The sequence below is a fragment of the Pagrus major genome, chromosome 4 (genome assembly GCF_040436345.1).
Source record: "Pagrus major chromosome 4, Pma_NU_1.0".
NCBI lineage: Eukaryota > Metazoa > Chordata > Actinopteri > Spariformes > Sparidae > Pagrus > Pagrus major.
Window position 1 is genome coordinate 4,702,745 of NC_133218.1, and position 60,948 is coordinate 4,763,692.

General features: G+C 40.2%; 3 protein-coding genes across 3 annotated transcripts in view; 1 reads left to right on the forward strand and 2 right to left on the reverse strand.

The window, feature by feature from the left end:
• Nucleotides 1-13,777, reverse strand: part of adamts7 (a disintegrin-like and metallopeptidase (reprolysin type) with thrombospondin type 1 motif, 7) — a 99,857-nt gene extending 86,080 nt beyond the window's left edge. Inside the window, 2 exon segments of the mRNA XM_073463801.1 lie at nt 8,279-8,642; nt 13,604-13,777. Of these exon segments, the coding sequence (XP_073319902.1) occupies nt 8,279-8,642; nt 13,604-13,728 (489 nt within the window). The 5' untranslated portion in view covers nt 13,729-13,777.
• A 1,537-nt stretch (nt 13,778-15,314) lies between these two features.
• Nucleotides 15,315-16,460, forward strand: rxfp3.3a2 (relaxin family peptide receptor 3.3a2). Its single transcript, XM_073465017.1, has one exon. The coding sequence runs from the start codon at nt 15,315-15,317 to the stop codon at nt 16,458-16,460; it is 1,146 nt and encodes a 381-aa protein (XP_073321118.1).
• Nucleotides 16,461-22,964: 6,504 nt separating this feature from the next.
• Nucleotides 22,965-59,332, reverse strand: itga11a (integrin, alpha 11a). Its single transcript, XM_073464681.1, has 28 exons — nt 59,310-59,332; nt 58,729-58,820; nt 58,350-58,464; nt 58,086-58,213; nt 57,606-57,754; nt 57,380-57,524; nt 56,690-56,855; nt 55,508-55,578; nt 52,272-52,416; nt 51,211-51,359; nt 48,698-48,841; nt 44,577-44,780; nt 42,999-43,129; nt 42,743-42,909; nt 40,141-40,280; nt 39,855-39,965; nt 39,619-39,704; nt 38,729-38,939; nt 38,522-38,620; nt 32,056-32,132; nt 31,715-31,798; nt 31,362-31,452; nt 31,152-31,265; nt 29,886-29,969; nt 29,677-29,787; nt 29,409-29,504; nt 26,934-27,047; nt 22,965-23,420 (listed from the first exon to the last, which is right to left on the reverse strand). Exons 2-28 carry the CDS (start codon nt 58,777-58,779, stop codon nt 23,343-23,345), a joined length of 3,261 nt encoding a protein of 1,086 aa, XP_073320782.1. The 5' UTR covers nt 58,780-58,820; nt 59,310-59,332; the 3' UTR covers nt 22,965-23,342.
• Nucleotides 59,333-60,948: the final 1,616 nt, after the last annotated feature.

Sequence of the window (60,948 nt, forward strand, 5' to 3'; positions counted from 1 at the left end):
AACAAAAGAATGAATAGTCTTAGTTACTGTAATTTTCCTTCACATGTGCTTATAAATAACAGATATGGTATAGGGATTCATGACAGATGATACATTTATAATATCTGCAATTTATCTGTCAAATTGTAGTTGATAAAGAGCCAATCTAACCTAATAAGTGCAGCATCCTCGCACTCCGTTACAGGAGGTGTACCATCTGCTGTTAGTCTGCAATCCGCCAGTGGACACAAAGGAGGAGTGAACTTTTTTACGGTTTCAGAGGTAGACACAAAATTTGCAAGAGTTCAGAGAAGAGGAACAATGTTTATGAGTTTTAACACAACAAATCTTATTACAGCTATGAAATATGAAACCACCCATCTTTACCCTCTACATCTTAGCCCATTGCCCTCAGGTGTGCATGAACTGCAGGTTATGAGATGGTGATTTGGAAGCCCACAGCACTGACTTATCCTCAGCACATTAAGCAAAACCCAGCAAGCTTCCGGTGAAACAGCCTGATGTTTTATGTTCGCTGCAGACATCCAGGGTGCAGCCGAGAAGGGTAAAGATCAGATGTCACATAAATTACTGCACCCTGTGGGCACGGTGCCAAACACAAATTCCAGTAGCTCCCTCCTGTGTCTGGTCATCATCCTCGCCCTATTTTTAATTTTTGTCCACCTTCTGCTCCCATTAAATCTCCCTCAGCTGTCACAGAGTCACAAGGTCCCATTAGGGCTCAGACAGGAGGGCTGGACGTACAATATATGTGCAGTGCCATGTGGAGAGTGTAGCAGAGTAGAGGCTTTTTACCTGCATCTCTTACACATACAGTAACAAAGAGCATCTTCAGCGATAGGCTGTCAGTGCTGTCAGTGGCTGCACATCACCTGCCAGGGTGATTGTCGAAAGAAGCCTCCAGATGTAAAAATTTTAAAGTAAAGTATAAACCAAGTTGGATATGGAGACATAGGACCAGACCTTTAGACTTGTATGCCATTCTATTTGACATGTGTTTCATTGTTTAAATGTTTCTCTTGTTCTAGTAAATGCTCTCATGACTCTGTGGAAACATTATCAGCACTGTCTGGACTCATGCAGTGAATCTGAGGTGATATGAAATAAAACCATTCAGATTTTTAATTACATTACTTTGCACCCAGGTGGTATCCGGAGTTGTGCGTGATTTTACAGCACAAAAGTAATCAAAAGTCTTGAGTGTTTTTACCCATTATTTACTACAGATGACTCATTCTGTGAGAAAAGGGCTTATATATTTATTAGAAAGGGTAAATAAAATCCAGTTTATTCTTAAGAAACAGCTCAAGTGTCTTGCTATAGTTCAAAAACACCATAACAAAACTTTTAGTCTGACTCATTCTTTCTTTGATCACATTCAATTTTCACATTCTTGTGTTATTGTTGTACCAAAACTTTATGTAGGAGAAGATCCATAAGACAGAGGAATTGCTTAGACAGTACATATATACAGTTTTTCAAGTAGAAAAGAGAGGCATATTGATTTGACATTGATGTCCAGTGTGACGTACATCCAAGTGTTTCGGGTTTACAAGCTTTTGTTGAGATATTTATATTTGCTTTGATGCTGTAAAGAATAAGACAACGACAACTGCTTTTGTAAGACGTTGCATATATATGTGCATGTCTGGAACAAAAGAAGCTGCTGTGCACCTCAACAGGATGTCAGATATTACTATAGCTCTCTGAACATGCATATAATGCTTTCCTTTAATGTTGAGGGCCCTTAAAATGTAATAACAATGCTAATTGCAGGTGCATGAATAACCTGTAGTTTGTGCTTATAGAATGCTCATATCATACATATCATACATGTGTACAATGAGAATAAAGATTACAAAGAAAAATAGCGAATCACCTCTGTTAATCCTCAGCTCCTTACAGAGGCAACATGAGGTTCTGTGTGTGTGAAGTGGTCATGCATCACAGATCATGCCTGTTTATGTTTGTTTTTCTTATTATTTTATTGTGTATTTTTGACAAACAGCAAAATCTACACATAAAAAACCACAATACGTTAAAGTTTGTCAGTGCGAGACAAATAGAGTCAGTATGATAGCTACAATAAAAATGGGAAATCATTGGTGGTGACACTGATTTTAGCCAAGACTTGAGGCTGGTTTTAAACCCTGCAGAACTTCCTGAGGCTCTAATGTTTTTTTATGCATGGAGTTCCACTTTCCCACTACTTTAATCTATAGTTTATATCTTCAGTCAGGATAAGACAGTGTTCAATAAACATCTTGCTGTTCTCTGCGTGGGAGTCGATATGTTAGTTCAGGGGGTCATAGCACTTTCTTCTGACTCCATCTTACACTTCCTCCTCTAATCCATCTTCTCTGTCATTTTCCTGGCATCTCTCCTCCTCACCATCATAATCAAAGATATGATCAAAAGTGTCACATATGATATGTTGTCTTAAAAAAAAATCTTAATATACCAGAGCTGTAAGAAAAGTTACGTATATTATTGAAAATTGAGAATTGCCAGTCAGATACTGTACATGTTTTCACTGTTTTGTAATAAACAGCTGTTCAACTAGACTTATTGAATATATAGGCAATGCTTAATAATAGCCATTTAACTTGTTTGACCATGAAAACCCTTGGGAGGATGATGAAGTTCACAATAATGACTGCCACAGTTTGCTCGGCAGACTGTACAGTATGGTATATACACATCCTGACAGATGTGTCCCTCCCATGTAATAATCCTATTGAGCTTCTGGATGTGTTTTTGTTGCACAACAGCTTAGATAAATGGATACCTAACCTGCTCAGTCATCAGTCACAGAAGGCTGTGATGGGAGGTGCTGCTCCACTACCTTTCCTTTAGGTACATACCTATTACTCAATATCCACAGGGGTGTGTATTATCGCTAATGCTTCTTTATTTGTATACACTGCTTATTTAAGAAAATTACTATTTCTAGACTGTTAACGGCAGTGAGAGAGCTCTAAATCAGTTCTTTGATTGATTTGATGGTTCATGCTCTTGCTATAGTGCAACTACTTAAGTAACACAGCAGGTCTAAAGCCCTATATGCATATATAAGAACTATATACTCCTCATACAATAAAGTGCCCCACTTAAGATTATTGAAAAGGCTCCTTTTAAAGTGAAAGTGACATTTTTTTTAAAGCCATTATGGAGCAGATGGAGATTAGCACTACTACTTCAGAACATTTATTCACACTAATGAACCAAGAATAATAGTCATCTCCTCCAAAACGGCAAACTGCTTCAGCTCCATATATAAATGTTCCAGACAGAAAGAAATATTTTTTCATAAAGAAAATCTGGGACATGTCACTTTTTAAAAAATGCCTCCAACGGCAGGACGTCAAATCATCCACAAAGAAACCTCAAATAATATAACAATACCTCTTCTGTTGCCGGTATTCATTTTTCTCCATCACAAAGACAGAAGTGTAAAATCTGATCAATTGCAGAGTAGAAGAAATATTCATACTCATCTCAAGTTTGCCAAAAAGCTTTGCATAATTTTCAGGAATATTGGCAAATGTTCTACAGTGCAGAGACAATGGCATCTGTTTCACAGGTTTGCATACTGGATTTGAAATTAAACAACAGCAAAGTTTTCAGCTTCAAGGTCCAAATGAAAACACATTTAGTCAACCCTTTTCGCTGTAAAATATAGTGTCAGTGTTTTTTAAATTAATTATGAATAGTTTTATTACCATAAGGAAGAAAAAAGGGGGCATGTCAGCTGCTGGCAAGCTGAGCCCCAGCAGGGAAACAGGAAACAACGTGAATGAACTAGCGCTGAAGCTCACGTTATTTTGTCAACAGTAATATTAAAAGACAGAAGTGACATTTGAAGGTAAGTTTGCATGTTGTTTAATATGCTGCAGCTAACTAGCTGTCTATGGATTGACATTAGAGGTGTGCTTTTTAAGTGAGCAATGTTGGACACATTTTTCATACAACATCCTATGATTTTAGGACAAAGCAACCCAAGAGTCTTTTGGAACAAAACAGAAGAATGGTAGTAACTGGCCATGTCATTCACCTGACCTCAGTCCAGCGGATGTTGCGTTTCACTTGCTGCAGACCAGACTTCAGGCAGAAAGCCCAAAAAACAAGTGAGGGGTGAAGCTGCCTGCTGTACAGGCCTGGCAGAGAACCACCAATGTGTGTGTGTGTGTGTGTGTGTGTGTGTGCGTGTGTGTGTGCGTGTGCGTGTGTGTGAGTGTATGTGTGTGTGTTGTAGACTTCAGAAAGTGAATGTCTACAAATGATTAAGAATTATTTATTAAATGAAATTCATTACTACTTACTTTTCATCTTTTAAATTAGTTGACAGTCAAATTGAGTGTGGATTGGTGCTTGTGCTCTGTAGTGTGAGCACATTAAAGCCTCCCTGTGGAGTTGAGATTTTTTGTGGGTACCCACTTCTGTTTTTCTCATGCACATATATGCAGTTAGCAAAATCAACAGTCCTGCCAATGGTTTCACACTGTTCCACTGATCCACAGGCGGCAACTTTAATTTGGCTTTATAAATATCTATGAGCAAGGATATGTATTGTTAGACCTCAAAGGTGCACACAGTGAGTTTTGGGGAGGAAAGATTAATTTCAACGCAACTCTTGTTAACAAGAAAACTCCACACTTGCTTGATACAACAGCCACCTACTCCAGAAATCCATGCAGATGCAGCTTAATATAAGCAAACAGGGTCGAGGTTGAGATGTGTCCAAGTAACAAAAAAAAACCCTGGGTGAAGGACCTAAGGGCTCTGCTTGTAGTATCAAGAGGGTATAAATCGGTACAAGATGTAGTGATTCAAGTCCCTTAGAATCCACTTTTGTTTTGAGATGTTTGTGCATTGTTGGCACATTTATAATTAACAGAGAAGGGCACACTTATCAAAAACATGTGGTTACTGATTCTTCTGTTGGTGGAAAGGCTTCGTGATGAACCAACGCCAGACACATGTGAGTGGGAGGAACATAAGAGAAAAACTGGTGAGCAAGAAGAGAATTTCTGTACACCACATATACTTAATAACAATGACAGAGAGGGGATATAGCAGCAGGAGACCGTGCCTACTATGCCGAGTTCCACTCCTGTCAGCAAAGATAAAAAAAACACGACAGTTCAGTGAGTAACGAATCACGAAGGATGATGGACGAAGAGTGAGAAAACAATTGCCTGGGTCCTAGTAGTGGGCCAACAAGCCTCTTATGATGAGGAGAAAGCAGGACAAGTGTAAACAACATGAATCAATGGATGGTGTCAGAGGTGGTGTTGGTGTGGGAAGTGTTTCCTTGGCACATATCCAACGCTGAATAGCTACATCTTAATCCACAAACTACATTTCCTCTTTCTGTGCAGTGATTTCTGGAAAGAGACATTGCGGCTGAGCTTTTCAAATTTTTCTTTTTGGGTGCTTTAGGTGCCGTCTAGTTCCTTTATATTCGAGAGAAGGCAGACATCTCTAGGGCTGATACCTCCACAACTTCGCAAATCTCACCAAACACTCTAGATACATACATAACACAACAGGTAAGAGGAAAATGAAACGTAACATGAAAGTGACTCTACTTAAACAGCGTTTTAGGAGACCTATTATGCTTTTTTCGTTTTCTTTCCTTTCCTTCAGTGTGTTATACAGGTTTTTGTGCATGAGAGGTCTTGAAAGTTAAAAAGCCCAAAATCTGTGGCAACTGGAGCTCCTTTCTCCCAGAGAAAACACTGCTCCTGAAACACCTCGTCAGTAGTCCTGCCTTTAATTCCGTGACTTCTTCACATCACGCTACGTCACCATGTCACACATTTGCTTAATTTATGCCTATATTCACAGTAGAAGGGAAGCTGACTGGAAGCTGAAAATGCGACAGAGCCGACCAGAGACGCGGTGAGCGGTGCTGGCTCAGGCATGTGTGGGTTGACCAATCAGAGCAGACTGGGTATTCAGGAGGAGGGGCCTTAAAGAGACAGGAGCTAAAACAGAGCATTTCAGACAGAGGGGGAATACAGTATGAGAAAATGGATTGGATTTTTCAGCACTAAAGCATGTAAACTTATTCTAGTAGTAATCCAAAATAATAATATCAACCGGAAAATGAGCATAATACGTCTCCTTTAAGCTTCATTCTGATGCAGTACAGTTTGCAGGATGGGTTTGAGGCTAGAAATCTACAGGAAGTTCACTGTCACTAAATCCATACCTCAAAAAATTTAAAACAAAACAATTTTTGTGCATATATGACTTTACTTTTCAATTCCACAATGGGAGCAATCTCAGAGGCACTAAGAAGCAGCCAAAAAACATCACAGTGCTGTTTACTGTTGTGGAGAACTTTGTTGACAAACGGCAGAACAGAATTCACCCCCGAGGACTCACAGGAGACTAAAATGGCCCCTTTCTTTTATTACTTTCTTATGGCAGTGTTTGTTTACTTAAAGTGGAGCGGGCGAGTCTGAAATTCAGTAAACCAGAGTAGGCTTTACAGGTGAACATGGTCAAGCACATTGCGTATAAACAGAGAACTTAAAGGGGCTGTGTCAATGGGAATTTGGTCCATTTGAAGCAAAACAACTGCCATTTATCCAAAAGAAACAATACAAGGAAAAAGTAATAATATGGAGCTATATTACTGCAGCGTTGTGATAATGCTGTGTCAGAGATTTAAAATGGTCTGTTGTCAATTTAAAATCTCTGAATGCACCGATGATTGCTAAATGATCCTAATCCTAATTTATTGCTAACTTATAACTCAAATCTGCGACCACAGAGGCAGAATGAGCAGTTTTTGAATATGACTGAGCAGAACGTGGCGTACAGTTGGATTCCTGCTGTGATCATGCAGATGCACTAAAGGGAGTGACACTTTGTTCGTCAGCCTCAACAGTTACTTTTATAGAGAAAATGGTAACATTTACATTTAGCAGACGCTTTTGTCCAAAGCGACTTACAGTAATTCATACATACATACGTACATTCATACATTGATGGCGGTGCTGTGCAAGGTGCCGACCAGCACATCAGGAGCAGTTTGGGGTTCAGTATCTTGCCCAAGGAGACTTCGACATGCAGACCAGGGGAATGGAACCAGCGACCTTCCAATAATAAGACACTGGCTCTACCCCTGAGCCACAGCCTCTGTACTGGTAAGTACAATAAATAAATAAATAAATATTTACTGCATAGCCTGAAGGTGGTTTGTGTGTCTGTGCATAGACAATATATGCTCCACTGCTTGCAAACATAATGTTGAAGCCACTGTACAACTGTGACCAAAAACTGCTGGCTCAAAAATATATACAGAAATTCTAATATTTGGTAAACTTTTGACCGCGACTGTACATACGTGTACATCATCTGGCTGGAATATAGCACTTAAAGGGGAATTCCAGTGTTTTTAAACCTTGTTTACATGTTTTTGCATGAAAAAGATTCATAACATTTTGGTCCAGTAGATGGCCTCAGCTGGCAGCCCCAACATGTCTTCCAACCTTCACAGTTACATCCACTAAAAGTGCTTGTTTTTGCCACTCACAGAATGAGGTCTGACATCACTGCTGAAATGATTTCTACAGATAAAGAGCTTTGCTGGCAGTTCTTGTTAGGTAAACTCCAAACTCCTCTCTCCGACTCTCTGACTCACATTTCCACCTTCATTATCTTGCAGCAACTGACTTCTTACAAGATTTCAGAGCGAGTTTTGCGTTTCTGGTTACAGAAAAGATCTTACTCTTAAATGGAGAGGTGTCTCTCTGTAGTACTCCGAAACGAAGTGTCACGCCTGAATGATATCGTTGACTGCTGAGATTGTTTATTACATAATTTCCCCTTGATTTTCCAGATGCACTGAGCCGTTGCACTGCCTGACTTCCTGTCTGGTTCGATCTGCTCTGTGCAGCTTGACGTGGCTGCAGCATGCTTACGTCAGAAATGGACGCATACTCTCCGCAGAGCAGAGGTGAGAGGGGGTGAGAATAACAACCTCAGCCCGTCAGTGGCAAAAGCGAGCACTTTTAGTGGATGTAACTTATGAAAGTTGCAGTTGCCCCAAAGGATTACATTGCAGCCGTTGTGGCCATGTTGTGACTGGCAGCTGAGGTGATTTACTGGACCAATTACAAAACTTTTGGTAAGTATAAATCACAAAAAACACAAAAAGTTACTTTCCCCAACATCAACTCATACCGCAATATCTGTCAAAACAATCACAATGTCAGTATTTTAATACATCTTCCAATGGACTTCAAGCTTCAAAGTTACTCACCAGTCCATCACAGGTGCTTATGGCTGCGCTGCCTTTAACAGTGGCCTCATCCCACACTTCACCTAAGAAATGGCACTGGGAGGATCCAGGAGGACGGATCCGGGCTCCACCCAGGCCACCGTACCTCCTCTCCGTCAGGAAGCCCGGAGCTAGCAGGTGTGGGTTGAGGGTGAGGTTAAAGTGCAAACTGTGGCCGTCATGCCACAACTGGTAGAAGACTCGATCCGAGGACCCTGGTCCCTCTGAGGCTTCCCGGCGCTGCACGCGGCGAGCATGGTGAGACAGGAAGTTGGACAGGAAGTGACCTCTGGCATCCACTCTCGTGGGGTGAACCACTTCATACTGAGGCAGATCCTGCAGGGATCTCTCCGTCAAAACTGTGGTGGGAAGAGGAGATGTAAGAGAAGAAGGATTACTAAATCATGGGAAAGGGGAGGGTAATTAAATAATTAAGTGGCTGTAAAGCTGTAAACAGAACTGGGGAAGCTCTAAACAAACCCATATGGGTGTGTAATCTGTCATATTTATGTCTGAATGCAGCTGCACTGTATAGAGTGCCGAGTAGATAAACACTGCTGAAGGCTGTCCACTGTCCCCTTTTTAAAACGCAGCAGGTTTGATAAAGTTGGTGAAATTCATTCCTCTGATAAAAATATTACTCCTTCATTTTCTGGGATTGGGAATAGCTGAATCAGCAGCATTAAAAAGGAAGTGTGAGAAAGAGTAAAGAAAATGTGCCTAAAGGGAGAGAATACCAGCAGTCAATACAGGCAGCCTCATTCTGTACATCTCCAGTTTATTGTCCAGTGGAGAGCGAGTCTTGCTCAGCATTGTATATCTTTTATATTCTGTTCATCACACTGAATAATTAATTTATGTTGAGTATGCACAGTACAACCCCACATGCGAAAAAGTTTGAGGTGTTGCTTAAAAGGTCAGTTGCAGACTTTACATACGAAACCAGGATTTAAAGTATCTTAGACATTTTTTAAAAGCTCGTGACCAGGATTTTTGTTTTCAAATGGGACAAATTAAAGGACTAAAATCTGTGAAGCTAATGTACCCAAACAAATCATAGGGCTACAGCTGCGAATAACAATTAGTGTCATTGTTGAGTAATCTGTTGATTATTCTCTCGATAAATCAATCCATGTTGGTCTATAAAATGTAGAAAATATTCACATTTAAAGGGTAACTTTGCCAATATTACACACTAAGGCATGTTTACAGGTCTTGAGGAGCACTGCAGCATATGTGAAAAAAGTAGTATAAAGTCCTTTTGTGGTTCCAGAGGAAGCTGTATGTAATCTGATAAATTGTCAGTCAATAAAGATATCACTCAGTGGCTCAGTTGCACTGTGGGTAATGTAGTCACCAGACTAGCAGACCTATAACACAGTTGGACTCATTATGGACAATTTAAAACAAATGATCAAAATCGATACAGCAGAGCCAGATATATCACCTTTTTTATTCCACCCACGCTACGCCTTTTCAAAACTTGGCGACTGCATTACCCACAATGCAACAACCACAAAGACACAGAAAAGAACCAGAAAGAGACAAAACACAACCACAAACAACCACAAAGATGCACAAAACCTCCACAAACAACCACAAAGAGACCTGTAAACACAGGCTAAAATTTGCAGAGTTACCCTTTAAGAAGCTGACATCAGAGAATTGGGACTTTTTCTTTGTAAAAAATGTTATAACATTATCAATCACCGAAATAGTTGCCGACCAAATTAATAGTTGGCAACAAATCGATTCATTGTTGCAGCTCTACTTGGAGCGAGACACGGTGTGCCTAATGTATATCAACAATTACATTCATATCTCACATGTATAAGCCATGTGCAGCAACCAAAGGCTGGTGTCACAGCAGTAGAACAGGATTTGTCTCCATCATAAGGACTTTTAATCTACATGAAGATGTTTTCAAAATGCATCATGCATAAACAATTTATTGCACCTACTGGGACATCTCCATGTTTGTTTTGTTTTTTTAATCTTTGGCATATTTTCACCAGGGTATGATATCAATCAGTCCATATCATCATGTCAGCAATGTAATTTACTTCATGACTACATACAGCAAGAAAACTGAAACTGAAAACAAAAGTAACATTGCTGTCAACTCCGATTTTTTTTCCCAAAAAAGTTTGACCCACAACAAACTAGTGTACAATGTAAGCTTTGTAAAAAGAAGATGTAAAAACGATCAGAACAAACACACATCTCACCAAGTTTGGTACAAAGAGAGCTTGAAAACGAGGAGAGGAAAGTCGTAGTCTGAACAACCAAACAGACTTTGTCTATCTCTATAATAATATATTCAACTAATCTGATGTATTTCATCATATTGTAATAAAAAAAAAGTGGAACTGAAGAACTTCCCTGTAATACTGCAATATTATCCTGAGGCAGAATCACCCACCTAACATGTTCCCATCACCTTCACGAGCATCAAAATCACATCTGGTGTCATAGAATTGTTTAACAATGATGTCTCATTAATTCTGTACAGTACAAATGATACCATCATTAACATAATCTCATTCAGGAGAAATGAGCAGAATGCAAACAATGATCCCTCACAACCTTGTTGAAAAGGTATGATGAGGACGCTCCCCGTTTATCACTGCATAAGGTTATCTGTGCAAATATTTTCCAAGAATACATCAGCGCAATGAGATCTGAGGAAGACGTGTTTGTGCAACCAGCTGCTTGGAATGTCTCGAGGAAAATCGTTTTATGGTTTTGAACTTTCGTAAGGTCTCTCTTATTCCTGAATGTGTGTCAGCTGAGGAAGATCTGGTGGAATTACACCTACATATGAAAAAACTAAACAGAACGTCAGCTGTGATCAGAGGTGGGTAGTACTTAAGTAGATTTTTCAGGCATCTGTACTTTACTTGAGTAGCTTTTTACTTTTCCTCCCTACATTTGAACACAAATATCTATACTTTCTACTCCTTACATTTTCACAACAGGTTCTTTACTTTAGTTTAAATGCATTTGAGGGGAATTATCAATCATATTTAATTTGTGTCATGGCACAAACAGACAGAGAGGGAGACTGGAATGGGTAGGAAAAAGGCGTGTTAGTGTCTCGTATCTGCAGAGACCCTGCAGCCCTCTGCCTGGATTTTCTTATTTTCTCACTTTGTTGCTGCTCGGGACGCTTTACCAACCCAAATTGGCGCTATTTGACGTCCTGTGAATGAGACTCAACAATCAACTATCATTGTGGTGCGTTTAGGAACAGCTGGGACAAATCCTACTGATTCTACCTTTAAGTTTAATAGTCTTTGAATGACATTAGTATGACATGAGGTTCAGTTAGCTTTGCACAGCAATGGCCGGTAGAAATGTCCTTCAAAGGGAAACCTTTTACTTTGATACTCTGATTACTTTTACTTGAGTAAAGAAGTTGAATCAGTACCTCTACTTTAACTTAGTATGTGTACTTCTACTTGAGTAAAGAATGTGTGTACTTTTGCCACCTCTGGCTGTAATGAGTATGAATCGGTTTACAGTTCGCGCCTCAAACACATCACATTTCCAGACAAAAAGTATTTAAGCTCCCTTCCCTCTTTGACTCAGTTTTCAAATCCCTCACCCCCAAACCCCCTTTCCTTTTCTCTCTCCCTGCTCTCTCTCTCGTCTGAATACAGGAAGAGGAACCATGGGGGCACGACCAGAGGACAATCCGATATGAAAGATGAGACGGCTCCACCACTCTCTCTCCTCTACTTCCCGTCTTCACATCTCCAGACCACACCGGTCCATAGTCCATCCTTCCACAACCCTGATTTCCTCGTCTCTCATCCCTCACCCCCGCGACCCAACCTCCAGACCTTTAATCAATCCCTCCTACATCACCTAAGCTGACCTCCATCCATAACATGTCATAAACTTCTAAACTTTGCTGGTGTGGACTTCATGATTAAATTCAAAAGACTTCATCACAGCTTCTTATCAAACCGCTGTGCCCTGTATTGAAGGTCTACAAGTAATTGTTTGCCATGGGGAGGAAAAGAAAATTAATTCAATTTAAAAAGGTTTCAGAAAAACAAAGGTAAGAGTATGTGGAGCTGCAACTCACTGGCTTCAGCTTCAACTTCTGAAATGTGAACATTTTCTGTTTTTTTTTTCCTCCTCTTTGATGGTAAACTGAATATCTTTGGATTGTGGACAAAACAAGACATTTGAGGACGTCATCATGGGTTTTAGGACACATTGATCGACATTTTCTTACAATGTTAGAGACCAAACAGCTGATTGAATAACCGAGAAAATAATCTACAGACTAATCAACAGTGAAAATATATGTTAGTTGCAGCCCTAATTGCATGTAGCTAGGCTCAGGCGGCGGTTCTCATTGTGCGGTTTGGGACCACCAGGGGCCTTAAGTGGCTGTGCAGAGGTCCTAAGAAAAATGTAAGAAGTCAATTAAATAAGTTGATATTAGGACGACTGTTTGTGCTCCTCTCTCATACAGTTTGTAATTGTTCACCAAACTTCTCATCAAGAGGAAGCCTCGTCTCAGTACTTTCCTATTTTGGGTTCTTAAATAACCTTTTGGGATTCCAGTGCCAACATTTATCACCTGAAATCGTTTGTGTTGGGAGGTTCCTCCCCTCAGTGACACATCCTTTTCTATAATGCCTGACAGCACTTTGCTCTTCTCTCCAGGGCTCGCCGCTGATTTATACAGGATGAGACAGAGTGCATCCAGACTCCTTGTTCTGCTTGTATCTGTAATCTCAGGGGAACACTGAATTTTAACATCCAAACCACAAACTAAAGTGAAAACAAGGAGAGTCCTACAAGACAAGAGTGGACTAACCCTGTGATGTATCCTCAGGGCCTGATGATTTCAAACATAGCACAGTAGAGTGGAAACTATTATGAGAGTGGTGATATTGCATCCTGTGAGAAATTCTGTTTCCTGCCCTTCACTGATGATGTCTGAGGTCAGTGTCAGCTGCACTGGGAGTCTGTGTTTTGGCTCAAGGGCAGGGCAGATGCCCGCCTACATGGGGCTTGAACCTCTGATGATTTGCTGGAAAGAAGGTCTCACCAGTTTACAGACTGAGCTGCAAAACCTTGGGCTTAATTGCTACGGTCAGCCTGAGACTGTGTAAACACTGGTCACAGCTGGCCTGCCCTCCACACTGAGTGCTGCTGGCCTGATTCCGCATGCACTGCGCTGGATTAGACGCTCTGGGGCAAACGTGCACGACAAAAAGCAGCCCGCACCAGCAGAAGACGTGGCGATGTCATGAAGTTTTATATGTTTCGCTGTTCAGTCTCCACTAACCTGGTTCATGTGATGATCCCAACGCTGTGCAGTGTCCCAGCGCCAGCAGAAGTGCGATGAAGAAGTGAATGGTGGAGACTCCTTCTCCAAAGGCGTGCAGCCCGCAGTCCAACCGGGTCATTTTGTCAGGATGGTGCCTCAGACCTTGGAAACATTTAATAACTCTCTAACACCGCGTCGTTGGTCAATTCAAATCATTCCCATCTGGGCTGCATGCACTTCTCGCTAACTGTCACAGCCCCAGCAAACTTCTCCAGCTCAGGCCTGAACATCGCCTCTCTCCGCGGGGCGTTTTTCTTCCATCCTGACTCGTCTGTAAGTCGATGTTAACGTCTGCTGTCCCCTCTGTCCTCCATCAGTCTCCGACCGACAGCCAGTGACAGCTTTAAAAAATTCTTCTGCAAACTTTCGCAGAGCCACCCCCACAGATGGGTGGACTCAAGACAATGGGCCATCTCTCAGTGGGACCGGAGGCTTAAAGGGGAATGCTACTCCAAGAAATTGGATACAGCGCTTCAGTCCAATTGGCAGGAGCTCCCTAAACTGAGGTCTTTCGGGGTTTCAGTGGGTCAGATGAGGACCTGTTTCGATGTAGTTGCATTCAAGTGGATCCAGAGAAATGATAACAGATCAGGAGCTTCAGTCTGTGGATTGTTAGCTCCCCCTGTGTGTGAAGAATTAACAGAGTCTTCTCCTGTGGGAACTCTGGGACAAACCCCCCATAAAGTGGCGAAGGAAACTGTCTTAAATCATAAAGTTTAGTGAGCTCTTAATCTGAAAAAGTTTTGAAAACTCTGGAGGTACATGAAATCATGAACACACAAAGTCTTAGACTTAAAATTATACTTATTTTTTATTAGAAAGCAAAGTCCGAAAGGGGTTTTCACAGTATCGATCCAACTGAAACAAGAGGAATAAAGTCTATATTAAAAAAAATCCTCATGGTCAACAAACTCATTGGCTTTATAATCAAGAGTCTCCATCTGGCTGAGCTTAGCGCTCCCTCTAGCGGACAAAGGAAGGCACTCTGGACCACTGATGCAGGGTTGAAGCTTGGCTGTACATCAAATCTGATCTGATGTGACAGTCCTGCGCTTGTTATAAAAGTGCCAACATTTTTAAGGAGCAACGGCACGTTTAAGCGCACAGTCTTGGTGATGAAGCGTAATGCAAAGATGGAGGAGAACTTTATTTCACTCCTAAACAGAAGTCAGGTGCACGACCAGAAGCGTGGATGGAAATGCACTTTACAAGATCTGCCTGGATGTTGACCTTTGAACATCTTTGAGATGTGTTTTATATCTTCATTTTTCCCCCCACACGTTCCTTTTTCAGTGCCCATATACAAACAGTGCCAAACACTTGGGTTTTATTTGAATTTCCTTAATACAAAAGTTTTCATAAATTACACATTTTACGCACGGCCTGCATTCCGTCACAGGCATAATGAGCTGACATGCTGCGAATGATGCACAAAACGTCAAGGAGACCGGGGTTTAACGCTCATTTCCATGATTGTGACTTCTCTGTCACGTCTCCTTCGACCAATCGTGGCTCAGCGGCGGAGCGACACACCTGTATAAAAGAGACTCCAGTTCATTGAACTGGGATGAAGCGCTGAGACACTTTCTGACGGGGCGCCTGTGCTGCGTTCTCGTCTACGCGCAGTACATAGGCAGGTGAGAGTGCAGGTTGTTAACTTTGGAGATGGAGGAATTATTTAACCACAGCGCAGCGTCGAACCGAAGTTCACCTGGTGATGAGAAATTCAGTTTCGAAGACATCGATGTGAGCGCGGACGGTGCCTTCATCCTGAGGATCCTCATCTCCGTGGTGTACTCTGTAGTTTGCGCAGTGGGTCTGGTGGGAAACCTGCTCGTGTTTTTCCTCATGAGAATACGACAAGGTCGAAAGAGGTCCACCATCAATTTTTTCATCATCAACTTGGCAGTGACGGACTTCCAGTTCGTGCTCACCCTGCCTTTCTGGGCAGTGGACACCGCGCTGGACTTCAGCTGGCCGTTTGGAGACGCCATGTGCAAAATCATCCTGTCGGTCACCGTGATGAACATGTACGCCAGCGTGTTTTTCCTCACCGCCATGAGTGTGACCCGCTACCTGTCTGTCGCCTCGGCCCTGAAGAAGAAAGCGTGCCGGAGGTCGCGGTGTGTGAAGTGGGTGTGCGCGGTGCTGTGGGTGGCGGCGACGGTGGCCACAGCTCCGACAACTATCTTCTCCACCGTGACTGTGGTCGCTGGAGAAAAACTCTGTCTCCTCAGGTTCCCTGAAGGGCACGACTGGCTCGCCCTCTATCACATCCAGAAAATACTCATCGCCTTCATCATCCCCATGCTCATAGTGTGTGTGAATTATCTGATGCTCCTGCGCTTCGTGAGACGGAGGAGCATGGGCGGCAGCAACCCCAAACGGAGATCCAGAGTCACCAAATCTGTCGCTATAGTGGTTTTGTCTTTCTTCTTCTGCTGGATGCCAAATCACGCCATCACCTTCTGGGGTGTCCTGGTCAAATTCAACGCAGTCAACTGGGATAAATCTTACTACATGGTGCACACCTACGTGTTCCCGGTTACCGTGTGCCTGGCGCACGCGAACAGCTGCCTGAACCCGGCGCTTTATTGCTTGATGAGGCCAGAGATCAGGAAGATGCTCAGCGGATTGTTTTGGAGAGTCTCCACTCCATCCACCACCAAGGGCTGCGCGACGCGCTCTTTTACGCACGGAGAAACGCAGGCAGTCGTACCTCTCCAGATTATGGACACTGGAGAGTACACGCTGTCTATCATAGACCGTAAAGGCTTATCAAGCTCCAAAATGATCCCATACACCCGATAACACCAGCGTGGTGAGAAATACTCTCCATGCAGCTCATTTTAACGCTCTGGTTGTCCTCCTGTGGCTGTCATTTCTCATGCGTAAAGCTTTCGCCTGTGTCTCAAATGTTTTAGATTTTTTAAAGATTGTTTTTAAAAATGTTTTAAAGATTTATAAGGCCACACAGTTAAGATGCTCTTTATCATGTGGCGGTCATCATGTGGCATTTATTCAGTTCCTAAAGCTGTCACAAGATTACCTCAACTCATGAAACCAGTTCCCTTGCGCTCCCTCAAATGCGCCGGGAAGTGGCTGTAAATTTTCCCTTTGTAAGATCTGTTTTGTAAATATTTTTGACTTTACTTGAGGGCGAAGAGGGCCAAGGAAAATGGGAACAGAGAGACGGGAACATATGGGACAAAACGTCTAAAAAGTCGGACTCAAAGCGGGGATATTCTTGGACGCAGGACACCCAACAACAAACGGGATTTGTGTTGTAAAAGGATTTATAATGTTTCCTGTCTGTAAATCTGTAAATGAGGTAGTGAAGTGTCTTTTCTTCTCTCTTTCAGTCAGGTGCATTTATTCATGATCACCTGCTTTCAATCATAGAACTATGCCTTTAAGATCACAAAGATGTCCTCTTTAATTCTCACTAATTCTCTAAGTAGAGGGAATGTCATGCACAGTTTACCTTTATTCTGTATTGTAAATGCAAAAAAAAGTCACCCCGAAAACCATCTAAACTGTCTTCTGTCACTACTGTATGAACAAAAAAAGAGTATTTATTGTATTTTTTCTCACATGAACTGTTTTTACACCGGAGGTTTCTCTCACATCATTAAAAAAATGTCAGTGTGAGTTTGTCATCTTGTATTACAGGGCAAGAGCAACACAAGTGGAAGATTCTTTCTTTTGGCTTTCAATGATTTGAAAAAATCAATCAAAAACACTGCTTTCGCTCGGCGTCACAATTTATTCATTCTGCTGATGCTTCTTCCCATAAGATTGACCGAAATGTCCCTCTGGACCGACCGCTCCTCGAGAAGAAAGTCCAGCAGAATCAATACATTTTGATACTGAGTAAGAGCAGTGTGCAGGATTTTCAGGAAAGTGACACTTCCCAGTGCACCTGCATTTGAGTGAGTTGGATGTTTGAGTATCTTCTTTGATTAACATGCTTTCAATGATTAAAAACTTTGAGAAGTGTCGTGCATGTAATGTTGAGTTTGGCACTGGAGCGGTGTACAAATCAAATCAATTTTATTCATACAGCCCAAAATCACAATCACATTGCCTCAGTGGGCTTTACAATCTGTACAGTGAACGCCACCCTCTGTCCTTAGACCCTCGATTCAAGTGAGGAAAAACTTGCCATGTTGAGAAAAAAAAAAACCTTTAACAGGGTAACAAAAACAATGCAAGATACCTCAGGAAGAGCCACAGAGGAGGGATGCCTCTCCCAGGATGGACAGGCATGCGATAGATGTCGCATGTATAGAACAGAACGACAAAATCACAGTTTACAAATTGAATTGACAGAATATCTGATACAAATTATACTGTATGTAAAGTGTGTGGATCCAGGAGTCGCTGAGCAGGCCGAGGCATCGCCAAGTGGTGCCCGGGCCAGACGACCTCCTGTCCACCGTGGTGACCTGGAAGAGGGCAGGCCACACAAGATAATTAGCAGTAAATAAAGAAAACAGTGCAGAGGCATCAAATTTGACAGAAATACAGATATAAAGAGATAGTAAAACAGAGGAGAGCAATGATGCAGCGTAGCCCAGGGTATGACGATCCATATGCATCAATATGTGAGGCAGCAGGAGCCAGGAGAGGTAGATGGTCCCAGGGGCCCGTGGTCCATCAGAAGGGAGCCCGAGTGAAAAGAGAGGAGGAGGAGGAGGAGGAAGCTATAGAGTGGACAGAGCGAGAGTTTGCAGCTTGTGGAAACAGAACACAAAAATAAAAGTTAGAGAAATGCAATATTAATCAGAATAACAGATTGTTTTTGGTCGGCAGGACTATGTGAATTTTAATACTATAGGTAAGAGACTCACTGAGACTGAGACCGAACCACTGAGGAAGCTAGCAAAACAAATACAAATAAAGGAGGAGAATACCTACAGATAAATGACATTCAAAGGTCAAAAAGCTCCAGCAACACTTGTAGAATAATTTTATTATCAGACCTGATCAGCAATCAGACTTGCAATTCCCCCAGGAAGTGCACATTTCAGTTAGGATGACCCTGATGAAGGCCACAAACCAAAATCTGTCCGTCTGATAATAAAGTTGTTCGAAATAATTCAAGTGTTGCTGGAGCTTTTTCACCTCTTCAGACTTCCTTCCTTCTCCACTCACCTTGGAAGTAGGCCAGAAACCCTCAGTCTACTTCTACAAGAACACTGAAATTCATGCTGAATTCATTTTCAGTCAAACACACGGGCGGTCTCAGGTATCCCAGGGGAGAAGTAGACAATGGCTGCAGAGGTTCCAGCTGTCACTTGGCATTCAGATGGTTGAGTGAACAAATGGAGGAGAGCCCGACGCTGAGAGACACTGTTCACCGCTGGCTGCTGGGTCTCCTGCCAGGTTTGTGTGCTAATGAGATTCTGTACCTGTTCTCTCCACCCTGAGGTACCTTTGTTGTGTGTGATCCATCCTGCTGCAGAAATAAACAGTGATGATCACAAAGTCCTCAAACTGCAACAAGTGTCAGTTCATATCTCTTTTAGTCAAGTCAACTTAATTTACAGTATTCAAAATCTGAATTTGTTTCTCAAAGGGCTTCACAATTTGCACAGCAACACATCAATCCACAACACAAAACCTCCCAAGACAAACCTGTTAACTGTGACAAAAAGTAAGAAACACCTGTAGAGCGACAGAGAAGACATCCCGCTTCAAGGACACAGTAGAAAGCACTCAATATGAAATACCTTGTGTTTTGGCATAATATCAGGAGATAAATTACTTTAAGCAGAAATAATTAAATGGATATATTCTGCGCATGATGCAGCAACCTACCTGATATGCAAGTAAAGTGGTTGCACTAGGACTGGTGTGGATTTAAATCACTATATACTGCATACAGTAGTTCTGCCTTCATCCATAACTAAATGTTCTGGTGGCTGAAAGGTCCAATAACATTTTTAATCACAACAATTACAGGTTAGTCATTTAAAAATGAACAAATATAATTTATAGAAATACAAGTCAAATCAGAAAATTAAAGGATAATTTCATCAAAAGTCCAAAATTTAGTCATTCACACCAATGCTGATGGAAAGTTTCGTAGTCCACGAAACATTTCTGGAGCTTCACAGCAAAACAGTGTTGGAGCGTTCTCCTCAACAACTGCACAGAGATTCCAAATTGATTTGAAAGGACGTCATTTACACCCTCGACACCCTTTTTTGCTTGTTTTTTTTACATTTTAAAACAAGTTTCCATCTTCTTCAGTTGTTTAGCAGAATGCTGCAACACTGTTTTGCTGTGAAGCTCCAGAAATGTTTTGTGGACTACAAAACTTATCCTTTAATGTCCAAAGATGTAGTTATCTGGAGTTCATTCATGCGTAGATAGATGGTCTTTTCATAGATTTTTCCAATTAAGTTTTAGGAAAAAGTAATTACCATTATAACTTCCCCATGACTTTGTTGGCAGTTCACTGGGTTCATTTCTGACTTGAGCTGGGAGGCTTAATTGTCCACCTCAAAAGTCATAGTGGGAAAGCCTGGTTGCTATGGCAGCAGATAAATGTATGCATGTAGGCCTACAGAAGGGCAATTATTCTCACTCATTTCAGCAGTTGAATGGAAAATGTACAAGCATATGTCTCTCTCTCACACACACATGCATGGCAGGTAGCTACACAAGGTTTTTTGTGTTTTAGGAGAAATCTTTCTTTGCAATGCTGAAAACAATGCATTGAGGACAGGAGGTGAAGCTGTCAGTTCAGTTCTGGCATTAAGCCACACATCATTTATTTACATATCACATATCTTGAAAATTCACTTTTATGTTCTGTTCTCACATGTTAGTGTCGAGAAAAGTCAATCCACAAAAATAATTTATCATACATTTTTTTGTTCTCTCAAAACATTTTTTTCAATAAAAATTTACTCTGCGTGACTCCAATCACAAATATTGTCATCCACTTCTCCATAATGAGGCCAATCAAACTGCCAACTGATCTGTTTGGCATTTGGAGAGAAATAAGATAAACAGTGCCCCTTACTGGTAAATCTCATTAAAGGGGGCTGCAACTGTTTTACACATAAATGTCAGTCTACTCAGCCTGTGGTGCAGCACTCAGTCTGTGAACATTTGGTTCTTATGTTTCAGATACATGGGTCAGATGTGGCCGTTGAACAGGCTGGAAGGATTTGGCACTGTGTAGTTAAGCACCTCCTTTTTTGCATTCCTCTTTTGGGATGGAAATTAAGTAATAGTGGGTTCAGCACATCGATCAAAGGTCCTGTGGTGTAAAGCAGGAAGCCGTCCACAGTAAGGATGTGAGTCTCCGACCATGCACAGATCTCGATCCTCTCATCTCTTGGTAAGAAACAGAGCATACTCCCACATATGTCCAATATTTTCATTTAAAAGAAAATTGTCTTTTTGGCACTAAATTAGATTAGAACTGTGTGGCTCTCCAAGTAACCATTCGTTGTCTAAAAGATAATTAATCAGCAACTTTTGAAAAATAAAGGTCGTCGAAAAGCAGTCACTGTTGTTTTTAGGGTATTATTATTATACCAGAATCCCCAAAGACTCTTATAACCATGTGGATGAAAAATTATTCTGTCAACTGGAAAATAGATTTTCTAACCCTTTGGCCAAATTGAGCCTCTGTTGTCCAATCAAAACAAAGATGGCTGCCCACTGGTCTTCCTGCAGCACCCCTCCCCAACTCTAATGTCAAAATGTCAGCCTTCTCTCCAATATAATGGACCACAAGCAGAGTGCCATTTAGTTCCATTAAATTAGAGAAAAGGAGGACTTGTCTATGGTGAGTAGGTGATTACATCAAAGACTAATCTAACAGGATGGCAGGGGAACTGACAAAACCAAATAGAAAAAAAATCAATGAGGCCGAGAAAACTTTGTTACAAATTAGTGCCATATAATCTATATCTCTTCTGTTTCCTGCACCCTCAGTAAAGATTAGAGTGGGTACATTTGCTCAAAACATGCTCTGTGCTTTGTCTAGTAGTTGCGCTTCACATTGCCACTAATTTTGAAGAATGAACATGTCAGAGATCATTCTTGATTAAAAGCTCTGTCTATTTCCTCTGACTGTTGCCTATTATCTCCTCTCCTCTCCTCTCCTGTTTGTGTATGTATCTGTCTGACTCGAATCTCAATGCCTAACGCAATACAAAGACTTGATTGGCTTGGCTGGGTAGCGTCACATGAGTGATTTACAGATTTTACAGTTCCCTGGGCCATCAGTGCTGAGAAGCTGCACGAGTTAAAATAAAGAATGGATGGGATGGCAGGTCAATAAGGGGGCCAGTGTCCCGTCAGCCTCAAATCGCCTGCTATCAATGGCCAATATCTCCAAACTAGTAAAAATATGTATTTTGAGTTTGGGGTGAACTGTCCCTTTAAGATGTGTGTATAAATATGACTGTGACCCTAACGTGACACACTCTTGCTTATTGCATGTATTCATTAAGAAGACACTCATAGACATATACAAAACTTTATTTGTAGGCGTATAACAGCTCTTCACACCTCATCAAACAGGACGGATTGACATTCTTTGGAAACACCAGGAGGGTGCTGACATACTGTAAGTCATGTGCATTTCCATACGGCATCTCATTATCATTTAGATTAGAATTACTCTGATGATTTCCCTGTTGCCTGCAGTATTTGATGCACATTCTTTTGCTCTGACACAGTGCATGTTAAAAAGCATGCAAAGTCTCGTAACAAGTTCAGGAATACAAAGCTCACTTGTTTCATTTGCCTTGTTGCTTAAGTTACAAAGTAATGCCACAAACAATGTGGAAAATACTGAAAACCTTTATAATAATTGAAAGGATATAAAAAGGTACTGGACTATTTACAAAATTCAAGTTAATTTTGTACAAAGTAAAAGTGCATCAAATGTTTAAAGATCATCCTGCATGTTTTCCAGGATGAAAATATTCAAAGATAGGAGAGGATGCAGGTTTAGAAGATTCTTCTCTGTAGAAAAAGATCAAGAAAAGTCTGCAAGTTAAACATCATGAATCTTCTCTGTACTCTGGCGACTTTGGTTCAGTTTTATGTCTTCATAAATTACTATGCATGTGAGCTGAACATGTTGCAGATAAAATCTTTGAAACATCGAATTCAATATACACTATAGTAACTTTACATTTGCTGTAGCGTTCGGGTGGAAAGTCACCCTTGAGGTTTTTCATGTATTTCAAAATTTACCATAAGAGTTAAATAAATATACATCAGGAAGAGACAAAAGAGTGACTGGCTAACACTCGCCTCATGGGCAAATTGTGGCCGGAAATTCTTGGAACAGATCGCTTAAAGCTCGCACTATTCTTCCTCTCAAATGGCCAGAAAAAGCACCGGAGCTCCAGCCTGAAGCCGAGAAAACGAGAGCTCAAAGATCTGTGAATGCGACACGGAGGGCAGTGGGATACATGGACAAAGGAGGCCCTGATGTCGCAACAGTGCAGGAATGCTAAGTGAGTGTGACAGTGCTGACTCTTGGGGGTCAGGGGTGGTGGCGTGGGACAGATCCAGTGCACTGAACAAGCCTTGCTTCATGCGGAACTGTCTTCGTGGTGCCACTGTGGTGTTGGGGAGCTGGGGGAGGTGGGTTGGTCCCTGAGTGTCGGGTCCCCTGTGGAAAAGGTGTCTGCTGGGGGCCCTCAGCCTGCGTTACCGCTCTTCTGCCACTTTCCCGTTTGCCTCCTGCTCGTCCTCGTCTCTCCGCTTCTGCCTCCGGAAGAAGCCGAGCTGGGAGGGAGAGCAGTGAAGCATAGAGAAGAATTAGACCAGAGAAACAGCCGACAATTAACAATTTAAGACTCTGCAAGGAAGTTCATTCTGACATAAACAGTGGGGGATCATGGGAGTTGTTGTCTTCACTGTTAAAAAAATCACCATTGCTTATGCAAATCTCTGTGCAGAAATAATCACGGATGAGGTAATCTCTTAAAGTTTTATTTTTTAAGTTTTTTCACGTTGCATTAAGTCATATTTGCCGACTTCTGCACCGTAACCTTAAATAAAATTATGTTTTTCTCTGAGTATGACCATTGCTGCAAACATTTGGGATAATATAAGAACACAACTCAACAAGGGTCTGGTCATTTTAGACATATCAATGCAGAAATGTGTAACTTCTGCCACTAGAGGGCTACCTATCAGAACAAAACAAAAGATGTTTGGCAGTGTGAAGGGCCAGGCAGAGCTGGGGGCAAGAGCCGCTGCTCAGCTGCTTAGAGCTGGCTAGAGAGTCTGCATTAGAGCCAGACCCTCTGGAGAATAAACACCCGGAGTCTCATTGGATTGTGCTCTGATCCGATGCCGTTTACCGACGGGAAGAGGGTTCAAAGATTACTTTTACATTTTTGGGATTAAAAAGTGGATTTATCTTCACTCCTGTTATTGATCTGACTGGAGCTGGAGAGGAAAAAGAGACATCTTACACTTCAAACTTCAAATTAAAAATTCCTCATTTCTCTGTTAATCACATTAAACATTCTGCAGAACTTTATGTCTGTCTTATCTTAAAACAAATAAACTGAAGAGGTCCAGTCATGCTCTTTTTCTTCCATTTAGTCCTCATGTCCACACACATGTTGAGAGCATTTTATTTGCACATTTGTGTTGTGTGCAGATTGTGTGTATTGGTGTGCGCTGTTGCTCGCTAATGTTAACTTACGGCTACTGTACAGTAAAGTAGGATGTCTGTTTGGGGCAGATAAACACTGCATGAGTAACTCCGATACAAATAATTGCTTCACATGTGTTGAACACACCATTAAAAAAACACTAATGCTGGTGAAAAACTTTAAAAAACTATATCCCTGACATATATCCTCATAACCCCTCCAATCACAAAATGGGAAAAGGGCTTGGCTCTAGCATCCCAACCCCAACTTCTGGTTACAAATCAATAAAAACATCTTCTCCATGAACACTGACACAAATTTACAACTTATACAATATAAAACTATCCACAGAATGCATATGACTAAAGGGAAAATGTTTAAAATGGGATTAGCTAACACTGATATCTCTTCACAATGCAATTTGTGTAGCACAGATGATTATTTTCTCGCCACTTGGGCCTGCCAGCCAGTCCACTCACTCAACAGCCAGTGAAAAACTCTCCTCTATCTTCGGCTGAGGAGGTCCACCGTCCCCACAAGTCACTATCCCAGTTAAATACAGAAACCCATTACTCATCTTTCAAAACTGCAAATCGAAAAAACATCTTGCCAAATCACTCACTGGATCAACTTACAAACAGAATATATGTCAACAGAAAGAATAACAGCCTGCAACCCCACCCCCCAACCCCCAAATAAACATTTGCATAAAGCAAGCATATTTGTCCACTCCCATGTTGATAAGTGTACTCAAAACTTGAAAAATATCCCTTTAAGGTACATTTAGAGTTGATAAAAAATATGCGATGAATAAGTTAACCATGGACAATCAAGTGAGTAACTGTGATTAAATATTTTGATTGATTGACAGCCCCAATATGTATATATATTTATATACAATGCTTGTTCTCTCTCTCTCTCTTTCTCCCTCTCCCCTTTTCTCTTTTACTCTCCCCACCCCTCAGAAGTCATACTCCCGACTACACACACTAATATGTGTCACTGCCACTCATACAAATATCCAAACATACTTAAACACACTTAATTCACATATACTCTACCTAATCGCTATAATCATGTCTTCTGGACACTTACCAATTTATGTTTAATTGTTTATTATTATCTGTATTTTCTGACAATCGTTGACCATTTTGTCCTCCTCGTTGTTTAATGTTGTTGTTGAAGTTTGTTTTTTGTTTTTCTGTGTGCATTGGACCAAATGAAACACACGGTAAGCTTGAGTGACCGTTTAGATTTTTTCTGGATTTGAACAATGATGGAAACATTTTAACGCAAAATCTTAAAATTTACTTGCAAAGCTGCACGGGTGTTTTCACTTACTCTCACTGATTAGACCTCTGCTTAAATTGTGTTAAGTTGTGCTGGAAGGTGTGTAACTTCAACAGACTCCCTGTACTAATAAGAATGATAAAGGTGTGATTTGTAAAGCCCCGACAGACACAACAAGTAGACAGACCTCACACAACCACATCATGTGAAGCACCTTTTTTCCTATTTTCATTGTGTATTGAATATCAATAGAAAACATGAATACTGTCGTGTTTGAAAGGCGCAATACAATTAGTCCCAGACGGCCTGAATTAATAGCTACATGTGTAATTTGTATGTGCCGCCAGCCTCCTGTGAAAATGCCCCAGAAAAAAGCGTGACATTTATCATCTTCGGTCTCCTGAAGTTAAACTGTGTGCTTTAGTCGATGGCTCTTGTGTTGACCATGAATGTGAGGCACCTTTATTGATTGGACTGAGCCTATACTTTAAAATAAGCTTCCACGTACAGTATAGATGTGCCATTATTTTTTTAAATGAAAACATGCACATGTAAGGGGCTCATGTGGTTTTGCAGTCTGGTCTTTAGGTGTAAAGATCAATTAATGGTTCAGTGAAAGCTTCTTTTCGGAAAGCTTCTTTTCAGGACATGAGGAACAAGTACAAATCATTACTGTCTCAAGCTATGTAAATACTGCTTTTGTACTGAATTTCTATAACAGTCTGTCACTTAAAGTCAGATTGGACAGTGGGGGTACTGCCAGGAAACTGCTTACAATCCAGCCCCAACCTACATAAAAATGTAAAATGTAAGAGTTTCTGGCTGGCAATCTATTGGGTTGAGGTCTGCAGTGTGTCAGGCAGAGATTCAGAATGAGAGCGAGTCCAACCTGGGTGCCATTCCCCACCTCTCTTAAGCCTTCACAAAAGGGCGCTGTCACACCCTGATTGGCTGGGAGGGGAATGCCCCAAGCTGCTTCCACTCATTAATTAGGAGTCAGTCTCCCCACCCTGCGCACAGGTGATCTGAATCCACTGCAGTCAGTCCAGAGGGATTTTGAAATTCAGCCCAGAACAAAAAAGTTTTCACAATGGGACTGCTACAGGACCTTTCTATCTCTGTCTTCAGACGTGATTTTATTCTCTACCAGTAGGTTGCAACATAACCCCACACTCCTGCTGTAACAATAGTTCGGGTTTAAAATAAGGTTTAAACTCCAGATAAATGCAGGAGAACAAAATGAGCTTGTTAGCAGAACAATATTACCTACTTTAGATAAAAGCAGCAGTCCAGAGGCAGACTCAACGCAAAATGTACAGGAGGTAATTATATGATGACTCACCTTCCATAGAGCGAGACTGAGCAGAGCTAACAATAAGAGCCCTCCCAGCGTGCTCCCGATGATAATCCAGGTAGGGATTCTGTAATCTCCCTCCTTCCTGATCTCCAGTATTATCTGTGGACAAGATAAGAAAATAGTTGACTCACACACTGAACTCAGTCAGCTTTTGTCTGATATAAAGAGAGTTTATTTGTTCGCAAAAATAAATATAATGCATATACACTACAGTAATATATATATATTTATGGTAAAGCTTTAGATAAGGGAAGACATATTAACCATTAACTAATTGCTTTTTAGCATGTATGTTAGTAATTCCTCTTATTCTGCATGACCATATTCTACAACTTGTAGTTTTCCCTTAATAACCTCCTGATTACTGCTGAATGTAAGTAAGTAAGATAGTAAGTAGGGAAGCTGTTGATGAATTTTAGTCCTTACACGCTTTGCACAGTAGAGGTGTTATAAGATGGTCGTACCGCAAGAAAAGTCACTCTCACATTCTCACTCTAACACCACATAAATATGGTGTCTTCTTATGTAACAAAACACAAAAATATAAGTGTTAATAGTGTCCAAATAACTCTAAATTAAGACTTTGTATCTCAGAAAATGTCCCACTTTCTACAGTGAGGTCTTGCTCATAACTAACTCACTAGTAGAACCTGTGTGGGTTAACGAGTGTCACACTACTAGTGAATTAGCTGTGAGAAAAACCTCAGTTCATAAGATCTTAAGTTAATATCCTATAGTTGTGAGAATATGTTCATGCAGACTGAGGCATTAACAAATACTTTATAAGAACTAATAAAAGCCAATATGCTACTAGTACACATGCTAATAAACAACTGGTTAATGATTCATGTGTGCTCCCCAAAATAAAGTGTCAGCAGAAGTGTAAATTGTGTGCACTAATGTAAATATAAGGCAGTCTGTAATGACAAAAAACAGTAAAAAATAAAGCAGCTGCGATATTCACAGGCAGTAATAATGAACTCTGCCAGAGCTAATGATGATTATACTGGATCATAAATCCAGACATTTGTTACTGTAGTTATATTCAGCACATTGACACACACAGGCCCATCATGGCATATTTACAAAGATTACAATATAACATTCATATAAAATATCATATAATCTTTCTAACATATACATTTAAAAGAAGACTCATTAAGACCGCAAAATCCATTCCCTTTTTACTCTAATCACACATTTAGAGATTAAGTCACCTGAAAGAAGTCAGTAAGAACCAGTGGTGGAATATAACTATGTACCTTTACTCAAAGTATTATATTTCAAGGTACATTGATGCAACTTTATACTTCTACTCCACTACGTTTCAGAGGCAAATATTGTACTTTTGACTTCACTACATTTTTCTGACAGCTTTATTTACAAGTTCATTTTCAGACTACAATTTTTCATCAACTTCCTGTCCAGTGAAAACCAATGTATCGCCAGATATGTTTGATTTTGAATGTGATAAACTGAAGGATGAAGCGCTCTCCTTCTTCTTAAGCTCAATCAACTCTTTCAAAACCCTGTTGGATTAGCTGGAAATTGCATTGTCAAAAAGCTGTAAACAGGCTTTGGTTCAGGCTGTGGTTCTCACAGGACAGGGATGCTACAAACATCTTATAGAATATGATACAATGCTGTAGATTAAACTAGCCAACAGTATATAAAGCAGTTCAAATGAGCTCAGCCTTAAACATCTACCGCAGTAAAATGTAACATACACATTAATGCAGCTGTGATATTAATCTCAAAAAACATCAGATAAAAGAGTGGAACACTGACAGGGAACATTTACTGCACTATGAGTACTTTTACTTTTAATACTTTAAGTACATTTTGCTGATAATACTTACATACTTATACTTAAATCAGGATTTAAATGTAGGACTTTTACATGTGGTGGAACATTTTCCGAGGATCTGAATACTTCTTCCACCACTGATAAGTGCTCATAGAAGCATAATAACGAGATACTGCATGACTGTTTCTACTGGCCAATAGATGGCAGCAAAGATAAGTTTATGAGTCCAGACTTTAACATGTTGTGCCGCTGGTCCTTTCGGTCCCTAAGCACCACACAGCATGTGTGCTCTAATACCAAACTTTACTGTCTGATTCTGCACTGCCTCGGCTTCACAGTGCCATGCTCAACTATCACAGAGCCCACTGATATTTTTCATAAAGTAGACCCTGCAGCAAAATGTGTTTCTGTTTAGTTTAACATAAGTTGCAACATTACAGATATTATACTGTTTCATACTTTCATTCCATTTAATTAAGTTTTAAAGACTCTTTTGATCTCCTTCAGCACACAAACTGTATCCACACATGGAGAGGATCAAAATCACAAAGAGGCTAAATCTGATCAAATAATGATGTTGTTATGAGCTCAGATTTAAGTCAGGTCAAACCCAGGACAGAGGCAGTTCACAGCATTAACTGTAGTTGACTCACATGTCTGACAGGCCTCTCTTCATGTAAGAACATGGGGCTGGAGGAGGGGAGCTCCACTGATGCACTGGTTACCAGTTCCAAGATTTTAAACTTCAGCTGGAGAGGAAATGAAAACATGCAGCCAGTTTTCACAAACACATCACACAGCTGAAGGAGTACATAGCTGTCATCGCTACAGAGTCACAGCAGGCCAACAGTAAAATCAATGTTATCATAAAGCTGTGGGACATTCAACTTTATGCATGCAAGTTTGGGGTTTAATACTCACTGCGTGTAAGGTATCTATTCTTAGAGCTCCTGATATTCTGGCTGTTATTTCTCTGTAGGAGGCCACATTGACACTGCACTGAATCGGCAGAGTGAGGGTGTTGGATTGGTTCTGTGTGAGGAAACCAGACATGAGGCTTCAGGAACAAAGTTATCAAAGACTAAGATGGAAATAAAAATTCTACTGGGAATGATTTTTTTTCTTTTTACCAAGCGGGAGAAGCGTGAAAGATCCTCAGGTGACGACCTGCTTTGTGCCACATGCTGAGGTGGTAAACAGTGCGTACCGTCCCTCTGAGGAATGACAAGAGATTTAAAATACCTGTTAATCTGCTTCAGCCTATAATCTGCAGAGAAGGAGGGAATAAATGATCTGATAATGTCAGGTATATTGCCGTTAAATTACAACTAAGAATTAAAACAGCTTGGTAATTGAAGAAAAAGTTTAACGTCTTGGGAAATATGAGAAAATGTCATGACTGTATTTTAAGAACAGATCTGAAGTCAGGACGTGGTAGGTGTAGCCAAGAAATACTGCAGGCGTGAGACTGCAGGGCTGACCCTATTCTGCACCTTTAGAGCTGTATACTTATTTCCAAATCTGTTGAAATATTCCTTCGGGTAGGTCCCATATTATGAACTGATAATATAAATAAAGTAAATGAAGTAGGATTTGGAAGTTCAAAGTATTTTTGTACTAGCTCTTTAAATAGCATCAATACTAACAATATAAGCTGATGATGATTGTAGATGCTAAAACTTAATCTAACAGCACAAGTAGAGCGGAAACTTCTCATACTGACTAAACCAAAACCCTGAATGGGACGACCTTAATAGGCACTGGAGGCCCGTCAAGTCTTTTTCTGCATGTTGACGCGTTGTGAATGGTGCTGCAGTAACAGAAGCACTATAAATAAAAAGAGCTTGGAACCTTTTCCTTAGCTTTCCCAAAACCAAAAATACTACAGCAAAACAATGAGGAGTAGAATGAACAGTGTGAAGTCTGCTCCAACACAAGCTACAAATGTTAGCATGTTTTGCTAACTACCTTACTAGGCCTACTTATAGTAGTAACTGAATGCTACTTCCAAGGTCAAGGAGCATTTTATATAATGACTGCTACTAACCTACTACACTGTGGGGTTACAGGTGGCATCAAAAAAAAGCACAGATCCACAAAACACATCAGTTGTGTACTATAACTCCACTGTGTGGCAACTCTGGATTGGATTTGGGAAAGTTTAAACTCAACCAACCAAAGCCAAAATACATACAAATAACATTATATAGCAAACAAATAAGGCTACTAACCCTAACCAGAACCCTGTAGCAGCAAAGCCCCCAAAGAGTGTATTTTTAATAATAAAAAAGGTTTTATTGCTTACGAATTCAGCTTTTCATTATTAAGAAAAACCTTATAAGTATAATATTCTTTAAAAAAGTTACATATTCTCACTTTAAATCACTGAGACTCACCTGGTCAATATAGAAGTCAGATATCTGAAGGAGCTGGTTCCCATTTTTCGTCATTTCTGGGATTTCAATGTTCAGCTGCAGATCATTTACTGGAAAGTAGCCGAGGTTCTGGATCTGGGAGAAGGGAAGTAAATTGTGTAAATTATTTGCAAGCCAGTGTTTTCCTCTACAGTAAATGAAGGTAATGCCGATGATGCTCTTGGCTCTCACCTGGAATGTCAAATTGAAAGGAGGACCGATAACACCGGGCTCCTCCAGAGACAGCTCCGATTTGATCTCATATCGAGTCGGATTTGAGTCCCTTTTGAAGTAAAACCATAAACATGAACAAGTAGCACGAAGCAATTATCTTCCATTTATCTGGGCTTTATAGCATTATGTGGTGAAGTCGAGTTCCATTCCAACTTCAGTATCTGCAGCTTATTTTCCCACACTGATATTATTAAGCATTTTCCAGATGCCATTAAATTACTACTTTCCAGTTATTTGCACTTTCAAGTTCACTGCTTTCAAAAATCACCTTAACATGCATCATTTGGTAAGATACTGATTAATGGACAAACCTAGTGAAGAGAAGGTCTGCCTCGTATTTCAGTGAGTAATAGATATCATTGAAATTATCAGCTGTGCTCGTATCCTCGCCATCACTGTTGAGAAAATGAGACAAAAATATTTACGGGTTGGAGTGTATAGAGGGACACAGCAGCTGGGTGATTTATCCTTTCAGCTCAAGTCCAGTTGCAGTTTTTTATCTTATCTTGGCGGCTTGGATATTATTTTTGGATGTCTTGGAAGCATCAATAGGGACACGGGACAGTTAAGGACAGCTCTCTCTCCATGCAAAGAGGGAATGTATTGAGATGTTAATCATTTTAAAATACAGGTTTTAGATTTATGCTCGCACCTGCCGGCCTCCAGGATAACCCTGACGTGGTCCAGGAAGACAGTATGACTGAACTCAAACTCCAGACGAAATGTTACCTACAAAGAGAAGAAAAAACAAGCTCAGAAGAACTCATTTACTGCAAGGTCTAAGAATAATCGTTTATATTATATCTTAACAGTGTTTGTTCAGTGTTCAGTGTACATATGATACGGTAGTAATGATACCAGAATTTTAAACTTTGATACAATACTAATATTAAACTAGCATTACTGCCCTGCGCTTGTGTGCCTCCGCACACCAGTCAAGTTGCTGTTCCTGAACTGTGGCGTTGAACAATGGCCAAAACATTTTTTTGCAGAATATTGTAATGTCACAGTCAAGATGACCTTTTGGATAAAATGTCATAATGTCATCATTTTATCCTATTAAACATTTGTACAATTTTGTCATAATTATCATATAAATTGTTGAGTAATGGCCAAAATGTGTTTTGTGAGGTCACATGGACCACGACCTCTGACCACCAAGTTCTAATCAGTTCATGCTTGAGTCCAAGAGGACTTTTGTGCCAGATTAGAAGAAATTCCCTCAAGGGGTTCTTGAGATATGGCGTTCACAAGAATGGGATGGATGGACGACCCAAAAACAAGATGCTTCCAGCCATGGTTATCTCCACCGCTGAGGCAAGTTATACTTGATACCTTTTACAATACCATGGCAAAAACTTACACACAGTGCTGGTTAAAAAAAAAAAAACTCATTGAACACATATAAACAAATTTGTAATAATGTTAAGATCTGTGCAGCCTTGGATTGAAAAGGTGACTGTAGATCTGTGTTTTCATAGCTTCCGTACTTTTGATGCTATCGATTGCGGATATTGTATTCAACAAAATGAATGAATGAATTAATATACAGTATACTGTATATGCCTATGTATGTACCCTACCCAACAGTTAAGGCCCTGCATTGAGGATTAAGGAGTAAAGCCTGCAATAACCTGTTGTAAGCTTTGACCCCAGGCATCCGGCTGCACAGTTGGTACTGCTTAAGAAGCAGGGAATTTCCCCATAGTTGAGGACAATGCTTTAAATACAAATCAACACACACAAACAACTACCAGTTAGAGTCACATTCAGAGCAAAATACAAGCACAGAGACAAAAAAAATAAGAAAGGAGACAGAAACAGATGACGAGTGTGTTGGGAAATGGGAAACTGTAGAGAGGAGAGGAGAGGAGAGGACTAAGGAGGAGAGGAGTAAAGAGGACTAAGGAGGAGAGGAGAGGAGAGGAGTGGAGAGGAGAGGAGAGGAGAGGAGAGGAGAGGAGAGGAGAGGAGAGGAGAGGAGAGGAGAGGAGAGGAGAGGAGAGGAGAGGAGAGGAGAGGAGTAAAGAGGACTAAGGAGGAGAGGAGAGGAGAGGAGAGGAGAGGAGAGGAGAGGAGAGGAGAGGAGAGGAGAGGAGAGGACTAAGGAGGAGAGGACTAAGGAGGAGAGGAGAGGAGTAAAGAGGAGAGGAGAGGAGAGGAGAGGAGAGGAGAGGAGAGGAGAGGAGAGGAGAGGAGAGGAGAGGAGAGGAGGAGAGGAGAGGACTAAGGAGGATAGGAGAGGAGTAAAGAGGAGAGGAGAGAGTTGATGGGAAGTAGAGATCAAACTGAGAGGAGAGGAGCTTTGTTTACGGCTCTCCATGCTGTAATGAAATCCTGACTGAGGCCTTCTGACCAGAGAGGAATGCATAACAATGTTTACTTCCCTCCTCCATATAGGCATCCCGTACCACAGATAAAGAGACCACAGATAAAGAAAAAAAGATGACCCACTTTTATATAATCTTATCCAATTTGAGTAAAATGACCCTGTCCTCCTTTGTTATGAATGTCCTAGAAAAGAAAAGAAAGCAAAAGCACAAAAATGCACAGACACACACACATGCGAGTGGTATGGGTTTGGATGACATGATTGTCGGTGGCTAGAGGATGTTCGTGCGCCAGCAGAGTTGAACGTGGAAATTCAGACAGAGCATGAAGCTCCCCTTCCTCCTCTCGGTTGATGTAGTCGGCCCACATCCATGAGCCACATTCACTGTTGATCATCAAACAACTACTGACAATGACTGCTAATAAAAACTACTGCTCCTTGACTCTGTATACACTCACGAGACACAAAATCACATGTGGCCAGCTGAATCTGGGAATAAATGTTGCCGTTTTTCACAAACCACGGATATGTTGCAACTCTTAGTTAAAAAAAATAAACAAAAAATTCACATTTCTCTTTTATGTTGTCACAGCACTGTGCTTATGATTTGTTAGTGTAAGGCACAAAAACCATTTGGTTAGGGTTTGGAAAAGACAATGATACGGCTGCCATAAACACAACTGGAAACTGTCCCATGGGCTCCTTAAAAATGTCAGGTTTTTTTTCGCCACAAACACGGGTGGAAATTGTCCCGAAGACTCCTAAAAGATATCCAGTCGTGTCACAATTACAATTATTGAAATGCTGTTGCAAACTGCAGTAACTGGCTTGCCAGCCTTCTCGCCGGCAACTTCACCAACATCCCCTCCACCTCCTGATATGACGGTCAGGTCAACATGTAATGTGAACGTGATATGACACATTTTGTAGAAATGTCAATATAGTACAAAGGCCTCTGACATACAAATGTTAATGTATCAGTGGTTTGCAGAAACGTTAACTGAAAACATTTTATCCTGGCGACTGTCACCACCAACGTGTACACAGGGAGACCTCACTTTGCTGCGGCAGTAGTAAAGTTTACAGTACATGCTAGTTTTACACAGGTCAGTAGCAACCGGAAAAGTCGAAACAAGCGTGATAACTGACTATTTTAAAAAGCTTGCCCTGAGGTTCCTTCTTTCCTTCAGCTAAACTGTGGTTGGGGCAGGCTTGGCAGCGGTACCAGTGCACAATCAGCCTTGTTTAACTCTGTGCCACATTTTTTAAAGGCTCTCGACCAGAGCAGATCAGCGAGCGTTGTGGCTCTGGATGCTTTTCAGGCTGAATGAGTGGGTATGAATCACTCAGTGAGTTTTTAAAGGCTGACCTGAGTCCTCTTGGTTCATTTGTTGGGGATCATGCAGTGATCTTTTCGTTACCCAGGAGATGACTATTGTTTGTAATAATGACGTGGTTAGGACATTTCATGAACTCTTACAATCAACTTCATTACTTCATTCCTTCAGTATTTGTCAGCAAACTTTATATCAGTAAAGAAAGACTATTGTTCAGACATCAATGGAAAAGATGTCTTATGTATAATCTGCTCGCTGTTTAATAGCTTTTAATTTCGCCATACGATGTACCATCAGTGTCGTCCCTGTCAAAGTTAATTCAAACATCACCCTCTTAAAAATAAAACTTGATGCCCTGCTGTAAAATACACTGGAAGGAGCAGAGACTCATAAATATCGTTGACATTACAAGCCTGTGGAAAGGTTTGGAGACAGCAGAACTGAATGTGAGAATAAGGAACAGATGAGAGAAAAGTATCTTTCACTCAGTCTCACCTGGTGCACGAAGCTCAAGTGGAGACAAAACGTTCTTAATGGCTTCTGTTCTATTTGCCCCGTTGCTAAGATGTATTTTGATGATAATGTCATGACAACTACAGGGGTGCTAGTTTACATTTTTATAGTGTACAGAGGAAAGAGAGCAATGCTTGACTGATTTTTATGTCTAAATAAGGGACTTTGACCTTAAAGAAAATGCTTCAAAACAAAGTCAATGCAAAGTCACCTTCAGACAGCTGTGTGAGTGGCAGCAGCAGGACTCACATATGTTGTGGCTTGTGTCCCAGAAATTCTCCGAACTCCATATTGGAGGTTTTCAGTTACAGTAATGTGTTTTTGTGCCATTGAAAAGACGTTAAACACATGAAAAATGTGGAGGTTCACGTAAAATATGAACTCAAAGATGTCAAGTGATAATATACGATATACAATGATTATGCTGAAATGTCATGTGACTGAAGTTAGGTCATGGGAGGACAACTTATAAAGTTTAATTCACTAAAGAAGGCTTAATGAGTCATGGCTTCAATTACATGGAAAAATGTCCACTAAGCAGAGTGCAGATCTCTACCAGTTTTACAGTCAAGATGGGGGCAAAAACAACAAAAACAGGGCTGTATTTGTCTTGTATCATGCCAACAAATCACATGTACAAGTATTATTCTTATTCTTTTCTTTTCTTTTACTTTTTTTTTATTAGTTATTTGAGTATTTGACAGTATCTGTCTATTTGTTTATGTATGGATTTACTTTTCTTGTGCAACCAAAATGTATACCCTCTGAATGTTATCGTTGGTGGGGGATATTTATAAGTTCAGACATGTTCATGCAACGATTTGTTAACTGTTGTAATAAAATTCAAAAATAAACTCTGTAAAAAAAAAGAAAAAAAGATGACAACAAACTTTTCTGTGGGTGTCAGTTCTAGAGTCGGGACATAGGCTAAAATGTGGCCTGCAACAGACTAGGTTAACATTGTTTTTAGCCTGGCCCACTGCCTGAAATGCTTTTTGATACGCTGTCGCTATAAAAGACTCCAAACTGAGGTAATTGTTGATCACTTGCAGCCCCAAATGGCCGGTGAAGAGGAGTGAGGAGTCAGCAGTTAATGGTGTTATAAAACACAGTAGTCAATAAAATAGGTTTTTCAAAAATTGTGAATCACCACAATGTCCTTCAGCATAAAGTCATACATGTGCACAAAAGATATATGGCTGGCAGGTCCAGTAGTATGGGACAAGAGCTGCAGACAGATATACACAGACACACGCACATGTACTGTATAACTAAATGCATGATCTCCTCCAAAAAACACATCAAATAGTTAAATTCCAGTGTCGTACCAGTATTTAAAATCTCTCATTTGCCTTCTCTGGCACACTGCTAAAGGTCTTGACTTCCACTACTTATTATTACTGATTATTATAACTTATTGTGCCTTATTATTCTTAAATGGAAGCACGTTTTTCCCCCCTGAAGTTTGGAGGTTGCATCAAGGAGGCACTGAAGTGTATCAAGCTGGAAAAAATAAGATACTCTACCAGGAGCTCTGTAAAAACTGGAAGCCTTTTCTGGACCGCATAAAATTCTTGGCACTGGTGCCTGGTGTTTGCGATGACTGAGCAATGATTGTTTTTTATGAATGTTAAAAACTTAGTACATGCAAATTCATTAGCAGAATGTGAATGTGATGCCTTCTTCTTTTCTGTGGCCAATGAGAGTGTATTTTTCTCTCAACTTTTATCACCTTACTCCTTTTGCATATCCTGTTTGGGCTAAGTAACTTGAATTATGTCAATAATAAAGTCACAGCTTAGATATAAATGAAAATAAGGATGTTGATCTTAATCTCTTATGTGTTGTTTTATCTTGATGAGCCACTGTAAGCTTTTTAAATTGATGTAATAATAAGAAAATGTTAGACGAAGTCACATTTATATTCCAGTTTATTCATACTCACATTTGTTATTGTTAGAAAGTTAAATACAGAGGGACATATTTAAGTATTGACACTGTGGACTTTGATGTCAGACTATAGAAAGATGTGATCTCACAAACCAGAACTAAACTGGGCTCCTCTGGTTGGCTTGTGGGTCTTAGATTAACCAGTGTGGTCTGTCATGGTCATCTAAAGCCTGCAGCATGTGTTTTGGGATCTGTGGTCTAATATGACCCATGTCAATGTTTTTTCAGCGCCAGAGTCGTGGCATAACATGGACTCTGAGACATGTATCCAGATTTTAATTTAAGTCAGAAGTGGAGGCATCTAAACTGATTTTTATCAGATTTGGGAATCGGTATGAAAACTCTCATATCAATGATTTTTTTATGGTTGGAAAGATCAACTTTTACATCTGCTTTCCATTCAGTCAGATAAATACAGAAATGACGATTCTCGCCTCAAATATATGGCCTTCTACACCGAGCAATGAAATGTCAGATATAGGAAAATGTTCTAGAGCAGGGGTGTCCAAACTCTCTCCCTTCGAGGGCCAAAACTGAAACTTGAAGGTGGGCCATGGGCCAAAGGCAAACACCCATTTAGTTGTTTTGGTAAGATGCAAAATGGTACTGAGATCCCAAACTCCCTTATTACCCCACAAAAAGCAGCATAAACAGCGATTTGGAATAATATTTTTATAATCTTTTGTTTGTTTTTTGCTTAAAACAACTGGGAGCCCAAATTGAACCTTTTGGCGGACCAACATCGGCCCACAGGCCCCACTTTAGGCAGCCCTGCTCTAGAGTCAGTGCAAAACCTAAAAATCTCCCAAACCATCATTTCTCTTTTCTGCTTTCACATGAATACAACAACAAAAAACATTTTAATTGTAGATTACCTAATGATTATCTAATTATGACAATAAATTCAACCTTGATTCCAAAAAAGTTGGGACACTGTGTACATTTTTGTATTGTACATTTCACATTTCTGGAGTGTGATGTCTTACCTGACTTTTGGCTCTCATGAACGGAGCACTGACATTGCAGATCTTCTCACTCCTTAGTTTGTCCTCACTGTAACACTCTATTTTGATATCAGAGTTGTCCTGGATAAAAAAAACAAAAAAACAGGACTGGTAGCATTAGTATAAGCACAGGATTTTTACACAATGCAAAAAATCTAATTCTCATGAGTTTGGGTGATGATTATGTACCTTGACTATAAGGCTAGAGAAGCGCAGGTTGGGTGTGTAGGTGATATTTAGGCGAGCATTGTAGGCGTTTTCTCCTTTGTTCTCCAATCGAACATCCACCACCATCCTCCTCCTGTTTCCCTCTATAACCCGCAGAGATCCCTCACTCCCTGCTTCACTTAGATGGCGGCAGAAGGCACCACGAGACTGCACGGGTTGTGCACAGAACTGACTGGGAGGGAGGGAGAGAAAGAAAAATAAAATCGTAAGGAATATAGCAGGTGAGGATCAGTTTTATTCAAAGCAATGGTAATGTAAATACAAGTTCCTCAAATCATCTCAAAATACACATTTTTAATAATTTTAACGGCTTTCAGTACAACTATCTTTTGTGCCTGCACCACGTTTCTTTAACTGAATAAAACACTAGAATTGTGAAGAGCGCCGGAGTCGCAGGGAGGTGGTCTTGGTGGAAGGTAGGCACACAAAGTCCCGACCTATCACACCAGAAAGTAGGGTTTGTATTGAGTCTAGGGTTAGGTTCAGTCAACAAAAGCACTTTGGTTGAGGCGAGCAAAAAATATTTTCACTTTGTATTAAAAGTCAAGACAAAATGTAATCTATAGGGTTCACGTTGGTTAAGGTTAAAGAAAGATTGTGATTTCGGTCACATGTTAATCAAAATCAGTTAATGGAATACTGAGAAAAAATAGGATGCTTTTGGATTGAACATGAATTTTCAATTTTAACTCGTGTTGACTGGCATAAATTCGCACCAATGTATATGATTCCTATGGATTACATTTTCTCACTATTTCACGAACTGCTGTGATACTGGGTTGTTAGATACAGCATGTCTGTGAATTCTGGTGTGTGCTACAGTGTGAGTCGTGATGAGTGTGTGTACCTACTTTCGAGTCATCAGGTCGTTCATACTCTGCAGTGCCAGGTCAGGTATGCAGCGGTCATCCTCGTCACAGCCGTTCCAGAAAGGTAGCTAGCCAAAGAGACAACAAGCTTTTACAAGGAAAAGAAACTACTTATTAACTCTCTTTCCATGTGCACTTTGATAGGATCAGTTGGTATTTAATGGAGGCGTGTTTTTTTTAATAACAAAGCAAAGATTAACCGTCTGATTCTCTCTCACCTCAGTCCTCACAACAGTAGGCCAGCTGTCATCTAGAACTGGTCCGTTGTCTGGATCTTGTAGCCCCACTTGCGCAGAAAATACTATGGGCCTTGCATAGTCTGTGGTCTCCTGGTATAAAACATTAAGTTTGAAGATTAGCCTGCGGATTTACTCTATCATGGCACTTTATCTATGGCATCCAAATGTTTTTTTTTGCTGTCAAAAGGTTTATACAAATGAACATGATGCAGAAACGCTCAAAAGATTTGATTAGATTTGAACCATCGTGTGCCCCGGGCCTCACCATGACGTGGAAGTAGATGTGTTCGCAGGTCTCTTCTCCAGGAAGGAGGGTCAGGTTTTGAGGCTGCTGCTTGGTTGGGTTGTCCAGTATGGCCCGAGGATTGAAACGTCTCTCCGCAATGGAGACATTGTATTTGATCACTGTCGAGGCAGGAAGAAAATTACACTTCAGTTTGAAATCATAAAAGATGTGATATTTCATTTGTGTTAAAAGGCTTGTGTGATCTATGAGCTTTTGTTGTTACTTAGACAAATGGCAGCAACAGTCTTTGGTGAATGACATCACTGTAGCAATTCAAGTCAATATTAGCTTGACTCTGAACATACGATGAATGTGTGACCAACATATACAAGAATCCAAACCCTCTGTCCTCAGCACCGAGTCACGTCCAAGCCACATTGTTTAAAAGAGCTTTCCGTTTATTGCCTCGTGTTTTCATGGCATGAGGAAAAATGTACGAAGGCTGAACTTGTGCATGCGTTGTGTTTGGGGTCAACTAGAGAATTGGAGAGCGGGAGAAGTCTTAATGCCTTGTGCAGAAAGATCTGGGCAGATAATGGATACTAAAATGGAAGCTTTTCTCCACTTTTTACCACATCACAATAATCAGTATCAGCTATTATAAAACGTTTTTCATTTTTAGATGAGGGTAACTGTAATTTTTTTGGCCACATAACATTTGTCATCAGTATATTAACCACAATGCACATCTAAAAGAGTCTTTTTGTCTAAAAAACACTCTGAAATACTATAAATAGATGTTTACGTAAATAAGATTAACTCGCCTTGAAAAAAGTTTCATTTCATGCAACGGACCACAGCGAACTCACAAACACCAGCACATCTGCCACGCATTACTGGCCAGACACGACAATGAGAGGGAAATTAAATAAACGTGTTCCGCTGTATGCATCCATGGAAGACAAGATAACACCCTCTGTTCTTCCTCTACTCTGTTTTGGCACAACTGATTGATTTGATTAAGATGTCAGAGGGTCAAGAGGTTAATTCAGAACACGCTCCCTTGTACCTCTGCTTTCTCCCACTGATGCACGGTGAAACTAGACCCTGTCATCACATCTCTTAATCATCTGCTATCAGTGACAAATCACCCATCTGCAGTATTGAGTTATCTATGAGCTGTCACCACCACTAAACAATTAGAAACATCTCTCTTTTTAAGTTGAACAAAACACAGATGAACTTGTAGATGTGTTCCAGCCAGCACTCACACAATAAAAGGAACATTTGAGACCACTAGTGTGGTTCAGATATACCAGTTTTGGAGGCATCAGCATTAACTTTGGCAGACACAGCAGTGACATCAGAATCTCTTACTGCAAGTGAAAAAACATTTTGCTTTGGCGCCACTCTGAATGGAGGCAGCCATCACATTTTTTACAGGAAGCCGCATGCTGAAAAGTCTATTGGACCCAGGACAAGAAGGATATACATTCAGAGGGATGAGTGCTTTTTCTCACTTTAAACCAGCCATGTTTCAATCTGTCAATAAAAGCTGAACTACATTTAAACAACAGATCCAAAATAAAAATTTCTGTACTCAAGCGTATCGGCAAAAACGATCTGTTATTAATTTAAGAATATCCATATTTGATGCCATCTGGCAACCTCTCGTCCAATCTCTGGAAAAGACAACCAACAGAGTCCAATGCTATTCACAAATTTCTGTTATGATAATGTAGGATCCCTTGGTTTTTCTTTAAGGGTCCAAGCTGTTCTTTTTTTTTTTCTTTTTTCTCTCTTTTGTGTTATTTCCTCTCGGTTTTAAAAGTGTATATGAGCTGACTTTCATGTCAGGAGGAGGAGGGAACGGTGGTGACATTTCAACATTTTGCAAGTGTTACGATTGGATGTTTTCAATAAGATGTTTGCCAGTCATTTTTGTGGAGACAGAAACAGCTATTTTAAGCCAAAACATGATCTTTTCCATAAGTGGTTGTGCCTAAACCTAACCAGACCATAAGTACAGAATTGCCACAATGTTAAATTGAACATAAAGACAAGTAAAGTTGCAACTTAACAATGGTTTGCAAGACCATACATTGCCAAATGTTGTATTCTGGTGATCAGGTTGTTTTGTCCAAATATGACTACCAAATATGTTCCACATTTAAAGCTGCAACTAGGAACTTAAAGTTCTTAAACTTAAAGTACATTTTGTTTTTTGTGCCGTACCACCAAACCACAAAGCAGCTTCTTTCCTCAGGCTTTGGACACCTCAGTTCATTGTCATTACACTGCCATAAAAATGGTTTTAATTCTATGACTTATCCGATCCAGTAACAAACATTAAGAATAACTGCAATAACTATTCAGAAATAGCCAACCTTCTTTGCTTGCCCTGCAGGTCAAATACAGGCATCAATATTTTTCATTACTAGTTAAAAATTACTTGTAGTATGTAAGAAAACATTTCATTTTTCCTTTTCTCCTTTTATCAAGCAAGGTTCTGTTTAACTAATAAATGAAATAGGGTTTATTAACCTTGGTAATATTCCAAACATCAGGCAGACACCAGGGGATGAACTAGGAAACTTTAGTGAGATGCTTTCACAGAAGAGGATTATTTTCACTGGCTTACCAACTTCCTGTGTGGGAGGGATGGCTGTCCTGCCAGTGATGTTGAAACATACAATGGCTGACATACAGGTCACGTCTTTACCACCTCTCTGACAGTCCTTCACAAAGATGTTGACCTTACTGGGCTCAAACCTGATGGTGGTGTATATCCGGACAACACTCTGCGACCTGTGAGGTCATACAGGTTACAGATGAAGTCAAAAGACATGTCTTTTACATTTTTGACAATAGTATTATTTACTGAGTGAAATACTAACCAAAGGAGAACAGCAGCACCGAGGGAACCCACTGCCAGGTCCACTAAACCATCGTTGTTCATGTCCATTGTTCCATGGATACTGCGGCCAAAGTACTGTAGGCCAGGAGCCAAGTCTGCTGCTGCTATCCTCTGAGAAACAGACAAAGAAATATGAGTTAATGACGATCATAACGACAGACAACAACAACAACCAAAGTTTACAATGTTATGATTAAAGTCATTATTAGAGCAGTCATATATGCAATTAAACTCTTTAGGGGGAAATAAAGTATGCAAATATAAAGCAAATATAGTAAAAAGATGCTGTATATTTAAAAGAGTTTACTTAAAAATAATTCAAGTTTAGTTCATCACTTAAAAGTAGCATTCCTCAAAATATCTAACTATTCTCTCCGACATGTAAAGGTGCTACGTACGGAGAGTTGGGTCAGATTCACTCAGATTCAGTCACTTACTGAATACAAATTACATGGCAATTTTTGCAATTAATGAAAATCTGTTGAAGTACAAAAATGTAACCAAATCAGAATACTTCTGTTTTACTTAAAAATCAAACACTGAAAATATTGCAATAATACAGTAATGTGCTCTTCATGAGTTAATGGAGTACTGGTTATGAAAAAAGATTCACAATTTTAAGTCTTAATTAAACATGTTTGACAATGTATCTATAATTGAATTAACGGTATTTAAAATGTAATCTGGGCTAATAACAGTATTTATCACTTTATAATCTAATTACATAATCCCAATTAGATGTGATCCGTTAGTACCCCATCCTGTACGTACGACATTACTTCAATTTAATTTTGAGAACAAAGATTTTTTGTGCTTTTTCTAAAATCTTTGTAATCTTTCTTTTTTTTATGATTCACCCATTAACTGAATGTACCGTATTTTATACCAACCATTCTCTGAAGCTTACAACTGATTTGAAATTGTTCACTGCAGCTACCTACTTCTGTTTACTCAGTACTGTCATGTCAGTATCCATAGATTCATTTACGGTATTTTACATATTCTGTCCGTTTCTCATACCTGACAGTTGCTAACCTCTCCTGTTACTGCAGAGCCTGTTATTATCCATCTGTCCGGTAGCTGCCCTCAGTGTGTTCACATCATCTCCCGTCACCTGATAGCTACACCACCTGCACACCTGTCCCTCATGCCGTTATTAGTCACGGGTAGTTAGTATATTATGCAAGTCCCTGTTTCCCCCAGTCTTTTGTTAGATCATCTAATGTGCTCTGTAGTCACCTGCCTGTAGCCTGTCTGTTCATAATTACTGCCTGTCCCCTGTTTTTCCTCCCTTTGCCTGTCTTCCTACTCCTGGTGTTGTTTGCCCTCGCTGACAGATTGCCTGTTAATGACCTCGGCCTTGTTTTTGGGTCGCCTCACACATCTGGGAACTGAACTGTTACAAGTATAGAATGACACTTACTGACTAGCAACTTTCAAATTTCTGCAGGTTGGATTTTTTTTTTAGCTTACTGAAATGAACATAAATCACATGGAAAATATATGGTATGCTTTGGGAAATTGTCAGCAGAAATCTGATTACGGTGCGCATTCCTACCTGTTTGTATTTGCGCAGTATTCTGTTGTGCTGGCTAAAGAAAACATAAATGGCTCCTTTGTGGTCATCTTCCAGTGGGGCTCCCACCACCAGGTCATTGAAGCCATCACCGTTCAGATCAGGGACAGGAGCCAGCGAGGAGCCAAAGCGGGCATTCTGGCCACCGTTATGGATTTCCAACGACCCTTCAAGGACGAAACGATTCTGTAGGACGAAAGGAAACATAATGGTGCTAAAGCTTATGTCATCTTATTTATGAATTCATAATACGTTATCTTTTTGGGCAAATGTTAAAGTTCATATATTTGATACAAGTTAAATATGTCACACAAAGCATCCTAGCCTTGCTGCTGTACATGTTTTCCCTTTGGTTCCCGCGTCATAAATATCTTAAGACAATTGCCCCTTGAGGAATAGTTTAGATTTCTTTCTGACACAAGAATTTGTGACATGTACTTTAGGACTGATGTGGGTGAAACGACATTAGTTTTAGTGCGAAGTCCCAGAACAGAAAATCTGGCAACAAATGAACTGCAACAAACAAATAAAACACAAAGTTGAGAAAAACCTTTCATGTATGTCCAAAGCTTGATTCTCATCCCAGACAACACTATGTCCATGTACGAATAACTCGACTAAATGAAAACATCATCAAAACTACAAGTTGTTACTTGTGTCTGGTTGTTTTTGCTAATATGACAAAAGGTTTACATGGGTTTGTACTCACAACTGGATCCAAGAATATATGATCATTAAAACTGTTCCTTTAACATCAAAAATCTTCCTGTGTTTTATTCAAATTGTCTATGAAACTGCTCGTTTTGTTCAGCTTATTGTTTGCTGCAGCCAGGTCTCACATTCCACTGTAAGGACAACAGCCATGTCCATGTTGGACTGCTGCGTTTGGGTAATAAACTTTAAAGTTCACCTTTGTTTGGGCCCCCCAAATTGGTTTCAGTTTTAGCTGAGGTGTGCATTTCTGCAGTTTTATTACTGTCTGTTGTAGAGCTGTTTCCAGCACAGTATTTGTTTCTGCTATCTCTACAGAGTTATTCTTTTTGTTTTTAAGCAGTACAGTAATATATATTATATTTCATGTACAGGTCAGTGTTATGAAAAATTGGTCTTTTGGTCAAAGCTCAACCACGGTGTAAGAAAAGATTGCACAAACCGCTCCAAACTCAACCACTTTAGAAATGTTCATCCAGAGTTTATATATAATTCTGCCAGATTAACAATGGAACTCACTGCTAATGTCAATGCATCAACATTACTACCAGCAAGTAAATCACAACATTTAACGTCAAAAACAGGACCCGTGGGAACCCGTACTAGATTCCCTAGAAAATAACACTCAGGATTTAAACATCCTGATCCTTCAAACAAAACGTGACACGCACATGCACCTACAACATACAGCTACATACACAGACACAAGCTGTGCAGGACAAAAGCTTCACTGGAAACAGAAGCGTATGCCCACTGGGTGTCCTGTCTGGTGGACAGATCCATGCCCTCTGGCAGAGAAGATTGTTACAGTCAAAGGGCTGATCTGTTCTGCAAATGATCTGTCATCCATTTATTTAGACGTCTCATAACAAGACCAAGGAAGAGATTGTTTGCCCTCCATCCAGCTGGGTTTGTTGTTCTTTAGTCAACTAATCATGTAATTTATTTTCCAGGGAACAGTAACAAACAAGATTTTTTATCTTCCCTCTAAAAACAAAAGATAAGTCTGAATCAGCTTCTGTGTTTTCCACATAATCCCGTAACTCTGCCTCTTTGAACTCAAATATCTTCAACATCTAGCAGCAAAAAAGTGAGGAATTTTACCTCTGCGTCATTAAAGGACTAAAGAATGCTGTATAACTTCAGTATATTTATTTGAAGTTCTATTCTTAGCAAGTTTAACGTCAAATGGAAAATATCCATGTCTTTGAAAGCCACTACCCGACTGGAAAATTTTTCAAAAGAAATCATTCTGGCAAAATGGACCCAAATACTTGAGTCCATCTGTAGTCATGCATATCATTGCTCCACTTGGCATCCCGGTTCCTAATATAATTTAGGGCCGGCAGACGAAACATGAGATCACTTGTTTTTTCAGTTGAATAAATGGGAAGGGAGTTTTTTCTCGACTACCTGATGTGTGCACGTGTGACAAAGTGGGAGATTGATGGAGAAATGGGGGAAAATATATTCAGTGCTGTTTAAATTTGAAACATATGGTTTGTGAGGAGGCCATGAAGGGTCACATGCAGTCTGCTGTGGCCCAGGAGTAAGTTAAAAGTGCAGCGTTAGAAGTGAATGGAATTTTATTTTTGACGAGCTGCCAGACTTTATGCAACCTTATTTAGGTTTGGTAGTTATCCCTTAAGTTTTGGTCAGAGCCTTCAGTACAAAGACAGCTCAGTATCAGCTATTCATTGATTAACTGTTCTTATCCTGTACTTACAATAATTATCATTTGTTCTGACTGTATCCCAGATATACCAACCATACATTTCCTATAAGGCAAGAAATCCTTCTCCTATTGAGTTAAAATGAATGAGAAACAGGAAAATCTATGGTAGTCGACTCAGCAGTGCTTTGACTTAAACTCATTTGAATGTACTCAAAGTGACAAGCCTGAAATAACGCAGGGGGACTCTCGGGGCAGCGCAAATGAGATGTGATCATCAAATTGAGATATTAAGTTGATATGGCCAACTTGTTGGTAAAAGGTTGATACCAAGCAAGAGTCCAATATTCACTCTACTTTTAGCTCTGGTTTAGTCTCAAGGGGAAAGTATTTGGCTGTTTCACTGCTAAATGCTCCACAGTGTTCACCAGCTGGATGCTAACTGTCTTAGAGCTGCAACTATTGATTGATTAGTTGTCAACTAATCAGTTTGAGTATTTTTTTTAGAAAAAGTATTCAAAATTCTCTGATTCCAGTTTCTTTCATGCACATTTTTTGGTGTCTTTCCTCCTCTACGAATAAACTGAATATCTTTGGGTTGTTGACAAAACAAGGCATTTGAGGACGTTATCTTGGGCTTTGGGAAACACTAATTGACATTTTTCACTGTTTCCTGACATTTTATAGACCAAACAACTGATCGATTTATTGAGAAAATATTCAACAGATTAACAGATTGACAATGAAAATAATTGTTGGCTGCAGCCCTACGGTATCTGTCTGCTGGTGCTGGGCAGGTACTGTAGTGTCCATTTGGTTTTTAGAACCTTTCAGATTAATACAGTTGCTGCTGCAACAGATAATGACACTATGAGAGCAATGAGAGTGAAACTAGACAGCAAAGTTGTGCAACAGAACTTGAAAACCAAAATAATAAGCTAAAAGATACTGTGTAGTCTCCAGAATCACATTGTAGATGTGTAATATTCATCCTTAACCACAGTGACACATTTTTGAACCTTGAGCTGTTTTCCAGAAGATTATTACTGTGCAGCATCTACAGCAGCACCTGAATCAACCACATCATGATTATGAATTGGCCTGAACATGTGGCAGTGGTGTCCTGCTGATGACAGACATGTTTAATGTGAGTGATTTCTTTCTGTTTGTGTTTTGTTTTTGACTCTTAAACTTCCACCTGTAATGTGGTTTGGGACACACTGGATATTTAAATACCTCCTCTATGCCTGCTCAATAGATTCAAAACAGCTGAAGACATTTATTATTCCAATGAGCAAGACAGACCTGGAACACAAGGAAATTTCCTTCTATTAAAGAACGTTCTCGCCTCCAAATAGTTTGCTGGAAATGGGTTTAGAAGGGGCAGAATACTTTCCTGTTGAGTTCATTCTACACATCTAATAAAGTCTGCACACTGGCATGGCAGGGCTCTCTCATTTGATCTTCATGTTTAATCTGGTCATGTGTCAAATGTCTGCATGCAGCGTGTCAGTGTGTTAACTGTGGAGCTGGAATCCAACAGTCTGGTGTGGTGTGTGTCACCGGACACTTCTGGTGAGGCGTGTTAAAAATTAGTGGAAATGTCTGAAGTTTGAACAGGTGTTGACCCAATTCTGTGGAGTGGGTTGCTTGGTCCAAAACTGATTAATCGCTGCATGTGTCCTGCCGCTCTGTATTTGTTTTTAGAATTCATACCCACCAGCTCTGTCACTCTGTAGATGTACACTTTCCCCTTCTCCAGGCCTCCGCTGAAGAACATGGGTGCTGCCACCAAGAGGTTGTCAGTTATACCGTCTCCGTCAATATCCAAAGGTGCAATCTCACTGCCATAGTAAGAGCCAATCTGAAAGAGATGTACGTGCATTTAATTTAACGGGCATATACAACTTTGCTTTAACTTGTCAGTCTGAAGTAAATATTGATTACACAGTGTAATGGCTGTAGAAAAATGTCAATATCTGCACATAGATTGGTTCCTTAGAAACCTCGCTTTCTTTATGCTACCAGGCTGGATTTTTCCTAGAAAATTGAAGGTCGAATTACGGCACAAGGGAAGTGCGTCTGCCATGAAAACAGAAAGAGGCATTGTTTCCCTTTGTCGCTTTCCCCAGGTAACAGTGGAATAACTGTGGAAACTCTGAACTGTAAAAGAAAAAGAACCTGGCTGATGGAGGAGACAAAGAAGGTGAAGAGGGAGAGTGATAGAAACCGAGGTAAAACAAGAGTGAACGGACGGGCATTCACTAAATGGAGAGTGCTTCGGCATTGCGTCTGTACCGTCTCTGATATTAGTTCCCCCTCACCAGCGGGACTTGATTCATTCTACTAGACCAGTAAGAAACAAAACCAGTCTTCTTGTTATTACAACCCAGGTGTTTTACTCGTACTTATTTATAGCGCTGGGATCAGGGTTTCAAGGTCAAATTCTGATTCTCACGGCTGTTTTTTGCTTTGAACAGTGGCTGCCATGTTTTGCTAATGCTAAAAGTAATACCACAGGGAAACACTGGGGGGAAGGTTTGAAAGGTTGCCTATTTTGCTAAAGATAATTTTATTTGAATCTTTTAAAAACAATCAATTTAGGTGATTAAAATTCTTGGCTTCTTCTTCCCTTTTTGTTGAAACACGTGTTGTTTGGGTTTGCTGATTTACTGATGATCTGGAGCAGCTTATGTACATGAATATTGTAAGCAAATGGGGGCCTGTGTTGTGTCAAAGCGAGTAGTCAGAGTCTTGGTGCTTTTGTAAATGCTCAGACTGTGAGAGAGAAAGGATCAGTCACTGGACTGGATGGAACATCTATTGGTTTTCAGATTAGAAACATGTGCCTATAAAAAGCTCCTTTCTCAAGAATTGTGAGATCAAGAAAGTTTTCTGCAAAAAAACATCTGCTGTTTTGGATGAGCTGTTGCTGACAAGGTACAATGTAAGCTGCTGCAGGATCACTCCAGGCCTGCAGCCTGTGAACAATCGCCAGTTACCAGTGTAGTGGCCATTAACACACAGAGCCACATCTCCTTGAAGTGATGATTATTTTTAAACTTCATGTGACTCAGATATATTATTATTTAAATCCCAACAGATGATCTGATGTACACAGAAAGTCCCAAGGGTTTTTTTTTACTACATAAACAATAATGATTAACAACACAAAATCAAACCTACAGTGAAATTGTCCTTGTGTCAACTTACGCCATCAGTGCAGTATGTTATGTTTATGTCATTTGGACTGTTATAGTGGAGCATTCATTTTATTGAGATTAAATTTCAATATGAAATCCTTCTGGCTTTTGGCCTTTTCCACTAGAAAATTCTGCATGCCATGATAATTTTCCAGCCAATCTCTTTTATTTTATATATTCATGAATTGGAATAATTCTAATGCTTTCCAGAATTAAACTGACGGGATATGCTGAAGTATTGTCCTATATTGCCAGTGGTGATCCTGGATTTTAAGCACATTAGGTAAGAGAATGAAGAGCCCTTAAAGACGTTTTTCTTTCTTTTCTTAAAAACTGTCTACGAAGTAAAAGTCAGTATTTTTTAAGTAGAAAAGGTCACACCAGAAAGTGGCACGAATTCATCTGTATGTGTCTCTAGAAGCTAGTTGGTAAACTACCATAGCTGGCGAGCTATCTGCTCTCTGGCATTATGTTCTCAGGATTGTAAATCATTTCATCCAATAAAGGAAAATGAAATGAGACACCAAGTTTATACACTTGATTCAAAAGATATATTCATTACTGGTATATCATTGACTCCTGACTCATATGCATCACAAAATGCTTCTTTTGTGACCAACATAATACTCAGACAGATGAGGTTAAATACAAATGTATGGTACAACATCACAAATAAGCTAAAATAGCTTCCTCCATTTTAGACTCTCCAGGTTTCCTCAAAGGGCATTTCTGACAAGACAGCTTGCTATTAATCAACACTAGTTAATTCCTTCCTTCCTGGGGATTATCTTTATTTTCTTCAAAAACATATGACATGAGAATAATTTGTAGGATGTTTATTTATAATCACATAAAGATCTACAAAAAGGAGCTTTAAAGACTTTTGTAACTAAGTCAGCTGCTCTTCATCAGTGGCATTGCAAGCAGTGTTTTATAACAATGTTTTATGACATTCTTTCTTCCAAAGAACACATGATGACTACATCAGGGTGCAACTGGCTCACAGCTGATAAACTGAATGCTACAGTACCTGCTGGCCTTTGAGGGAGTGCAGGATGGTGAGGTTGCCTGAGTTCTTCAGAGTGAAGATGATGACTTTGCCGGTGTGGTTAAATCGTGGAGCTCCGGCTACGAGTAGACGGCCGTTTCTGGCTGACACCACAGACGTCACAGTATAACCTGATTATGGAAAAACAAACACACACATTAATATCCCTCTACTCACAGACAACAAACACAGGTTTAGAGACTGGTCTTACCAGAAGTAACCAATGTGGGATATTACTTGTTTGTAATTATCTATTTTATACTCCCTCGTTCTCTGCAAAATAAGTAAAATGATTGCTTGATAGTCAAACTGTAATTAAAACCTCAGGGACTTCATTTCCTTCCATTGTTTGAATCTGCTAAGAGTGGTTGGGCCTGACCTTCAGGTTGAATTTCATAGCAGTGATCTGCATGACATGAAAATTATAAAAGTTGCAATTTGAGGAGTTGAAACTCAGCGAGCTGCGATCAGTTATGAGGGTGTTCTGATTTCTCAGGTTTCTCAAATTCCCTTCTTCTGTTTCGACTTTTCCCACAAAAAATTCCACTTACTCCTCGCAGACTTTTCCACCTTCATCTCTCATCTTCATACCCTTTCTTTTTCCCGGCTTTAACTTTCTCCCTGCCTGTCCAAAATTATGCTTCCACCTCATATTACTATTGAGTCTAGAAAGGCTTCCATTGGCAGCCTGATGGATAAGCTCAGAGACAAACCACTGATGGTAAAAGCAGAGGTCTGTGGTGGTGGAGTGAAGTGAGATGGGTTTGGATATGATGGGAAGCACTGGAGCAATGGGTACACTTTATAGAGATGGGTAGCAGAGAGGATAGTTGGTGTTAAACCACAGGTCTCCTAATAGGACAGGATGGTGGCCATGGGAGAAAATGCTATAAACGGTGTTCAAGCATAGCTTTCATTATTAAAATAGCAACACTGTTTGTTCTCTGAATTTTTTCTCCTATTTTAAACACAACCCTCACAATCAAGTCTAGATTTTTTCCGCTCCATTACAATCTCCTGTAATTCTTCAGGGCGTTACTCACCCAAGTAGGCACCGTGGTTTTTGAGCTCTTCAGGGAACTCCTGTGTGTAGGACGACTTGGGAGGAACCACCTTCCCCTGACGTGTTTCCTTTAGCACTGCTCCGTTCCAGTCGTAAGCCCCAACAGCACCCACCAGAATACCATCCTATCGGGGGAAGTTCAGTATAGTTAATTCTTGTACATTAAACAGCAGAGTAATAGAGACATAGAGAATGATCTGTCTGTACTCTGCCTGTGTTGCACATGGATAATTATGTATATGATGATGGTGAGCTCATTAAGTTTAATAAAGTTTGACCACCAGTTTGGAGCAGAGTCTGTGTGTTTGGCAGCACTTTAGTTTCAGTCACATTAATGATGATGTGACTCCACTTGTGGTGAAATCTAATCTTGGTAACAGCGATAAACACAAAATACAATGAAGGTTCTCACTATATTTACCGGATCACTTTAAGAGAAAATCTAATTAAATGTATCCCTCTTCCTCTCTCCCACAGTACATTAGACCACCTTCGTGGAGCTGTTGCTACAACAAGAACAGCGGCTGTGGGTCCGGAGGTAGAGCGGGTCGTCAATGAATCGGAAGGTCAAGATACTGATGGTTGTTCCATTGGTGTGTGAGTGTGTGACAGGCTGAGCATAGAACTATCTTGGGGTCAGCACCTTGCATGGCAGCTTCTGCCATCAATGTATGAATGCGCGCTTGAAAGGGCTTTGAGCAGTCAGCCGACTAAAGGAGCACCATGTAAATGCAATCCATTTACAATGTTGAGGTTTATAGAATGGACCATTTGGGGGCTGACCACACAGAGACGCATCACTAGGAACACATTGTTTTGCTATGGTAAGGCCCGCCGGCAGGCGCCCCTCTACTGCAACGCGTGTCCCGTTTTTCTTGCAGTTTTGTGAAGTTGAAATATATTCAACTGTGCAGTGCAAGGCACAGGAGTCACACCGCATTTCCCAATAATTACACTTGATGGCTAAGTGCGCGCGCAGCCCGGCTCCACAGGTTCTGTTTTTAAAATCAACCGCACCTGTAGCTGTAGTTTTTTCATGGACTATGTAAAGTTTCAAGTGCAAAGAGCAGTAAAAAATACATTTACACCCTTTTTCTAATTCTTCCGAATCACACACAGGACAAATTGAACTTTCTTCTTCTATAGCAGCGCACCAACCAATCTCATTATGCAGAGGCAGTGCACCAACTCTAAACTGAGCACAAATGGACCTTTTGTTCTATGATGAATTATGAAGAACAAGCACACAGCTTCGGTTTATTTCAGTTTCACCTCATTTGCTCAGTTGTGCTACAAATTGTGAATCCTTTTCCCCATTCAAGGTACAGTCCATCCTCCGCATCTCAAAAAAAAGATCTTCAAACAACACAAATTATAAGAGGTCCTTATTCAAGGCCCATTTCATTATTTACTTCTTTGGCTTGTCAATCATCAGCCATTGATTTAAAGCCACAAGAAACATTCCACTGATCCCAACCTGTATCTCCTGTTATTGCTAAAGTTGGAGCAAATGTAGAAACAGGTTTTACAAAGCAATAATCCACACTGTATTCAAGACTTCTTCTCTCCAGGAAGTTTAAAAACTACTGTTGGAACTGAACGCATGACAAATTAACAGCTACTTCATCAACAGTCACAAAAGCTACAGTGGAACATTTTCACACAATCACAAACCACAGCTAAATCTGGATCAGTGTTTATTTTCACCACCTCATTCAACAAAGGAAACAAACCAGAGAGTGCAATTAGCTGCCGACGCGAGGAGGGATAGAGGAGGGATTTTCTACCTTCCATGGCTCACTATACTTTGTGTCACTGACACTGTAATTACAGGGTTCTCTGCTTAATGATCTTGGCTTTTTTTGTGCTGTACACAATATGCAGACAACACATTTTCCAGTGTTTGAGCGAATGCTGGAAGGCTTGCGATTCCTTCCTGAACGATGGAATTGTGTGCTCACCGCGCTTGCACTACGTCACTCTCTGACAGCAGCGTTATGCCAATGTGGTTAAATGTTTTGGTCAAAATGGTCTCCATGGCAAATGAATGAAACCCCAAAACATTTCAACCTTATAAACCAGTGACCTATTTCTACTTCAAATGCATGTATGGACCAGCTGGATGGACACAAGCTTTTCTTTCAATGCTACTGATGTCAATGTCAACTCTTAAGTGTACTGGAGGAGGCCAGAATTGTGGTTTGACATAAATATACAAAAGTGTATAGAGGATATATACTATTTTAACGAGCTCAACAAACAAGTGATGTATATTCTGCATTCTGGTAAATACAGGAATTTTGCATATAAACTATAAGAGCCTTGAGATTATTTTTCAGCATTGTTTAGCTGAACAAACAAACACTAGAGGGAAAAACTGCTATATATGCAGATGCATGAAACGTCTGTATAGTATATGACATAAGCAGCCTTCAAAGTTGGCACATATCACATTCAGCAAAACCATCTGGGCTTTCAGGACTGTTTTTTGCTCTAAAGCCCCGACATTCTTTCCAAGAAGTTATCCTACTCTCAACACTCAGGTGGTGTTGTCGAGCATTTCTGGAATCTGGCCTTGTGGACACAATTTCCAGCCATTCCTGCCACCCAGCTGCACATTCTGCTATATATTTATTTTTTAATCATAAATGGGAAACATTTATTTCTCCCTTGACAAATCACACTGTGAAGTGGAACTGGAAAATCAAAGCAGTCGCATCAGTCTGGACAGAGACAGAAAGAGAGGAATGAAAATCAATTAATTGGTATGAACAGGTACAGTAGAGGAAATGTATCTTATCTCCCACGTCCAGCTGTGTCACCCTCAAAGCCAGCACACCTGCAACTATCTGCTCTGAGATCAAATCAAAAACCTTGAGGAAAAGTAAAAGGAAAAACACTCCATTTTGTAGCAGAACTGTCTCAATCTTGTCTCAGCTTCTCACTAATATGTCTCCCCTGAGAACAAGTGGTGTCTTATTACCCATCACTGCATGGTTGGAGTGGAAAAAGGCCTGTCTCTGTTGTCAGGGACTCCTAAATCAGGATGACCTAAACCCTCTGGGGCCACACAGCAGGCCTCTCAGGGGGGACTGGAAAGTGATGAATGACAGGTTTTTGGGAGGAGTTATGATGCACCAGAAATTGAGACAATGTGTGTTGTTCTAGATGCTGACAGATGATATGAGGCGACGTGGTAGTAGAAGTCAGACTCACCTCAACGTTGTGGGCGGAAAATCCAGCCTGAGACATCTGGAGGCCAAACGCTGTCCCATTCTTACTGGTTCCTGTGTAAACAAGTCAGTCTTTTACAGTTTTGAACCACTGCAGCAGGAAAGAAATTTAAGCAGCCAACCATGATCTAAACCTACATAAGAAGAGCAACGGAGTCTCAGTGTAGACGTTTCACAACTTCAATAGCTTATTTTATCTAACCACCTGTCCAAAAGCCAAATTATTCCACTTCAAATCATAGAAAACATAGAATACCATCAAGTCCTCACATTTGAGCGAATGGAACGAGCCAGTGTTTGTCATTTTGACTTGATAAAGGTCCCATATTATGCTTTTTTCATGTTCATACTTTTATTTTGGATATCTACTTGAAAAAAGTAACATGCTTTAATGGTCAAAAAACACATTATTTTTCTATTCACCTTCTGTCTGAATGCTCCATATTAATGCCTGTCACTTTAAGACCCCTCCCCCCAAAAGTCCAGTCTGCTCTGATTGGTCAGCTCTCACAAGCCTGAATAGGCAGCGCCCACTGTGTTTCAGCATCTGTTCTGCCAGTGTTTACGCAATGCCACGGTCATGCTGGGGGCGGTGACTGTATAGCTGTGACATCACAATCGTACGAAAGTCCTGACAGCTCGTTTGAAGACACAGTTTCTGAATATGGGCTGTATGCATTTCTCCATGGATTCAGTGTTTTGATGACTTAACAGTATTTATATAGCACCTAGACATGCTTATAAATAAAACAAGATATGGAAATCTCATTTTCTACAATATGGGACATTTAACATACCAGGTATTATTTCAATTGTTGGATAGTAGTTTTTCATCAAAGTAACCAATCCATTGATTAGTCCATCATGGATTTTATTTTCATTACTCCAGTGTTATCTTTGTTTAATGTATGTAAGTTTGTATTATTCCAAAGAGAACTATCACATCCTTGAAAAAAGTTAGAGCTAGAAGATTTCCATGTAAATGAAGAAGTAGATTACTAGGCGGTTTCTATCCTGCTTGTTCCTAGGAACTTTTACTGTAGCACCGAAGACAGTTTTACTTGTTGAAGACAGATGTAATACCATTTAAATGCACTTATTATGAGTTGCTTTGGACAAAAGTGTAAATGACTGTAATGTAGTTCAAATGAATTTGTTGCAAAACCTTCCAAACTGAAGATGCGTTCTCCAAGTGCATCCACAATATCTTTCAGCGCTGACTCATCTGTCACATTAAAGAAGTGTTTGTCATCTGGGTCACTGGCGATATACTTGATTTCATTGAGGAAAGCCTCAGGGTTGATCCCTCGACGGTTGTAGTAGCCAAGAACCTGTGAAGATAAGATCAAACACTGTCAGCTCATGGATGAAGTGCTTAAGTGTCAACCAATCGAATTAATCTGAAACAGGTCAACATAAGAACTCTTTGAGAGGGTTTCAGAGGATTTAGGTTTTCTACACCAATGCCAGTGCTGTCACCAAATTTTGTTGGTTTTCAACCAGATGACTTCAGAGTTTTTGCTCAGATGCCCAGCTTAGCCACTGGATGGGATCAAATGTGCCATTAGCTGTAGCAGCATTGGCACAAACCAAAGTACCATGTGGTTTGAAGGAGATCATTTACACCTTTAACTGCACTTCCACTGAGTTTATGTTTGGAGCTCATCAAGGGCTCCAAGTGTTTTTGGCTCTAATCTTCAGTCAGCTCTTGAGAGACTTGCTTCAACTGAACTCCATGAGGTCACCTCATTAATGTCTGTGGCGTTTTAATGCTGCAGTGGAAATTTATTAGCCATCAGTCAACTCAAAGTATAAGCCATTTAACCCAGGTGAATAATAGATCTAGCAGACTCACAGCAATGGCGTAACGGGTGATACCGTCCTTCTCACTGTCCTCGATGGCCTGCTGGAGATCCTGACTGTCATGTGACTCTCCATCAGTTATCACTATCATCACCTTCTTGGCACCGCGCCGACCTCCTTGTTTGAAAGCTTGAGAGCTGCGAGAACATGTTTAATATGTTCAGTAAAAATAGATTACAAATAAGTCCAGCTTGTTTTTCCAAATGAAGATACTGTACCGTGCTACGTTGATGCCAAGAGCTGTGTTGGTCTCCTCGCCACCCCGTTGGTTGATGCTGCGCGCTCTTTTCACCACTTCCTCAACAGATTTGTAGTCGCTGAGTTTGAATTCATGAACCACCTTCTCACCATATTGAACGACTCCAACCTGTGGAAACACAATGACAACGACATGTCACAATAATGAGAAGCATGTAATAATAAGCATGTAATAGACCCACCAGTCTTCCCTGCCACTGGTCTCCTGGGTGAAAGTTTGTGACTGAACCAGCCCAACCTCGCTACATGGGCTTTCTGGCTCTTTATACTTTGTTTACCTTACCTTCATTATCACCACCTTCATACACACAAGTACTTTTAGGTGAAGCAAACAGTCAAGTATCAATTAAAAAAAAAAAAAAACTTTAAATAAATAAATGAAGAGGTTCAGTTTTCAATATATTTTATCTTCTTTTAGTATTTCCTCCTTTCTTACACACCTGTATTTGACCTGGTCCAATATAGAACTTCTGAAGAATGTTGATGAGAAAAGCCTGCACTTCATACCAGGGGTAGATGGAGTTTGAGCCATCCAGAACGATCACGATATCCATATAGGTCTCACATCCTGAAGAACATTTAAAGAAGAGACTTAGTCATGGGATCAGACATGAAGAAAACAGATGTTCATAAATGAGGACATAATCCCCTGCTGTCATTATGAATTGTCCTTGAATGTTAGTGAAACAGGAAAGATACTTTACTCTGAAAGGCAGGCGCAATCGTTCTGGAGAACTTGAAGCTGGCATTCACTCTGGAGCATATGCCAGTGCTGTAGTAAGAGCTGCCACACTCATAGGACCATAACGGCCCACAGGCCTGAAACGTAAAGCAAAGCATTTATACAAGCAACATTATCGACCTCAGAGTTTAACAAAAAGTTTGGTTCGTGCTCTCAGAGAACTTCCGTAGGAAGAGCTGCAGTATGACAACCATGTAATTAAAAGACAATCATGTGGGATTGACTTTTTTTCCATTTGCAACATTGCTATTTTATTAAATGTTTTCTGTTGCAATGGACTATTACTTTATGACATTTTATCTCAAGAGGACTAATCCAATGAATTTTAGACTCGTTCTCACCACAAAGCTGTTGTCTTTAGGGTTGGATGTGAGCGTCATTCCTAGCCTCATCTTGTCCTTCCGCTCTGATACGTTGGTCAGAGATATCCTTCCTTGAGGGAAAATGAATATCACTGAGAGGATCTTGGATGCACAGACTCATATTTACATAAATACATGCACTATCCTTCAGAGACCAAACAGAAGTTCCACCATCTGGGACTTTGGTTTGTTATTGCTTTCTGGGCAGCCAGAGCAGCGTCTACATCCTCAGATCTAGACGTCATGCACCAACCTAACCAGCACGACACATGTGCAAACCGTATGAAGAAGCATGCGGTGGGATGTGTGGTATAACACACGTGTGGAAATGTACATAAACCATTTAGAAAAATAGTAAAATGTGGAATGATTGGTATGGTACCCACACTTCTGTCCCACACATGAGACCATGATGTTTACTGGGACACATGCAGAAAAGCATGCAGACATATAAACACCTATATTACACACACAACACATTTATCCAGATGTTGTCACTGTCACTGTATGTAGCTTGCATTTCTCTGGTAAAAACTGAATTGTGTTTTGTGATACTGTACCTAAGTTGAGCTTGGAGCAGCCATTGCCGTTCATTCGTCTGTTTAGTGAACATTTATAAACATCCCCTGTCTGGTATGGGCCATTCATTTCATACGGGGCACCCACTAATAACCTGCAAGACACAAAAATCCAAAAGTTAGAATCTCATATCTCATAACATACTGTATATCATTAATAAAGTGTGCTTTACACGAGGTCTTGGTTGTTATTAATCATCTGTGAATGGTTAACTAGTCATGGTAGAGCAAGATTAACAGCTTTTTTTTAAGTCTCTGTCTGGTATTTAATTCTCTGAGGGAATATGACAGTGACTGCTAACATTAGTGACCCACACAAAACACATGAGCTGACCACATTTATTTATTCTGGGAGTTTAACTAAGTATGTTTTAAAATCTTCAGCAGTGCTAGACATCACATCACGCGAGCGTCAATTGCTGGCTGTCTGAAAGCACCATAAGTATCGGCTTTACATTTTGTGGTATGAGATGAATAGTCAAGGAATCACCAAGGTTAGGTGACATGAATTAGTATACCAAATATCATGGCAACTCATCTGATAGTTGTCGAGAACCACAAATGTTAGCATCATGTTGTTGCTAGAGGAAATATGAGGTGATCACCAAAGTCAATAGGTTTAATCCTCTGGGAACCATGAATGTCTGTACAATACTTCATGAAAATCCAACCTATGCGTGATGAGATATTTCAGTCGAGCATTACACCAAAATCTGCCAATTCTTAATGACTAACATGAAGCAGAATGTGGACACAGGCCGGCCATGTTGAAAGCAAATACAGTACATACACCCATTCACTACCCCAATTTCCACACCCTTAATCTTTACCACTCTAATGTAAATCTATTTAATTTCATCTACATTGACACAGGCTGTAGTGTAGGAAAGTGAATCAATGATAATGTAGAATTGTTATATATAAATGTTAACTGTAGGTGCTACCTTTTCTGCAGCAGCTCGATTTAGTAGAAATAGAAGGAGGTGTATTAGTTCTCTAAACTTTAAGGTACCACCAATCACTGCTGCAGAGTAATTTTATTCGGAAATAACATTTATTTAACGAGGGCTGTCTGATCAATAAAATCATCATCACTGTCAACTATAGGATTTAGATTTTCCAAAAGAGCAGTGTTGACTGCTGGGCATTCTGTTCACATGACGTAGTGTTGGTGAGGACTCATTCCTGCACTTGACTTCACAGTGGGTTTCCTGTGCAAGGTCAGTGTGGTCTCATAAATGTCACTAAAAAGGTTTTAGATGACTTGATGTGATCGAGGATATAAAGTCATCTGGTGTGTTTACTTCAGGACTGATGGAGGGCATAAAGGCCTGAAAGGGAGCTATAATTTAAATGTATGTCGGAGATAAGAACTCTTTGTGTGAAACAAAAAGGGGGTTTAAGTTTTATTTATGATCTCCATAAAAGTCCTTTAGGGTTTCATGACAAATCATGTGATGTGTGTCTCTTTATCACGTGATATTTTTAAATCAAGTGGCTTATTATTTCTACATCTCATCTATGTGCTGGAATCACAAGATTCAATGTCCAACTGCCTCAGGTTTTAACATATCTTAACAGATAACATCACACAGCAAGACTGCCCTCAGCCACATCTCTT

Coding starts and splice junctions, on each gene's coding strand:
- rxfp3.3a2 (XM_073465017.1), top strand. CDS start 15,315: ATGGAGGAATTATTTAACCACAGCGCAGCGTCGAACCGAAGTTCACCT.
- itga11a (XM_073464681.1), bottom strand. CDS start 58,779: ATGAGGCTAGGAATGACGCTCACATCCAACCCTAAAGACAACAGCTTT. Junction 38,940..39,618: donor AACGACCTGATGACTCGAAA/GTAGGTACACAC, acceptor CCTCCCTCCCAG/TCAGTTCTGTGCACAACCCG. Junction 31,453..31,714: donor GCAGACCTTCTCTTCACTAG/GTTTGTCCATTA, acceptor TTACTTCAAAAG/GGACTCAAATCCGACTCGAT.